Raw genomic sequence first — 72,089 nt, 5'->3', positions numbered from 1 at the left:
AAATTGCAAAATGGAGGAGTTATATAACATGTAGCTGTCTAAGGATGAATATAATTGCTTCAATTAAAAACTGTGTTCCCCGTAAAATATAATATAGCTACCAGGCCGTTGCAAAACCGCTGTAATTTATCTCGGCGAATTTTTATTTTGCAATTCCTACGCAGTGGGCATTCCATTACACTGTGCACCGAAATAGATTGAACGGTTAGACGGAAAAAAAAATCCACCACCGCCAGAGGCATTCCAATGTCCTGTAATGAAAAAATCTGCGGCAAGTTTGATTGAATAATAACTATCGGAATTTCTTTCGGGGCATAGTCCGGGCTCCGATATCGGGAAAACATACCACGATTAGAAATAATCTTTTTAGCTATCGAAAGTTTTCGAGTATTTCCGATATCATCGCGAACCGAATTACGCTTTTATAAATTATAATTAAATTACTCTTTTAGACGCTCTTGCAATTACTAAAGAGTCAGTTCGTCATACCGAACCGTAAGATTTTTCTGGATGAATTAGTTTACTATGCGAAGGGAAAAAGAAATTTCGAAAGAATTGCGGGTAAAATACTAAAAGTTCTTTTGTACGAGAGAAAACACACAGAAAATGAAAATTACTTGCATAGCAAAATTTTAAAAATTCGGTTCCGACCAATTGCAATTTTTTTATAAAAGATTCTTTTATTTCAGAAAATTCATTCTTCTAACATTTCGAAGAGGGCAAAGTCGTTTCGTACAATTTTTATAAAGTTGCCATTTTAGAAGTGTCCGAATAGAACTGTGACAGACCGTATGTCTTCAGACACTATAATTATGGACATTACACGACGCTGTAATATTGGTACGAAACTATAATCAAATAGGCGTGGTGGGGCGGGGGGAGGGGGGGCAAACGGAATAACCAAGTAGCATTGCAACCCCAGTATATTTCATCCCACCGTTCGTGTCACGGCTGAATGAAAAAGAATGTCGCTCGACAATGTTGCTGGAAAAATGAGCACAAGATTGACGATGTATACTATACAGCACGTTGCGAGGCAGCCTTAGGTATTTATCGACCGTGGCCGGTCGACATGCGATAACGAAAAAAAATCGAAGAGGAGGTGCTGCCGCGGTGAAAGTAGCCACGACCCTGCCGAGAAGGGGTGCAACTTAAAACAGAAAAGCAATTTCTTTCAATAACGAACCCGTTAGAAACTCCTCATAATTCCCTTACATTATCCTAGCAAGAAAACTCCGACCCAAAGCATACGCAAAACGAAGAAAATAAATATACTGACGAGAAAGTGTCCCTTTAACTAGAATCTTCCTGGAAGCATCCGTTTGCACTCGAGCGAATACTCCTCGTGACATTTTTCACCGTTTTCTACATAGCGTGCAAAGTATACTGTTATAAAAATATTCTTCATTGTTCAGGGTAATTGTTTACGCCCCCTTGTATTTCATAATGCACCGCTGAGCATTCCTCATAACAGGCTCCGCCCTAAAAGCAGAGGAAAATATTATTTCAGTAAATGGTTCATTTTATTCCAAATCGTTTGCACACTTCGGGAATAACGCGTTCGACTACAGTGACATTCTTTTATTATTTCATTAAGTTCTTCCTCGCGAAAAGTCGCTTCTCCTTCAAAATACCATTTCATTCGAACTGTGTAACAACGATCGCGTTCCGAACGCTGCAAATAATCTTGTTTTATCTGCTTTTCGTTTGTCGCATTTGATTTTCCGCAAATGAATTCACAGAGTCGGTCGCGGAAATTGTCGCGCGTGTATGGCAATCGCGATTTCATTCGTGCAAGAAAAATCAAATTAATATCCCCCGCGTAGACATTCAATATTACATACGATGCGAGAGAAACTCTTCGCGTTTTTGTCACCATTTGTTTTTCACATTTCGTACGAGGACGTTTCACATTAGATAAAATGGTACTTACTGAAATTATTTCTCTCTCCGTGGTCGTGCGTTCTATCGTCGTAGCAGTTGGTCAGATATTAAATCGGAGTGACGAGCGACGGTCGAGGGATAAATCGTAACCAGAAAAGTGTAAATACACGAACGATCAAACGTACAGCGTTCACAGACAGGGAAAACCAACGGTTCGGTTCCCGGATTTGAGCAGGATCGATCTTTGTCTACGTTTCACAGTGGGATTTCGATTGCGGCATCTGATTCCCGGGACTCTTTCCTCATCTCTGACGTTCGCGGGGGTGGGATAGAAAGGGCGTCGCGTGCATACGGTTTCGCTGTCAAAGGGACGATACGTGGTCTCCAGCGAGTTTTGGAAAGGTACACCACAGGTTGGCGGAGATATTGTTACCACCGGGGGTTCTCCTGTTCCGATTGAAGAGAAGGGTGGTATTTGCTGACAGCAGGTTGGTGGTGCACACCGCAACACGGATTTTGTGCAAGAGACTCTTGAAAACCGTGCGCACCCTTGTCGCGCGAAAGAATTCTCCCCTTTCCACGGGCGGCGTTTTATTTCCCGAGAAATCGTTTGTCCCTGATCCGCGTGGCTGGAAAAATTGCAGCAGCGAACCTAATAAAAGTGAGAACACCTCTCCTCGCCTGTGACGAAATGCGGAAAATACGAAGCGGATACTGTTGCTCAACGTATCCTCTTCGAAACGGATTTATATTATTTAGTGATTGTAAAATCGAGGCAGCCAACCGATGGGGGCAGAAATAAAATAAATCAGCATACGAGAAGCATGTAACAATTTCTGATATTTCGCAGCCGATTGAACGACCAGCGATCGAGCAGTGGCTCCTGAAACTTAGTACTCTGACGCAACGGCGAAGGGCAGACGGGGTGGGGCCGACACGAACGTGAACACTACCAAGCAGAACCGGGGGTAATGTAGAATGAAAAACGAGGAAAAGTCAAAGATAAAATTTCAGTGTAGCTGGAAAACGCGGAGTATTTAGCCGATTTTTTCCTTACGGCGCTGAAAACGTAACAATGAAATTATTCCAATACCAAACAATTATGCGACTTAACGAGCAGGTGGGTAAAAAGTACCGACGAGTATAACGCTGTACGTGAATTACATGGAAATTCGTAACTGCTCGAGCATTGTGCCACTCTCAATGACAGGGTGCTTCGGCTGCACGATTATTGATGTTCCTTGAAATGTAAAATGTAAAATGTAAAATGAACTAAAACGTAACGAAGTCAGTCAATCAGTTTAACAGCTACCCCGGGAACGAATCTTAAAGCAACGCGGTACTATACTCAAAAATTAATCGGTCTTGAAACTCAATGCTGGAAGCGAATGCCATATTCAAGAAACAACCCTTTTCTGCGATTATCTTTGCATCGAATTGAAATGTATAAATACTATGAACGCATACAAACCCGCGGTATACACATACTATTTTTAACCTCGTAAATCGTATGTGCAAACCACATCCCTTAACGATCTCTTTAACGATCGTTATATAACTCTCCACGAGCTGCGAAGATCATCGACTTTATCAAAACTGTTGCAACGGAAAAATCGTGTATCGCCATAGTACAACAGGATATTTTCGTGCCAACCCACGCGAATCTATCCGTGTTTGTATACTTCAAAAAAGTGTTGAGAATGTGAAAAATAATTAGTTTAGCAGATATTTCAATTTATATAATGATAAACGGTCCCAACAGGCTTCGCAATTGTTAATCCGGCTAATTTTCCGAGAACCGGACATCAACGAATGAATTTGTTAGATTAATGGCCGTCCAGGAAGGTGATTTCATACCCTTCATTCTACACGGGGGCTAAACAAGTGGCTCGGACGTCGAAACAGAAGATAAGCTCGCCGATGAATAATACCGCAACTAAATAGGGGCTGGAGGGCAACAGTTTGTCGCGATAATTGATCCCGGACGGAGGAGTCTTTGGAGCAATTGGAAGCCATTCGACTGTCGGCGATCGTGTTCCGGTAAATCCAAACATTCTGGTGGACTACGGTCGGGGATTCCATGAATTCCGGGGAGAGCGAGAGAGAGAGAGAGAGAGAGAGAGAGAGAGAGAGAGAGAGAGACAGACAGACAGAGAGGGGGGAGAGAGAGAGAGAGAGGGAGAGAGGGAGAGAGGGAGAGAGACGGAGGGTGTAAGATTTAAGAAAGGTGTCAGGAGTTCAAATAACAGATGGCCTATCGAGGAAAACGGTCTTTATTTGGTCGTGGCTTCGACGAGACTGTCCTCCCGTCCCAAAAGTCGTTCGGTCCCCGCTTCTCGCATCGTCGCGCCTTAACCTAAACGGTGCGTGCGCCTCCTTCTAAACACTTAGCTGTATCCCGATACGAACCGTGGTACGAAGACTATTACTAATCGAAGAAATCTACGCGACGCGCCGGGAACCCTTGGTAGATTCTCCCATATGACCTTGGCACCCTTGGAATAGTCTACATGGCGGCTTGTACCTTCTGAACGGTTTAAAGTACCTGTATCGATAGCGAAAACTCGATAGCCGAACGATATTGATCGACGCGGTCGGACGAGCAAATTACAACTCGCGAGCTCGCCAGACCCGTCTCTCGAATCTTCTGGTTTCTCTAAAATTTTCTAATTAAACAAAATAATTTCTCAATCATTTCCTCTCTTTTATTTCGGAACTTCCTACAGGCAAACAATAGGGGAAAACATTGATATAGTCTCTGAATAGTTATAATTCAGTTTCGAACATTAAGTACTCGAACATTAACTTAACAATTATTTTGTAATAGCGTGTATAATACACGAGTATTCTCGGGCTTTTAAGTTAAGAGATTAAGGGTTGTACTAGTAGAAACGGACTACCTTGTGGTGACTGATTAGAAAAATTCTCGATATTCTACGGAAATAAATATGGCTGATAAATTAATCGATTTAATTCTGGTATTATTGCAAAGAGTACACTTTATTGTACATTTAAAAAAATCCTTGCAATTGTATAAATACAAATATGGCCGAAAAACTGATTTCCGTATTACACAGGCTCATCCTTCCCCTTTATTGTGAGCTCTTAAAAAATTGATTTTAATTGGTACACACCTTGTTGATTATTTTTACAACATTGTCGCAATTGTGTATAAAGAAACAAGGTCCATAAAATATTTCCGTCCTACATCCGCCGCCGTTTCGCCTATTTCTTTCTAATCGATACCTATTTCATCAGACGCGGCGTACCTACCACCTGTTGATTGTTTGAAAATCTATTTCCGCGAGAAGTGCAGCACGACAGTGGCTGGTAACCAAAGAGAGAGAGAGAAAAACCCTCAAAATGATTAAACGTGGAACAGATTCGCGAAGGAAAACGCACGAACCGCGCAACAGGAAACCGCCATAAGAGTCGACCCATACAAGACGGGTCTCACCGGGACCGGGAACGGGGCACGTTTTCCCTATGCCATACAGACTTGAGAGGCGCTCAAGATGCTCGCAACAAAGGTCAAGTGCCGCGCACCACGGGGGTTAGCTACCAGAACCCCAGCACCGTTTACTCCCCGCATACCCCTGAGGATCCTATGGTAGAGCCGACCGGGCCCGGCCCGGGGTTTCACGAAATATTCTTGCGAAGAATACTCAGCGATCCCGGTCGCCGTGGCGAAGGGAGAAAAACATTATAAATGTTGTATTATTTTAAAAACTACTTCACCGATGATGATGACCTATCAATCGAATCTCAATGGATTTTCAATGTTTTAAAAATTGTTGGTTTTACAGACGCGTAAAAATACGTGTCACCCTTTTTTCATTATATTATCACGGTTCTTTTAATATAATAGTTACAGAGCAGTACTTCGATGCTGCCTCTTTGAAATTTTGGTTTTTAATTTATGGAGCCTCCAAGGTTTCAATCAGGTAAAACCAGGTAAGGACGCGACGTTCGGCGATTCAGGTAGTCAATTATAAGTGCACGACTGATCGACCGCTATTCTCCGACAGGTTTGGAAAAACCAATGTCCTCTGTGCTAATGATGGTATTCACCTTTCCTGTACACTCCGACTGCACAATACCCCAATAAAATACGGACCTCTTTTCCTGTTTTCTTTCTCGTTACTACGTGAAAGTTTCAATTTTAGGACAAACTCTGCCGACCCCCACTTCAGAATGTTTAAAGAACATTATAAACGTTGTATTATTTTAAAAAATGAGGTTATAGCCCCAAGTGTCCCCTCTACAGACCTGTTTTTAAGTAAGTGGATACTTCAAAATTGACGAAATAAATTATTTCAAGTGAACCCGGGCCCGGGAGGCCATAGGCCTAACAGCCTCCCGGGCTCTGCTTCTACCGTGCGCCAACCGTGCTGCTAGGCTATGTATCGCGGTGCAGCGTTCACTTCAAATAATTTTAATTTCGCCATTTTTAAAGTGTCACCATTCTTGAGAAGCCCACCGTTAGGTATGCCTATCCCCCCCACAGCTGCGCCCGTAGTCCCATTGTTTTGGCTTCGACGTCACCCGCTACATAGTATGTGTGACCGCTGTAGCCAATATCTCGACTGTAGCCAAAAGTACGCGTGAAACGAGGCCTGTCCCTTGCACTCTGATCCAATCGGCCGCGCATTCGTACCTATGCTCTGTCCAACGAGACCAAGGCAGTGAAGCACCCAGCGTGCGTCCTTTGCTAATTGTCTTGTAAGGGTAACTTCAACTCTGTCGCACTCGAGCGCCTATGTTTACGTCTACTGTCTCGTCTCATTGGACAAGATATAGATACGCCATCGCATTCCTGCCAGGGAACCTTCCATCTAACCATGTTTAGGCCATCATGGACAAGAATTTAGGAGTTTTCCATATACATACATTTTTTCGCTAGCGACCCTTACTTCAGAATGTCTAAAGAATATCCAGCAATTTTATGAACCTAAAATAATGAATAGTACAATAAATAGTTTTGCGGCTCCGCGAATTACAAAACGAAATTTCAAAGAGAAACACGAAGAAACGTAAAATACAGCCATATTTATTCAAATTTTTTTACACTTGAACCAGTGGTAAAATTTGCAAAACAAAGATATTTCTAATATTTTTTAATTAAGAAATGACATTCACCAAGGAAAAAATAAATTATTTGAGAACAGCAGTCTTTTGTGATAACCCGGCTCAACCGCCGCCTCCCATTTTCTCTTGGACCACAACATACTTCAATGTCATCAAAATTCGAGACATAGTCCCCAAAAAATGATCGAATTCACATGGAATGATCCCCTTCCTAATGTGGATATTTCCTTAAAAAAAAGTAACAACTATTCTCGTTTTTACAATATATGTATGTATCATTTACATACAATACAAGGATGTATGATGTTTCACCAAGAGGTAGGAAGGTTTCCTATTTCCATGGTATTGTAAAGGGGAGATACCGATAGTTTACCTAAGGAACCGTGAAGGCCCTAAAAACATTTTTTTCGTGCCATGCACAGCAGGGAACTGTCAACGCGCTCCCGAAAGGCCTTCTGGAAATGGTCAAACGCTCGAGATAATGACCCAACCGGGGCGAGCAGAAATGTAGTTTGGAACACTGAAGCCCCGTCGACTCAAACCCTACACCCTGGTTTCGAATCTAGCGGCCAAACGTCCCCGGTCCCGTCCCGGTCTTGTATGGGTCGACCCTATTTCGTGAAACCCCGGGCCGGGCCCGGTCGGCTCTACCATAGGATCCTGAGGAGTATGCGGGGAGTAAACGGTGCTGGGGTTCTGGTAGCTAACCCCCGTGGTGCGCGGCACTTGGCCTTTGTTGCGAGCATCTTGAGCGCCTCTCAAGTCTGTATGGCATAGGGAAAACGTGCCCCGTTCCCGGTCCCGGTGAAACCCGTCTTGTATGTGTCGACCCTTAATCGTACTCTGTTCTACTTGCTTCAGTATCCAACAAACAAGAGAGGTTGGCAGGTCACAGGATACTGGTTGATACATTCGAAGTGGCCCTAAAAGTTCTTCAAAAATCCCTACTGTCTCAAAATCTTTGTCGGTGACAAATAAACAATATTATTTATTTGACCAATTTTTGATAAACGAATCACTGCTATTTCGTTGCACATCAAAAACTTGTACACTCACTCGAGTAAATAATTACTTGGGTAAGCTAATTTTATTTTTCTGAATTTCTCTTAATTTTCAAAAATACGTTAAAAAATGTTGCAACGGAAGCGTTAACAGCTCCACTCTGAAAATCTAACTGTCTTTGAATATTTCATACACATGATTAAATGTTTATAAGGTTCCCACGGTGCGGATAAATTTTGGACAATTACGGTAGAGATCTTTTCGACAGTTACGGAGAGAATACGGCATTCGACGAACGGGAAACGAATTAATGACGAATTTGACACGAATAATGGGGAAACAACTAAAATTTTATTTATTCTTCGTTATTGCGAATAAACTTTAGTAATTCAAGTTTATTTTTAAATTATTTTAAATTAGTTTCGAATTGTTTGACCAATACCGAACTTTGATACAGAGGCAGGCAAGCGATTTCCTGTTGATAGTACTGTTGGTCTGTTGATAGACAGACGCGCGTCGGTCCGGGGAACGCGTAATCAAATAAAGGCCCGCAGAGAGAAAACTACGCGATTGTTGTCAAAAGACGAAACTATGCTGAATGTAGACCGCGGACTGTTGCAGGTGCAAGCCGCAGTGGGTGTAGGGGAATCAAAGGGCGGGCTGCAATGTGCGGAGCGAATCCAGAGAGTTCGAAGTTAGATAATTAAAGGCCACCAGGATGGTGCGTTCGGTGCAACAACAAGCAGCGAAACTATGTGTAGCAATCGGGGGTAGTAATTTATTAAGCTGCAACTAGCGTCGAGAAGTCAAATGGAAATGCAGATTCACAGTTGGGGGAGATTTTATAAAGCAAATTTTTCCTAATTGTAAGACCCTCCCGAAATTAATTCTGACGACTTGAAATTTTTATCGGCAGACCCCGATTGTTCAAGCAAAATTTATGACGCGCTCAAAAATTTGATTTTGGGTGAAGAGGACTTTTCTAAAAATTCAAAAACACGATCCATTCGCTTAAAAATTTTCACAACCTATATAATCGACACAAATCTACATAAATATTTTTAAAAATTTTCAATGTACTGTTCAATGACCCGCGTTTTTCGTTAATAACTCCTTAACGAAGCCGAGCAGAACATTTTCGCGGAGGAAAAAGTTATATAAAATTTATTGTTATGATAAAGGTTATTATAAAAAGTATATTCTGCAATGACTACACATCGACTTCTGTTCTCTGCAATTTTTTTTTTTTATTGAAAATTACAGAGAACAGAAGTTAACTAAAAATGTATTCCGTCTTTCAACAATTCTAATGAACAGAGAATAATGTAATAACTAGACTGTGGATCTTTATCTTGTATTTTTGATTTTTATTTAGTGACGACAATCTATAACTTTAACCATTTGTCCTGCTTTAGCTGCAAAAGATACGCGAACTCTTTTCACACGCGACGATTCTTTGGACTCGCCCGAGTTGAATGGCGTATTTATTGTATAACATTTTTGTATAAAATTAATAGAATAATATAATATTAGATTTTCTGAAGATTTTTGGAGGATAAATTAATTTTTTTGTTTCTTCGGACATACGCTCGAAATCGTTGAAAATCTGACTGAACGTGTTTTCGATATTTCTATAAAGTGATGTGAAATCATCATTTTAACGTTAAAAATTAAGGGTTGTAGGCAAAATCTACCTACGTCATAGAGTGAACCGTCTCCCTTTGGGCATATCGTGAAAAAGCTGGTACAGGTGATACAGACGTAGCGTTTGATGAATCAAATAAAATAGTGCCGCAAGGGACAGGAGACGATATTGTTGGACTGTGAAAATTACTGAACTTTCGGAATTGCTTTCCCGGAGACCGTGCGACCGATTCTATTGAAACTTTTAGGGCGATTCGTCATACCGTTGACGTAACGAAAGAAAATTGCTTCCACAGGAAAATATAGTTATTGTCGATATAAAAGCGTCATTTCTGACGTCTTGTGTCTATCTAAAAGTGACAATTCAAAGTGACCTGATATTTTTCATAATTTCCTTTGTAACAGTGAATTGAGCCTGTGAATCGTGAACGTTCCGAGAGAAAGCAATTTTTACGGAAAATCCCATGAAACAATTTATTTTAATATAATAATAATATTGCTTTATTCAGCCTTACGGCCAAGAATTGGACTCGGTTTACAATAACCTATGAATACAAAAAATAACTATCTTATCCACGCATTAATTCTCTCTCTCTCTCTCTCTCTCTCTCTCTCTCTCTCTCTCTCTCTCTCTCTCTCTCTCTCTCTCTCTCTCTCTCTCTCTCTCTCTCTCCCCCTTCCCTCTTCGACTCACCCATCCCTACCCTGACTACTCTACCTATATTCTGCCTGTTCCTATTCTTATTCCGATTATTGCACCATTTCCTACTCTGTTATCTTTGGTTTACGCTTTCTTATATTACCTTTATATTTCTGCTCGCTTATCTCTCTTCTTTCTGAGCTTTTGAAGCCACGCTTCAACATTTGTATCTATCCTCCCACTCACTATGTCCTCCATCCTGATCCTTCCCTCCATTTCCCTGCATTCTCTTGTTAGATGCTCCAGATTGCCATACCTGTCCCCACACAGGTCGCATCCTCTTGCTTCGTCTCCCAGCCAGTATTTGTTCCAGTTTTCTGCATTTCCGCATCTTACTTGGGCTACTAACTTTTGACTTTCCCCTCTTCCCTCCTTACTTAGGTATTCTGGTAACTCTGCCACTCTTATAAACTTGTACCTTTTGTTATATTTTGACTGCTCTATCCTTGTATATTGTTCTTGCCGTTGTACCTCAATGTCTCTCTCCTTTAGCCTCTCCGCTACCTCCATCTCTAGCCTTATCATCTCTTCCACCCCTGCTTGGCTCCATCCGTTTCTCTTTAAGTATTCCTCCCTTTCTTTCCCGCTTTCGCCCTGAACTTTCCCTGATTCCTTTTCCTTCAGACATTCCTTGACTATCTTCCTCCCTGCTCTGTTTCTTACTCCTTCCGTGTATTTCCATGCCCTAATTCCTGCCTTTACTCTAAGCCTCGCCCTTTTTGTTTCTTCCAGTACCAAGTATCCTGGGGTACGCACGTCCAAACCAAGTGTCCACTTTATATATTTCAGCTGAATCCTTTCTACTTCTGTTCTCTCCTTAAAGCCCCATAGCTCTACCCCGTATAGGAGTACCCCCAGTACCAACGTATCAAAGAGAAACATTCTCATTTTAAAATCATTTTTAAATTTCCTTTCGCCGATTCCCCATACTTGATTTAGGACCACGTTCGCTCTCTTTATCCTTTCCTTTACGCGACCTGCTATCTTTCCGTTGCTTTCAAACTTTATTCCTAAATAACAGAATTCCTTGACTTCCTCTACCGTTTCCCTCTTCCAGTTCCATGCAGCTTTCTTCTTTTTTTCTCTCCCTCTCTTAAAATTCATTATTTTAGTCTTCTCCGTGTTTAGCGTCAATTCCTTTTTGTCCAAGTACCTTTCCAGCCTCTTCATCATGCATTTCAAATCTCCCTCTTTACTTGCTACTGCCACCACATCGTCTGCATAGGCTAGGGACCAGAATCTTTCTTCACCCACTCTTATTCCTCCCACCAGTCCTTTCCTGAATTCTTCCTCCATGTCGGCTATATATATTGTGAACAGGGTCGGACTGAGCGGGCAACCCTGCCTGAGTCCCTCTCCCGTCCAGAATTCCCCTGATTCCCCCTTACTTGTCCTCACAACGTTCACCGTTTCCTCATACACCTGCTTTACTCTTTCAGTTAACCCCTTTCTTACTCCACACTTCTCCATCACTTCCCACATCTTTCTCCTTTTTACCGTGTCGAATGCCGCTCTTAGGTCCACGAACATGGCGTAAACCTTACCTTCCCTGAAAGAGAAAGAGTAATTCGAATAAAACACAAGGAAAGGGAGAAATGTCATTCCACTATTTCAATTACGAGATGGTAAGACCAAATTGGCGTATCTGTTACTGTTACGGATTGGGACGGAAAATAAATTATGCTGTACGGGACGAGCACTTTATTCTACCGTCGAACGGCCGTCACTTACACTGAGTAAATTTACAAAGAATATGTACAATGTGAAGCCCACCGGTTGGACTTCAGGTTACAATAAATGTATGAAACCGAGAGAATTATGATTATTCTCAGCTGAGCTGAGGAGAATTCCGAAACCGAATTGAGGTAGCTAGACCGGTCCCACGACGCGCGACGTCTGAGCTACTATTTAACGATTTGAGAGAACTATTTAGCGATGTTGACGTTGAGAGATGAACTAACGATCTGATCGTCGACGAGTCGCGAGCGGTTTTCTATCACCGCCGGAATGATGATTTGGCGGAATTTGAACCCGGGCCAATTAGAATTCTAATAGCGGCGTCGATAATCGATCCGGCGGTGACAGCCTATGGCACGACTCGTCGTCGATCGACCGTCGATCTCGCGGCGACAATAGCACCTGCCAATAGCGGGGCGGCGCGGTGGATCTCGCGTTCGAGATCTGACGCCACGCGCAGCCAAACCCAAACAGTTACAATTTATCTTTGAGTCATTATACTGACGACGGTCTGCGCGCACAGAGGAAATCGAAGGTACATTTCCGGGACAAAGGGCATCAGCTATTTCGTTGAAGGGTTCGAGAACGAGGTCGTTGCGTTAAGAACGGAAAAACTGCATAGAACAAAGCAAAATGGCACTCTCGTCACAACAACTCAATTTTCACGGGAACGTTATGCAACACGCGTCAAAGGAAAAGTCGGGTAAGCGGTTGAGAAACGGACGAATAAATCCGCCTTGATCTTGGAGGCGTTTATGCGCGACTTTAGATAGCCGTGTTATGGAGCATAAGCGCGTGGTTAGGATCTTTTCCAGCTGAACGAGCCGCAATCACGCTCCTAGGATCTCTCGTGTCCGGAGCACGTGTCCTGTGCGAACTTCTCGCGTCTTCGATGTCGAAAGTTTTCCATTTCCCGAGGGTTCGCGGGGATGTAATTTAACTGCGATTGCTTGACAGTGTGGTTTCATAGCTGGTTGTGGAAGAGAAAGTTGTTACCTCGGGATAACGAAAATGGCGATATTCCTAGTAGTCAAATAATAAAATAAAATTTATTAAAATTTAGAACCAGCGAGGTTCTCAGGCAGTCGTTATTACATTTTTTGTCCATCGATTTTAAGTAGAACACGCGCCATTTTGTTCCAACGCGAACTCCTTTTGGAAGATTTTTACTGCAACAGGAATTTAATCCCGTTAAATTAATGCGAATCGTCAATCCATAGCCTACGGCTTATCTGGAATATCAGTATAACGAGCAACGACGTGAGCGCACATTTCGTTCTAGCTAATTGTATTTGCCAATAAACATCGACGGTATATTAATTACATGTTCGTCACGCATTCGAACGATTTGTTAGCATTTCTCCGTATGACAGCTTGGGATGATCAATAGTCATTACGACATTACAATCGGTTTGTAGAAATGGAAATTATGAAACGGAATGAAGTGCGTTCAGCATCCCTGGTATGTGGAAAATTCGATCCTCGGATATTGAAGCGCGTTTCCGGTTGGATTACCGTTCCCAATGCCCCTTTCTCTGTAATCGTGACTGATTAAACAAACTTTATTAAACGTTGATGGCCTACCGGCTAATTTCACTCGCAGACTATCCGTGCTGAGCCGGACAGAGGGCCGTGCTAATCGTTTCGCGGATATTAAAATGCGAGACCATGAACGATGCTTTCAGGGTCCGCTCTAGGGGGGGGACAACCCGGGCATTTGCCCGGGGCGCCAAAATTTAGGGGCGCCATTTTGGCTTTGGCTGTAAGTGTGAGAAAAATATTGATGTTTAAAATATTCAGTTAATGGAAAATGTCTGACTACCCTTGCCAGAAAATTTTGCAAAAAAAAAAGGTCATTCTGTTCAGCGCGGTGTTTAAAAAGGGGCGGCAATTTTTTTTTTGCCCGGGGCGTCGTAACCGCTAGAGCGGGCCCTGATGCTTTTCATCCCTTAGCAGCCAGTACTTACAAGCTTGTGTACGAGCGCAATTAAGAGATTGCTGTTCCTTGGGACCGTATTGAATTTACTGTAATTAAATTGCGAACCTTTACACATTTATAGTGTGAGAAGATCTTCGAAAATTTCTAAAATTCAGAGTAAATTGATTGGACCTTGCAACATGAAGTTGGCATCATGACTTTGTCAGCGCTTGCGGCCATTTTGTTGAACGTTTGATGAATTAGTCTGCGCTGACCTGTCGAGCGGTATTGTCGCGTCGTTAGCGGAAATGAAATAATTATGTAATTATGTAATTTGTCACAGACTTATCCACTAACGACACGTCAATACCTAACAGGCCATCACAGCAACCACTGACATACTCATGTTGCCAAATTTAGAAAACTAATAAGACATTAAAAATATTGGTATGTTCGCGTTAATTCGCACACTACTGTATTTTAGTCATCTACAAGTCTAGTTACAAGTCAGCGAAAAAATTGGACAACAAATGACCAGAGTGTTGTAAAATCACGATTTTATATACTTGAATAAAACTAAAATGTCCGTTTATTGACAAGTCGCATCGATAGAATGCAGATAGAATTTTTCTTGTGCAGAGTTCTCGCCGGTCCGCAAACTTACAAATCAATTAATCCGATATCGGTGGAATCGACTAATTGTCTCATCAGCCTCTGTTGCTTGTATAAAGTGCATAACGAGCGATCATTCAATTTCGCAGTGGACGAGACTCGCCCCTCTCGGTTTCGCAGTTTCATAATTATTGTTTCCCGGGCGGGCTTTGTGAATTTCGCGCGCCGCTGGGTGAACCCATGTCTGTTAACTTTGAATGAACATCATTTTATCTCTGTTCATCTTCCCTTTTCTCTTTCTAGTATTTTGTAATACAAAGTGATTTCTCTATATATGTCGCCAAGGCCTGCATGATAAACGTCGCGGAACTATCCCCACTACGGGGTATACCCCGTGAGGGACCGCGGAGCTCGAGAGGCCTCGGACGCCGAGGAGTGTAAACATGTCTCCTGGACGATACTTGACGCTGGCAAGACCTGTGACGTTAATCGAGAATTCACTGTATTACGATTTTATCTCTGTCGTTAACTTGGACTAACACGTCGGTCACATGCTAGTGACGTAATATTTCTTTATCGAACTTCAAAATCAATTTTTATTACCACCTATAATTTTCTTTCGATGTAAGACGATTGGTCGGGACTTTCGAAATTTTTAGGTGCATTTCCTGAAACGTTTGCTTTTACTGTGGTTATTGTTGCATTTTATTTTGACGGCGAAAATGTGACCGGGTCTGAATGGCTATCGAGTGGCTTTCAAGAGAATGCAGTGACGCACGAACGAACACGAAATTTTCATTCCACGCTGGAACATTTCTACAGAGAGAAAATCGTGTTATTCCCGTCAACACCGTGTAGCTGCTGAGTGAGAGAAATCAATTCCGTGTTTTGACAGCAGGTTCTTCAGCAACTCAATTGCTTTATTTTATATCGTTATTTAAGTACCAGACGCATGAATACCCATTCGAGTGTTTTGTTTCGATAAATGTATCGTAAACATATTGAAATATATTTATTGAACGATCTTCCGTGAATGCGTTTGCGCAGTCTGTCGACGCTCGTGAATTATACAATTTTTAATCTTTAGGCCTCTAGTTCCAGTGTCTATTCACGCGCTTTTTAGACAAATGAAGATTTGAGAACATTGTTTAGACTCGTTTCAACGGGTCCCGCCGTTTTAGTGTTATTTTACGTAATTTTTAAACAGATCGATATTTGGGAACGTTTAAGGGATTAAATTGACCATTAAAAAATATTCTTCTTGACAATTTTCGTGTAGAACGAATTGCTTCCACTAACTCTTGAAATGAAGTAGCACACGGGAGCCCAGGTTCCAATTTCAAGAATGCAAAAATTTTGCAGGAAGTTAAAATTGCCTGTCGATCCATCTCGATCACGATTTCTGGGTCACAGGTGATGCATTCCGAATTTCGCATTTACCGTGGCATGTTTCCCGCTGATCGATTAAAATTATTCGATGTGCCCATTCCCCGTTTCTTCGAAATAGTCAGGATTCCTTACGCCAACCCACCCCCGTTGGTGATCACGCGAGCAGCGTGTATGTACGTTGCTTCTTTCTTCTCGTCGTTCATACACCCGAGGGCTGTCTTCTATTCATTTCCGCCACCATTTTGTTCGTTCGATCGTTGTTAATTTTGTCCGGCTTGTTTCCGGACGACTACACGGTGAATCAAAAAGAGAATTTAATTCGCGTCGGAACATACAGGGGTGCGGACCCCTTTGTTTGTCCTCTACCTATTGATCGTATCAATTCAGCCTCCGAGGACACGTGTCGCCCTTCGATTTTTGACCAGCGCCCGCTGGCATGTTTTTGCCTATCATTTGTCGGCGTACTTCGTGTCTCATCTTTTTAATCCGGCCCTTGATTCAGAGTAGACGTTTATTAACTGGACAAAATCGATTCCTGACCGTTTTGTTGCAAAAAATTATTTCGATAATATCTTATTAAATATATTAGATTTAGAACATATGAAAGTCTGGTTTAGGTAATCTGCATATTTTCTGTTCTTTTTTGAGGATTTTGATTTCTTACAATAGAATGTTCTACCTAAAAATCTGAATTAATTACAGTATGTGTATCTAGGTTTTCTAGATACAAATACTAATACTAATAAAAGAAATTAGAAATGAAGAAATTAAGAAATACTACTCTTTTCCGTTCTATGGCATAACTACCCTCCCGGTTAAGATATAGGATTAAAATTTTGCACATGGTCTTTCTTGACGCCCTATCCAGCGGCCCATTACCTTTTGAATCAGACCTGGGAAAAATTTCAAGAAAAAATATTTAAAATGCTATTTTAAATAGTATAATTTAATGTGGTTCAAATAAAATACTACTTTTAATAGAACGAAAAATTTCGGCAAATAAAATATTTTTATTTTGATAACCAGATACACAGAATAATTTACTGTTTTACTTCAAATATGTATTCCAAATATTTCCTTACAATGAAAATAAGTTGAGCAAATAGATAATATTATAAATTATAATTTTTAACATAAGATACTATAATAGTTAACAAAGTATTTGTTGTAGGTGAATTACGAATATTTTCATGTAACATGTTAATAAACAGACGACAATGTCGCAGTAATCAACTATTTGAAATACTATTTTACACACTCCTTAAAATAAGTCTCACTTTTTCAATATGTTCCAAATAAAATACTATTTTTAAATAGTACTTCAAAAACTTCTTCTTATAAATAAAATAATTTATTTGCATGATTATACGCGTGAAAAAGGTCGGCGAATGAAAAGGAGAGAGAAGCAGAGAGCTGAAGTCCCTTCTTCTCTTTGAATTACTATCCTTCTCTGCGTTCGGGATATTACAAAGAATGTAGCAGCTCTGCTAGAACTGTCGGGTTGCAGACCAGACGACAGGCCTGTTACGCAGGCATCGCTGTAGTTTACACAAATTGAAGTCGTTTCCTTATCGATCTCCGGCAACGTTCAGCCCGCGATTCCACTCAGCGGGCTCGGTGTGTAAAGTGCTCTGCGCAACAAGTATCTAACGATACATGACACGCGACTCGGATTTCAAGCATTCCAACAAGCTGCAGCACAATCAAAGGAAAGCCGACACGACGCGGCGCACAGTGGTGCCAAATGGCCAAAAAGCGGCAAAAAATCTGTAAAAACGAAACTATCCAACGAATTTGTTTGAAAATTTGTGGAGAGATTGCCACAGGTACGACGCTTATTTGGCAAAAAATTTTTGTAAAAAGTTGTCAACATTAAGTAATATGTGCTAATCGAAAATCTCTGTTTTCTGCCCATTTTTTATTTATGGTAGCATACAACAAATCCTTTAATAGATTTTGGTCTGGAACTAATCGTTTTGGCAAGGTGTAATATTGATCTAGCTTTGTGTAAAATTTTAAGAGATACTTCGAGATGCTTTCGACGCAATTTAAGTTTAAATGTCAACTTTCGGAATTTCCGAGAATGAATCACGCGGATGTCACGACTATTTTGATGTCACGAAGTATCTCTTAAAATTTTGCACAAAGCTAGATCAATATTATAACTTGCTAAAACGATTAGTTCCAGATCGAAGGTATTCAAAGGATTTTTTGTATTCCTCCATAAATAAAAAATGAGCGTAACGCAAAGAGGCTTCAGGTTAGTCCACATAAAGAAATTATTTAAAAATTTTATTTTGTTTAAACAATTAATTCTAACTAACTATTTCACTTTTTCCTTCATTATAAATGATATATCCCTAAAAAATTTCACCTCAAACATCAAACGAAGCAGGGTGTCGATTCTGTTAGATCAGTTTCTTATTAGGCCCTGCTTGGGGAATATATTCCATGGAGCAACGGTGCTTTATGTAAAACAATTAACAAGAGAAACGTTTTAGGTGAATAATTAGTAGACCGTGGGTTTTATAAATTCATAATAAACACGAATAGGTGAAGTTGGAAGCAAAATTACAATTTCTAATAATAATGTTGCCTTATAAAAATGACAGGATTGAAATTATTTACACAACTCGAACTAGACCCTTTGTTGCGGATATTTAGGGGTGCCCGTCGAAAATACTTTTTCGAGTGGCTTTGCCCTTCATGATTTACCGTCGAGGGTTGAAATGGTCGAGTGTCATTATTCATCCCTGTAGGGTTCCCGTTCCTCTTCATGCTGGGTACATTCAACTGAAAAAGTGGCTGGCCTACCACAAAAACATAAAAATCTTCGTTGATAAAGTCCTCAATAATATCAGATTATTTTTATCCGGAATGTCATCCCATTTACTAATATAACATTGAAATAAAAATATACTTTCATGTTTAGAAAATGAGTGCATATGTCTTCTGTACAGTTAGTGTTATTAAAATAATTTCATCCACCGGTTAGACTACCTCAGTCTGATTAAAACAAACTATACGTAACTTTTAACACAGTACGACGATTTCCACGAGTGTTCCAGACGTTCACACTGAATTTCTGGCACGTTCAATGTCTGCCATATTGTTTCGCTGAACAATAGCTTGGAATCGCTAGCTCGGCGCGAAAACGATGGTTAAGTTCTCGCTAGTACGTGTGCGGAAATCCCGAAATGTTTCGAAGACCATTTGAACAGAATTTAACATTTAGCATCCTGCTGCTCCGAAATAATTATTAACTCCACTCCGTCAATCAGTACTCCACTTTCTACGAAACTGTTTACATGGAACTCTCTATGTCACTTAACGCGGAATAAATGTTTGCCAGCGTACACGACACGTTCGTTGATGCTTGAAACGCTAAATTTAAAGTTTTGAGATTGTAACTGCCATCCGCGAGTAATGAAAGGTTACATCACTGCAAAAAAGAAATTTTTTTTAAATCAAATACTCTATTTATCTTGTTCCCATGTTCGTTATTGAAAATTTCTGTAGGCAACGGGAGACTGAATTTGTGAAAAATAATAACACTCTCTTGGAGGCTCTGGGCACAACAATTTTCGTCGAGTTTATGTTAGGCAGTTAAGCAAGTAGAAACTTAATTACAAATTAAAATTTCTCGGCGCGGAGTGAAAATTTAAACACTGTGTTACAGTGTTACGCGTTCGATACTAGGGCTGTTACTTTGCTTCGAAGGTCGAAGCTTCGAAGGATTCGAAGGAACGAAGGGACCTTCGAAGGTGATGAAAATCGAAGGTTCGACACTTCGAAACTTCGAACCTTCGATTCGTTTCCAGTTAACGGATAAAAGGAATAAATTTTCATAATTTGTTTCTATATTCACCATCTGAATTATTTCAATAATTTATTGTTAAGATAATATATTTATTATTTGATTTATCATTTCGATAGTTCACTGATAAAATAATTGTTTAAATAAATAAATTTTTACAATTTGCTTCTATATTCATTATTTGAATTGTTATTTCAATTATTTATTGTTAAAATAACTTATTGAATAAATAAATTTTCACAATATGTTTCTATATTCATTATTTGAATTATTTCAATAATTTATTGTTCAAATAACTGTTTAGACAATGTACACGTATTTACATAATTAATATAGGAATACATTTCTATAGAGTATAAAAATTTATAATCTACGGAAATTTTTATAATCTATAGAAATGTGTTTCTATATTCATTATGTAAATACTTGTACATTCTTTAAATAATTATTTTAACAATGAAATATTGAAATAATTCACATAATGTATGTAGAAACAAAATTTGAAAATTTATTCATTTAAACCATTATTTTAACAATAAATAAGTGAAATAACAATTCAAATAATGAATATAGAAACAAATTATGAAAATTTATTCCTTTTATCCGTTAACTGGAAACGAATCGAAGGTTCGAAGTTTCGAAGTGTCGAACCTTCGATTTTCATCACCTTCGAAGGTCCCTTCGCTCCTTCGAATCCTTCGAAGCTTCGAAGTGTCGAAGCTTCGGGAAAGTAACAGCCCTATTCGATGCGAGGAATAGTAAATAATTCATAATTGACATCGATCGAGTATTCGTTTACTTTTTCTGTAAAAATCAACTGACTTTAAGGAAATTGATTTTGAAAGTGCCCGAATATGACTGTAAGTCGTTGTAGTTATTTAAAATCGGAAAAATTGTATATTTTTCGGTTCAGTTGTAGTTAATCAATCAACGAAAAATAAGCAGAAATGGATGATAAAACTGGATACAGTGCGTTCGGAAACGTTGCAGCTTCATGTAATAACCCCTGCAACGTTCGTTTCACAGAGAGATCTGTTAGCCCAGGCAATATTATCCGACCGTAAACATCCAAATATAAATACCAGCTTTGCATGTTCGTGGTTTTGCTAACCATCAAAGGGCTTTTGCACCGTTATCCGGACAATGAAATTTCTCTCTGGGTACGTAGAACTGTAACCACGGTCATTGCTTTTATGCTTCCCCGGTTGATGCATTGTTCGCAAACTATTCCATCAATCCTCAACTCGATGGATATTATTGCAGAAGTGCGGTAAGATTGCAGTAGAACCTTTGCCTTTCAAAGGCACAGAAACAATGTTATCAATTGTTATTTCAAACAAAACGCATTTCAGCCTGTAATGAAAATGTAAAAAAACAATAGAATGGAAGAATAAACTTCGTTTCGGAGGAAGGGTGCACGTGTCTGTCCCGCATCAGCGAGCACATTATTATCACGTTTGTCAATACTGCGGAAGGGAAGCGCCGCGGCCGGATTACGAGCACTTTGCGTACACCGTGCACACGAGTAATTTTATGGAAATCTCATTGTTTCATTTGTTTCGTACCGGGGACATTTGCAAAGAGAACAAAAGCGCGCGCACAGCTGCGAGCACGTATATTTTAATTCTTGAAGTGATAACGGTCGGTTAATTAAAAACCTGGCACGCATCGGGCTCCGCTTAATTGATCATTTGCCGTATGATTCCCCTTCCGCAAACAATCGAGAAATCGATTCGACTATTCATCGAAGCGGTGGAACGGGACGATGTGCGTCATCCGATCTAGGAGCTAAGGGTAGTCTCGTGACTTTTGCGGAGTCAGAAAACTCGGAGCCAGGAAAAACGATTTTTCGCCTATTCTTGTCGGTAACGTGGTCGCTCTATCTTATCGCGAATCTACGGAGTCTTAACCTCGGATCCACCTCCATAATCCGCAAATTGTCCTAAGAAGTGCACCGTTTTGCTAGCTTTTGCTACGGTCAACTAATCCTTTTCGGAGAAAGGAAGATTTTCATTCTATTCACTTTAACCCTTTGCGGACGGGGGCGCTCGACGGGCGAGCGTCGCTGTGGACGATAGGTATTGGAGCGCGCAGTAAATAAAGTGTTCAGGTCGCACGTTTGTGTTATAAAATCTAAAGCTTTATTCAAATAGCATTTTTATAAAATCACAAAGAAACAAATTTAGTCGTCTTTACATAGGCGATGTTTTATATTCGTGCTTTGTGTGATATAGTTCGAAACAGTCACCTATGTGCAAGGCCGGCTTAGCCGAACAAGTAGCACAATAGTACCTCGACTCTCTCCTTCCGTGTTTTATTTTTCGATTAGAGCAGACGACGCAATCGTTACTTCTTCCTGTCTCATCTCGCCTAATAATATGTAGAAGGCCGTTGAGCCTTTCTGCTGTTCCAGAAGTCGCAGGAGCCTTGGGATTAGCGTCTCAAAAATCGCCAATCAATTGACCTACCAAGTGACGTACAAATTGTAAATGGGATAACTTTTTTTATGTTGTATGTCTTGTGATGTTCTTCATGTAATAGATAGGAATTTATCACTGAAACTTCCAATCCCCAAAAAAATAATTTTCGCCACCATTTTTGAGACTTTCTCATGAAACAGTACGTGCCTGTGTACTGATCTGCTTTATCTACCCCACCCATATATTTATTATAATTTATAACCACGTCTGGCTTCAGATGTTATAAGATGTAAAATATGTGAAAATGTATAAAATGTATGAAAACTTTGCTGGTTTCTCTGGTAGTGACACTGAAAGACTGACGCGGCAGACTGAATTCGTTCTGAACCTACCATGGTCTCGCATCGTAAGTTTACACTATACGGAAGATAAGATCTTATCAATACAAAGACTATATAGTAAAAAAAAAAATATGGTGGTGTGGTGGTTAAAAATATGTGGTGCTATTTGAAAATCATCGATGACCTTCAAAAGACCTTGAAAACGACTACAATAGGAACATTTTTTTATATCACCATATTTGCCCCCTTTAACAGTACAACTTTTCTCTCTAACATTTTCTTCTATCTCTAATCCTAACGGAGCTATTTAGGTGGCCTGTTTGTCGTGAACCACCCGGTATGCCGACACTCGTCCGCAACGGTAAAAAGACTTGGGCGGCTATTTGCCGACACTCGTTCGCAAAGGGTTAATCTTCGACCGTGGCAAGGTCTGCCTGTCGGGGGAACGTAATCCCGGTGAACACATTAAATACAACGAAGAGTTTAATTCATACGACCGTGAGCCAGGTGCGGCAGAAAATCCGGCTAACATTTTTTGCTGGCAGAACTGCAATATTTGTAAGAGCAAGAGTGCTGCTCTTCGTTTGTTCAGTGGTGCTGTTCAGTTCACTTGAATCTCAAATTATTAATTCGAGCAGAACAAATTTTAAAACAGACGCTAAGAGCGCACAAGGTCTCACACTGACATGGAATATTTTTCACCAATGGACGCCATGATAACCAGTTGCGTAGCAATGTACACACAGTTCGAACGTGAATATCGTAAAAATAAACACTGGAGAAGAGCCAGGTACCTTTTAACCCTTTGCATACGAAGCCATTTTAACTGCAAAACGAAAAATTTCTTCTAGAATATTTCCCTTCTATATATATTTTTTCATGCTATACATACGAAAATGGTAGAATTTACTGGTGCAATACTGAAATGTTTAGTAAGGCTATAGCCGGTTTTGGGGGTCAAATGTGCCCTGGAAGGGATTTTATTCCAATTTGCGCCATTCGATAGCCTACCAAAAAAGATACCTTTCAGCCAAGTTTTAGTCCTATAGCACATCTGTAAAGGTAGTTATAGAGGAAAAACGAAAATCCAGTTTTTGGCCCATTTTCCCCATTTAAAATTCTGAAAAAAATCTGACACGTTTCGGACACCAAACCACATACTTCGAGTCGTTTTCAGATTTTTCGGTTGCAAACTCTGGCTGTAAAAATCGAAAAAATGCAGATTTCATATGGAAATCGAAGAGACACTAGAACAGAATTAATTTAACAATGAGATATTGCCCTAAGCATTATGCTCAATTTTTTTCAAATTCCTGCGATTGGTGCGTCATAGTAGGAAAAAATAAAAACCACTTTTTTCGGCGTTTTTTCCGTTAAAAACTAAGTTATGATTATCGTAAAAATATATTATGTAATATTAAACATCTCTAAGTTCAGGGAAACATCGTCCAGACTTTAAAAATTGCGTAATACAAAAAACAACAATTATACTACGCAGGATATATCCCAATATTTCGAAGGTATTTTCAACGGCGCCGGTTGGTGCAGTAGCTGTGGACCAGGTTCGGATCTCGCCCGGGTCCAATTTTTTTTTTCTTTAATTAGATGTTTTTTCGATTTCTAACCGTATGATTGTTGTTACGCTGTTGTAAAAACATTTTTTAACTATGTTTAAACTATTTTTTAATAATTTTCCGGAAAAATATTTTTGGAGTACTTTCGGCCTTTAGTCATCTACGGGCTGTATTACTTATCTCCTTAACATTTTTTTTACATGGATTAAGTGCATCGACTTGTCTATTAAATCTTTTATCTTTAGTCGGCACATTACTTATTGTTAATAATAAATCTAGTGTTATATTGGGGTCGGGAGGTATTGTTGTATATGTTTCTGTCAAGTAAAAATATTAGGGATATTATGAAAACGAGGTTTATGCTTCAAAATTTGCCCACGTCCCCCCCCTTTTTTTCCGTAGGGAAAATGACGTTACGCATACCCCGACCCCCTGGGGGGAGTCGGGGTTATGTGGGACTACCCCTTGGGGAAAGATCCCCAAGGGGCTACCCACTACAGAACCCACGCCCACCTAAGCTAAATGGAAGGTGCCTGGATCACGCGTGTACTCAACAGGACACCTCCCAGCTATCATCATACCCCGGGGGAGGTTTTAACCTCCCCCACTGCCTACGCTATAAGACCCCGGGCGGAGGGGCCCACCCGGTGTTCCCATCCCTGGAGCCTTCGGATTGAGCTTCCCGAGGCGGCTGCCGTCCTCTCCAGTCGGGGGGCGAGGAGCCCGAAGTGTCCTTCGAATCGCCAGCGGCCGTCTATGACCAGGACCAGGTACCTCATCCTGGGCCCGATCTCGACGGAGGTTTTAGCGACGCGAATCCGGAGGTCTTGACCACGGGGTAGCCGCCACGGCCGAGGCGATCCATACCACCAGATCGCCTCGGTCTTTGCGGCGGCCACGGTCAGCCCCATCCTCCGAATTCGCCCGACCATGCAGTCCAGGACGGCCTCACCGTGGTGCCTGGTCCTCCTCCAGTCCTCCCCCACGGCATAAATCAGGGTGTCATCTGCATAGCAGATTTCGGGCATTCGGCATCATGCGACCGAATAATGCAAAATGTTGCTCGACAACGCAAAAGTAGGACCTGCCTGGTGGCAAACGCTCTAGATTTATCCTTCATCTACCGCTTTTGACCACTGACATGCCCCATCTTTACATTATCGAGCCATAAATTGACGCCTCCCGAACCCTTGCAATCTTGTACGATCTAGCGTTGTGTGCGGCACACCATGGCACACGCACACGGCACGCACACTGTGGCGGATCAAGGCCACCTGGGAAAGCTGGACCTTAACGGTTGCCTACAATAAGTAACAGTTTGCGGCGTATGATAACGATTTGAGGGCAGCTGCCGAATACACCTGCGAGACGCTGTGTTTCGGGTACGATAAGCGCGAGCGACCGTCCATCCGTCGTGTATTTTGTACAATCGTGCGGGCTTCTCGGACCACCGCTGCCGGGTTTTGCCGGCAGCTTTTTGTAACACCCGAACGACAATAAATGTAAAGTAGAAGCCCACTTTCGTGTGTCGTAATTCTGAGCAACTTTCCCGCCGCGGGGAATGCCCCGTCCTTCTTTCCCGTAGAACCCTGACACGTGTAGGGGCTTTCCAGGATATCGCGCGGTGCTCGTCGAATCGAGATCGCGGCGGCCGATTCGCGTCTTAGCGTAATTTTTCGTGTGGCACCGTCCTCGTGTCTGGCGCCCGTTCTGAGTACCGAACTTGAGAGAACCGTCGCGAAAATCGAGTCGACGAGACGCCGCACAGTGGTGCCAAATGGCCAAAAAGCGGCGAAAAATCTATAAAAACGAAACTATCCAACGAATTTGTTTGAAAATTTGTCGAGAGATTGCCACAGGTAGAACGCTTATTAGGCAAAAAAAATTTGTGTAAAATGTTATTAACATTAAGTAGTATGGGCTAATCGAAAATCTCCGTTTTCTGCCCATTTTTTATTTATGGAAGCATACAACAAATACTTTAATAGATTTTGGTCTGGAACTAATCGTTTTGGCAAGGTGTAATATTGATCTAACTTTGTGCAAAAAATCATGAGACCCTTTCGTCACAATTTAAGTTTAAATATCAACTTTCAGAATTTCCAAGAGTGAATTTTCCGGACGTTACGATTATTTGATGTTCCAGGTGAAATTTTTTAGGAATATTTCTAAATAATAAAGAAAAATGAGAAGTGCATACGATTTATTAATTTTTTATGTATAAGAAAATATTTAATAACAATTTTTTTTATCTGACATAAATTATTTTTACAGCGTTCATTGGAGCACTACCACAAAATACCTGTTGCATTTTTGCGACAGTAGTCCAGTGAACGAAAACTTCGTTTATTTAACATAAAAAATTGTTATTAAATATCTTTTTATATGTATGAATGTCACTTTTTTTTTCTTATCCGATATGTAACCCTTAAAAATTTCACCTGAAACATCAAATAATCATGACTTCCGTGCGATTCATTCTTGGAAATTCCGAAAGTTGATATTTGAACTTAAATTGCCGCGAAAGCATCTCGAAGTATCTCGTGATTTTTTGCACAAAGCTAGATCAATATTATAACTTGCCAAAACGATTAGTTCCAGATCGAAGCTTTTCAAAGGATTTTTTGTATTCCGCCATAAATAAAAAATGAGCGTAACGCAAAGGGGCTTCAGGTTAGTCCATATTACTTAATGTTAAACAACTTTTTTTGGAAAACTTTTTTTTCCAGTCAATAGTTAAAACCATTTGCAATGACCCATATGATTTGTAGACCCCTTAGTATTCAATTATAGGCGGAGTAATTACATAACTTTCGCACTGAAAACTGATGGATTCCCAGGAGCGAGGAAATGGTTATTTACCATGCGTATATCTCCGTAAAAAATTTTTTTTCAAAAATCTGACTTTGGCACATCATGCACGCACTATTAGGCTATACAGAAATAATTTTTTTTTATAAAAATCGAAAATTTATAAAATGGACTTTTTGCCGCCTTGGCACCACTGTGCGCCGTTTGTCCCGGGTGGACCACGTTTCGCGCGGCCGAACGTGGCCCGGCTTCACGGTCTGTAAAAACCCGCCGTTGCCCGGGTTTTTCTCCCGTCGGACGGGCCGAAAATCAGGGCAACGTGACACCGTACAAATTCGTTATTTAATACTAAGATAAAGCTACGAATGGCGTGTTTCAGCAAGAGACTCGAAGATGGACGCTTCTTTTGTTGACGTGCCCATCCTGCTGTGCTCCCTCCTGGGTCTGCTCGTAAATGGGTTCAACCTGCTCGTGATCCTGTGCATACACAAAGAGGTAAATATTTAAAAAATAGAAAACTCCATACAAATACTATATAACTATTACTATAAGGACTGCCTATTACAGTGAAATCTCGTTGTTTGTCAGTCCGCCGTTTTTACTGACAAGATACGAAATCGGAGGTTCTCGCCGAGCGTCCCATTTGAACTACACAGGGAACGCTGGAAACCGTCGTACCCTCTTCAAGTCATAAGAAACCTATAACTTGAAAACGCTACTGACGTGAAAACGGCGAAAACAGCAAAGGTCAAGAGCCGTCGTCGCCGAGAAGTGTGGCACACATTGTCGGCTATATCGGTGTGAGACCAGAAGACTAATCGAATCCAGTTACAAAACTTCTTTATTTGTCATTATTTTTTTTTATGAAACTTTTACCAACATATTTACCAACATGTTTCTGATTAAAACTAAACCAAATATGATTTAATTCCGATGATATATACTTGTGTAATGGACGATGAAATATGTAGGACGATTGTGTTGTGTCTTGACATGTTCTATGCCTTTAGTATAATTTCGTGGTTAGATCGTGCATAACTCACAGACGATAATCGTCCGTTCGCTGCACCAGATATCCGGTGGGACATATCAAACGCCCTGGTTGGAAATTATGGAGGTTGTGTCTGACATGTAATTGCTTCGACAGCACATATACTAAATTTGGAACGATACAGAGAAGATTAGCATGGTCCCTGCGCAAGGATAACACGCAAAATCGTGAAGCGTTCTGTGCTGTTGAGTACTCGCGTGATCCAGGCACACACCCTTTAGAGAAAAAGTGGAAAAATTGCCATTTTTCACGATTTTCGGCTTAAAATCGCAATTTTTAATCGTTTATAACTCGTAAACGAATAAGTCAATACCGGTGAAATTTTCAGCATGGACATAATTTATTCGAACGAATCAAATACATTCTTTAAATTTTCAATACAGGCTCAGATAAAAGAGCCTGAAAAAATCAACTTTTACTATTTCTTTTGCGATTCCGACCAATTCAAATTTTTTTCAAAAATTTTTTACACCTCGTCTAATAAACTAATCCTTCTAACTTCTCAATAACATTCAAGTCATTTGATCTAATTTTTAGAAAGTTATGTTGCTTGAAATAGTGTAGACTCAGTTTTGCTCGTTACTGTAAGTAAGAAGTGGCCGCACAATGCACAGATAGATGGATAGATAGATTATAATAGATAGATACGTTATAATAGATAGATAGATTATTACTGTTTTTTTTTTCCCCGCGGGGAACAGAATTGCAGTCAATCACAGTCCCAGCAGACAGAGGCAGTGAACGTCCGGTGGTTCGACCGCCAACGAATAAACCCTCAGATGAAGAATTATTATGAATTATTATGGACATCCGATTATGTCGCACGAGGAGAAGTAAAAATAGGATTAAGATATATGTTAAAAATTCTACGCAGTAAGGTAGCACGAGAAACGACTCCAACTTTTCTTCCTGCAAGACACGCAGATGAAGTTCTCAGTTTACACGCTGAGAACAAACAGGAAAGGTGTCCAAATATGCCAAATTATAAGAAAAGACGCCGACTTCATGGTAAAAAGATCCTGTCGGCGTACAGCTGACTAGTCAGGAGACATCAAGAAGATAAAAAGATGCAAGGTAGAGACTCCTGTGCCAGCATCTTTGAAAAACAAAGGATTGTGCATCTTATAAAAAGGGGGACCAACTCCTAAAATTCAGTTATAAATAGTCAGTCAGTCAGTCAGACAATCGTGAACAATCAGTTATTCAGTCATAGTCAATAGTCCAGTAGTCTCTTTTGAAGTTAAAATAGTTCGTTCAGTTGTTTCGCGACAAACCGTTTCAAAGACCAGTGTCAGCAGTCGGAGTACATTGTAACCGAATCCGAACCCGTGATCACGGTAATATTAATATTATTATTATTATTATTATAATCAAACTATTTGTAAGCACTCCAGTATATGCGCTATATAAACCATATTTGTAAAATCAAATTTGTAATCTCTGATTCAGAACCACACTTTGAATAAATCAATAATTTTGTTGTTTTCAAAATAAGGGTACAAAGTTATTTAAACGAGCCTCAATTTCCCGAACCATAGCCGGTGTATGCAGGTAGGTTCGAAACTGCGTCCTATCCTCTTAAGATCGTAATTCATACCACTTGGGACGTAACACTATCAAAGCTTGCGAAGGAGTATCTTTGTGTTATGACAACATCTGTTCCTTCCGAAAGAGTATTCTCAAAGACTGGCGAAATAATTAGTAAAAAAAAGAAATAGATTAAAAGACAATATAGTGAATAAAATATTGCTTCTTAATATGTACAAAATAAATCCTTTATTATGTCTATTTCGTACATATTCGCTTTATCTACGTTTTTTTCTTGCCGAAATGTTCCAGTATTTCCACTCGCGGCATTTCTATACTCATGTCAGGTCCGAAATCACAGTCAAATTTAAAGCATCGAGATATTTGAAGGAATCATTTGGCAATCGATACATATAGTATAGAAACAGCTTATAGTGATCAGGAATAAATAACTTCTGTGAATTTGATTGCAAAGTGAAAAAACATTGACCACTTTGACTCGATAATTTCATACCTTACTTCATATATTAATGTATATATATAAGGCGCTAAAACTCAAGGAAGGTAAAGAATATATTTCACAGAAGTCATAAGGAAACACCAATCCCTACGACCCATATCCCATAAATTCCAACTTCAAGAAAACAAGATCTATTCAAATTAAAACATTGATAAAGAAATAATGAGAAAATAACTGCGAAATTTCTTGTTAAGGGCCAGTTTTCCCAGGTGGCCTTGAACAATCGATAGTACCGCTATAACGGCCACTCGAAGAAGCTAAATAGTAACATTTTCGTCCAGTATGGGGAGCTGGGTGCACTTTCCACATTCAGTGTCGAGTGAGAGAGAGAAAAAAAAAAAAAAGAAATAAAAATATATATATAGGAAAATGTGCAACTTAGTACGTAAGTCAAATCGTTATGTATATAGGTATAAGGGAAACATATATTTGCGGCTAATGGGTCCGAGTGGACTCAAGTCTTTGTATTATTGTTGTTAATATTAATAGCAATGAAAATAAAAAAAAAAAAAAAAATTCAGTGTCGAGTGGCATTTTCCGAGTATCCTCTCTGATTCGATCGCATGATCTCTGACAATAGAGGCGATCTGAGCATGCGTGGTCCACATCGTAAACGACGGCGCTGCCGTAGCTTCGTTCGAACAGCCGTGCCTCGGCACACTCACACACCACCAGGTCGGCGTGTACGTGTACCGATGAGAATAGCAAGGGTCCGGGATGCCGCTAATCATTCCTCGATCGTGCAAAATGGCAGAGTTGGGCAAAATATTTATCTAAATAAAAATTTCGAATAACTAGTAAAAGATAAAAAAAATTTTTATTCCTTATTCGAAGGTTCAAGTAAAGAAAGTATCTTTATTTGATGTGTATCGAATAATTTTATTCGACGAAAAAAGATAATTTTTTTTATTCGAAGCGGATTTATTCAAACTTCGAATAATTTTTTCATCTTTTATCTTATACCTCGTCTGTGGTGTAGCGTTCATTTCATAACTTTAATTTCGTCAATTTTAAACTGTCCGATATTTTGATAAAGGTCCTCGTATTCTTCAAATTTTGAAAAATGTTCCTGCCACGAAAACATTGCATTTGTCTAAAACAATTGCAATAAATAAATGGTGAAGAAAACATTTTTTTTATTTCAAATGACAACGTTTTTAACGTACCGTACACTCCGGACTGCACCGGACTGTGTGTGCATTTGAGAGTAAAACTGTCGCGAGTTGCTCTCCAGAGTCAAATTCGTCAGTGTTTTATTATGCACGAAAGGAATAGCCCTCTCCGGTAGCAAATACTTCCGATGCTACCGGAGAGTGCCATTCCTTTCGTGCATAATATGTAAAACACTGACGAATTGACTCTGGAGAATAAGTCGCGACAATTTTACTCTTAAATTGGCACGCATCCTTAGAGTGTATGTAGACTAAAAATGTTGTCACTCGAAGAAAATGTTTTTCCACCGTTTATTTTGCAATTGTTTGAAACAAATGTTCCTGCTTTCGTGGCAGGAGCAATTTAAAAACTTTAAGGGAAATGAGGAACTTTCTCATAAAAGCGGACAGTTTCAAATTTCCGTAATTAAAGTTATTTCAAGTGAACGCTGCACCGTGACATACAGCTTCCGACGGCAGGCGCGCGGTAGAAGCAGCGGCCGGACATCTTACCTACGTGCAGCGTTCACTTAAAATAATTTTAATTCTCATTAAATTGTCAGTAATGGGGACACTTTGCGCTATCTCCCCATTCTTTTTCAAATTTTTAAGAATATTCCGGCCATGAAAATATTGCATCTGTTTCAAACAATTGCAAAATGAATGGTGAAAAAAACATTTTTTTCAAATGACAACATTTTTAGTATACTCTCTTACGTTATCACTATATGCTCCCAAAAACTCATCTTTGATCTTTGTCGATTTGTTAGTTCTAGCCGTATAATTTAATGAAACAAGAGTGACACTTTCTTACTTTTCTGTAAAATCATGAAAATCCTTTGAGACTTGTTCATAGGTGACTACAACATATTCAAATTTGAACAAAATGCGAAACATTGCTGCAACAAGAGTCCGATTTCGCGTGGAATGATCCTTATAAGAACAAGGTGAGAGCATATCGTTTCATAGAGGACGAAATACAGAAAGTTTCTGATACAATCGAACGAATCAGTTCGAGGGAACGGCGAGAACGTCCGCGACGTCGGCCATTGTGGATGGAAATCATTTTCCTTAGCCTCCGCCGAGGAATAAAAAGTCATGTGCAGCTCTGAAGACGCAGGGAATCGAATCGCATAGTTATCGGATGCACCGGCCAGCCTCGTTTTCATAACTTACCTTGGCCGGGAAACCATGGCGTTGTGAAAACAATTAGTTAATGGGACGCGGGCCAAGTTTACAAGCTGATCGAGTTACGTTTAATAAAGTCAGAGAATTTTAAACTTTCGTCACTTGCCCGGTTCGATCTATCGCTTGAAATTACCGGTCGAATTAACGGGGCTTTTAGGGGTTGTAACCCCCGACGAATTAGATCGGGTTAGATAAACGTGGAAGTTCGTGTCATCTATTAACCCTTAACACCCCAACGTGCTTCTGTATCATAACTGACCACTACTGTCCAAAATATGGCGAGTGTATAATCGATTAATAAAATGGCTTTTAGCAAACAAATAAGATCTATCGGTTTCTAGAAAATCGAAATATGCTCAAGTAGTATGCTCGACGATTATACGGTTCACACACAATTACAGACGTATTTCGCGCGTCCTCGTATCTCCGGGAGATAAAAATGAATTTCTTCATCCCCTCAATCAAGAAAACCACTTAGGAGATCCTTCGTTTTTACGCGAACAAAGGTGGCTGCTTTGCGGGAAGTTTTTTGACGGGAAATTAGCGGAGATGTTGACACCGTTGTTGCTCGTACATCTTACTTTTTTGTAATAAGGAATGCCATTGTGCTTAAATAAAAAGAAAAATTAAAATCGACTTTTACGGATGTTGCACGCAATTTCGCGCAGGAAATAATTCCAAGATATAACGAAAGATAGAAATGTTTCTGATCGGTGTACGTTAGCGTACCGTTTTCATTATTTTCAACCGATCCGTCGGAAACTACCTTTAAGAAGTTCAGCTATCTTCTTTCCTGCAATAACCCCAAAGAAAATGATTATATCCGGCTTTTCAGATTGATTTCAATTATATCTACACTACAAAATTCAATAGAATGGAGTAGAATTTTTCTTGATTTTAGATCTACAAAGTTGCTACCACTGAAAATAAGATTTCGTGGGGTTTATTAAAGTTTGACTACAGAAACTGAAAATTGCCCAAACATCCGCAGTCCATCGACAAGAATCACCCGCCATAATAAATAAAATATCTCGTTAAGCATCGCGTCCGTGATGAGAGGCAAAAAGCACATGAATTTTTCACACCCCCCAAAATAGAAGGACTCGGCAGTTAAGGTCAAACGTCTCTCGTCGTTCTCATAAGGTCATCGAAGTTGAGATGAGTCACAAGTGATCGAGGGCTGGTTTGTCGATCGCCGGACAATTTCTGAATTACCGAAATTTGGAAGTACAGTGAATTTTCGATATATGTCAACAACACGGGTCTTGCCAGTGTCATCACCATTGTTGCATTTCGATAAGAAACTTTCGATTCTTGTATCGAAAACCTTTACAGAAAATAAAATTGTTCTAAATAAATAATAAGTTGATCGTAAAAAATAGAAACAAGATGAAAATGTGCCTGTTCTTTCAACAACTTTCATAAATTGAAAATAATATTCTCCAATTTTTCTAACACCTTCACAATTTAGCTTTCCAGTTTCCATTTTTCTATAAATGCACAAAATCCACAGCGAACAAAAATTAGCACTTAACGATGTTTGTTTATTGCCCGTTGTTCAATTCCATTTTTGACAATCCACTCTCGACAATCGCGTTCGATACGGTGTTCCACGGATTCCACGTCGCAATTAACACGGGCCGGAAGTCACCGCGCATAATTTTGCGTAAGGAGAGTTAGACACTGTCAAATGGCGGAAGACGAACACTGCGGGCTTAATTGTGATCCTTATTGGGCCCACCGTGAAATATGGAACAAGAAGCGGATCGCGTGTTATTGTATGCGCCTCGTATTCGGGCGCACACGATCCCGGCCGACGGGATATAATACCCTGCGGGAATAATGATTCCCCTCTGTGACGCAAATTTTTCGAGCGGAGAATGAAATTCGAATTTTTACGGATAAACAAGAAAGCCCGTCACGTGCGCGATTTCAACGGGAATATCTACATATGTCGGGTATGCAAACAAGAACTTATTCATCCCATTCTTCCGTTTGTTTCAAACGCCAATGCAACTCGATGAATAAATATGAACTTCCCGGAACATGCGAAAAATCCCTCGGCGAAATAGTCAATCGAAGTTTTCTTGTGAGGTTTAAAGCAAACGCGAAGTATTCGTCAAACAATTTGATTATTTATTAAATTATTTCTTAATCTATTTAATAATCAGAATAATTATTCTTAGAATACGATAGAATTTCGTGGCTTGATTTCGAGAAATATTGTAATCGAATACCGTTGTCTGGCCCTCCGGAATTTTAATTAAAAATTCCGTAAAATTAACAGAGCTATGGCACGCGATCAGTTCATGCTCCTACGATACTCAGCACGACACGTAGAACGTAAAACGCGTTGTTTGGGACAATTCCAATTTCTTAAAATCTCTATTAACAGTTAGAATTTCTAACAACGATGATACTATTAAAATAAATTGGGAGAGAAAAAAAGAAGAAAGCTGCATGGAACTGGAAGAGGGAAACGGTAGAGGAAGTCAAGGAATTCTGTTATTTAGGAATAAAGTTTGAAAGCAACGGAAAGATAGCAGGTCACGTAAAGGAAAGGATAAAGAGAGCGAACGTGGTCCTAAATCAAGTATGGGGAATCGGCGAAAGGAAATTTAAAAATGATTTTAAAATGAGAATGTTTCTCTTTGATACGTTGGTACTGGGGGTACTCCTATACGGGGTAGAGCTATGGGGCTTTAAGGAGAGAACAGAAGTAGAAAGGATTCAGCTGAAATATATAAAGTGGACACTTGGTTTGGACGTGCGTACCCCAGGATACTTGGTAGTGGAAGAAACAAAAAGGGCGAGGCTTAGAGTAAAGGCAGGAATTAGGGCATGGAAATACACGGAAGGAGTAAGAAACAGAGCAGGGAGGAAGATAGTCAAGGAATGTCTGAAGGAAAAGGAATCAGGGAAAGTTCAGGGCGAAAGCGGGAAAGAAAGGGAGGAATACTTAAAGAGAAACGGATGGAGCCAAGCAGGGGTGGAAGAGATGATAAGGCTAGAGATGGAGGTAGCGGAGAGGCTAAAGGAGAGAGACATTGAGGTACAACGGCAAGAACAATATACAAGGATAGAGCAGTCAAAATATAACAAAAGGTACAAGTTTATAAGAGTGGCAGAGTTACCAGAATACCTAAGTAAGGAGGGAAGAGGGGAAAGTCAAAAGTTAGTAGCCCAAGTAAGATGCGGAAATGCAGAAAACTGGAACAAATACTGGCTGGGAGACGAAGCAAGAGAATGCGACCTGTGTGGGGACAGGTATGGCAATCTGGAGCATCTAACAAGAGAATGCAGGGAAATGGAGGGAAGGATCAGGATGGAGGACATAGTGAGTGGGAGGATAGATACAAATGTTGAAGCGCGGCTTCAAAAGTTCAGGAAGAAGAGAGATAAGCGAGCAGAAATATAAAGGTAATATAAGGAAGCGTAAACCAAAGATAACAGACTAGGAAATGGTGCAATAATCAGAATAAGAATAGGAACAGGCAGAATATAGGTAGAGTAGTCAGGGTAGGGATGGGTGAGTCGAAGAGGGAAGGGGGAGAGAGAGAGAGAGAGAGAGAGAGAGAGAGAGAGAGAGAGAGAGAATTAATGCGTGGATAAGATAGTTATTTTTTGTATTCATAGGTTATTGTAAACCGAGTCCAATTCTTGGCCGTAAGGCTGAATAAAGCAATATTATTATTATTACTTTTTATAATAACTTTTATCATAACAATAAATTTTATATAACTTTTTCCTCCGTGAAAATGTTCTGCTCGGCTTCGTTAAGGAGTTATTAACGAAAAACGCGGGTCAATCAGAGCGCGGATACATTGAAAATTTAAAAAAATATTTATTTCAATTCTTCCGTAAATGACCATGGGATTTCGCGAGATTGGAAATAAAATAAAAATCACGTTCGCAACAAATGACGCGTTTATTTTATCGCGTTTTGTGTATAATCGCGTGGATGGTCTATTTGCCCGTTGGCCGGAAATATCCGCGCTTATTAAAATCGAAAATTTAACAGATTACATGTTTACGGAGAGAGAAGAGTCATCGAGTCGTTCGGGCGAAATATTAATCAATATATTGCGAATTTTAATGCGAAAGAAATATCGCCTGCGTTCGTTGAAAAATACAGAGACCAAATTTATTTCCCTTTTAAATCGTTTATGCGTTTCTAGATTTTCTAAATGCTTCTATACTGTTTTGCGTTTGATCCATCCATTTTTAACACGAATCTATAAAATCCTCGGTCTTGTTAATCATTGTTCGTTTAGCCTGGGATGAATAATCGTTCAAAATATAATGTTTTAAATTCGATGCTCTCAATGGGCTGATACAAAAACCTTTTAAATTCCACGAATTTGAATGTGAAGATATTTAATCTCCCGATCAAGAGCTTTCGACAGAACGTAACAAATCCGATTTTACCGTTTCCATTCGCGGGATTGGCCAGCAGGGACACGGTAGGAATCAGTGTTAGTTGTGGCCAATAATTTCATTGTTACGTTTTCAACGCCGTAAGGAAAAAATCGGCTTGATACTCCGCGTTTTTCAGCTACAGTGAAATTTTATCTTCGACTTTTCCTCGTTTTTCATTCTACATTACCCCCGGTTCTGCTTGGTAGCGTTCACGTTCGTGTCGGCCCCACCCCCTCTGCCCTTCGCCGTTACGTCAGAGTAATAAGTTTCAGGAGCCACTGCTCGATCGCTGGTCGTTTAATCGGCTGCGAAATATCGGAAATTGTTACATGCTTCTCGTATGCTGATTTATTTTATTTCTGCCCCCATCGATTGGCTGCCTCGATTTTACAATCACTAAATAATATAAATCCGTTTCGAAGAGGATACGTTGAGCAACAGTATCCGCTTCGTATTTTCCGCATTTCTTCACAGGTGAGGAGAGGTGTTAGCTCCACTTTTGCCAGTTCCACTATCATAATTTTTCCAGCCACGAGGCTCAGGGACAAACAGTTTCTCTGGAAATAAAGCATCGCCTCCGGAAAGGGCAAATTTTTTCGTGCAACACAGGCACGCGCGGTTTGCTAGAGTCTTACACAGAATGTATGTCGCGGTGTGTACCACCCACGTGCTCTCAGCAAATACCACCCTTTTCTTCAGTGAGAACAGAAGCATCCCGGTGGTAACAATATCGCTACCCGCTAACCGATACTACGTATCGTACCTTTGACAGCGAAACTGTATATACGTGACATCCTTTCTTCCCACCCCTGCGACCGTCAGAGATGAGAACCGCGCCAAGGGAAGAGAATTTAGGGGGAGAATTGCTTACGGCGTTTTTAATACGTCTGATCGCCATACGGTTGACCCCTCGTGTTTTTGTTCTCTTCTGGCTACGACTTATTCCTCGTCGGTCACTCGTGACTCCTATTTAATCTGTGAATCATTGGTAGGATGATAGAAAACATGATGATGGGCTAGAAATAGTTAACGCATTGGTTACCAGCGGTTGTTTTGGCAATAGACTTCATCATATGATATTGTTTAAGATGTCCTTTTTTAAAATGTGGTGTCATATACGGTCGGTAAAATATCGATAGAAAGAGAAATAATTACAGTAGAACCTCGCTTCGTCGACCGTCATTTATTGCTAGAACTCCTCGTCCCTTTCATACTCACAAGGGAACATAATCAGATGCGAAAATCCGATTTTGATGAAACTTGTGGGAGCTTATAGTTCTTTGAAAAATATTTCACACTTGTTTTTTTTTTATCGGCAACCATCCACTTTGAAGGGGTGAAAACAGCCCTCAAAGTTGGCGGTCAAAACCATATTTTTGGAGATATCTCGGAAACCAGAGGTCCAAAAAATTTGAATTTTTTTTTAAATTGTGTGTTTTTCACACTTTTTTTTTTTTAAGTTTGTTGTTTAAACAATATATTAAAAATTTGATTTTTTTGCGGCGCGCCGTAATTATAATTAGCACCGCGTCACGCTGCTACCTGCGCCACCTTCTTTCGCTACTAATAAAATAATAAACGACACATAACCCAGTGGTATTGTTTAAAATACTATACAGGTTTATACTAAATGCTTATATTTCGATAAAACCAGCCAGAATTCCTTCCTACGCACGCCAGGCGCAAGAATATCTTCCATTATGCATAATTATTGTTAAATGGCAAAAAAAAATCCTGAAACATGTACCCCCTATTTTGGATCAAAGATCACACACCCAAGTTTACATTAAAATGAACTAACAATAAATAAGGGAAACTGAAGAAAAATCAAATTTTTAATATATTGTTTAAACAAGAAGCTTTTGTTAAAATTTTCTTGCGCGACTACATTTCCCATTGAAAAACACACAATTTAAAAAAAAATTCAAATTTTTTCGACGTCTGGTTTCCGAGATATCCCAAAAAATATGGTTTTAACGCCCGAGTGTATGGTTGCTGATAAAAAAGCACGTGTCAAATTTCTTTCAAAGAACTATAAGCTCCCATAAGTCTCATCAAAATGGGATTTTCGCATCTGAATATGATCCCTTGCCAGTATCGCCAGATAAGGTGAGGCAGCACAAATTGACGGGAAAAAGTTACCCTCTGTCTGCCAGTACCGGATTAGTCAGATATAAAACCCGTCATGTTACCGGGGGCTAGAACTTTCTGTGAACAATATTTTTTAGTGTTGGTGTTAATTTTTAAAACATAAACGCATGCTCTTCTGTGTAAAAAAGAGATATTGTACATACATAGTACAAATTAAAAAGTACTAACATAGCTATATTTCAGATGTCAGTTTTATTTCGGTATCTATTTCAGACGTTAAAACCACGTCTTGAAAAAGACGTCTTTAGGGGAGTCATATCGTCGTCATTTATTTCAATAATTCATCATAGATTTGAAGATACGAATTTTGGCCACGAACTCGGCCGAATTCGCCACTGTGCGATGGCTGGCAACTTGAGGTTGTACTCACACCCGAGTCGGAGCTTTCGTTGACACATGTTTAGAAAGTTAGGGGTCTTTACTGTGGACGATACCTTGTTCTTAAGGGATCTGGCCGCGGAGTGGGGATGGGCGAGGGTGTCTTCTAGGAGCGCGAGTGACTTCTCATTACTTATCGTGGAACCATCCGGAGACGTATTCGGCAGTTTAAGTAATTTTGCGAGTGAATCGATCTGGGAGCAGGAGCAAGTGTGTGAAGTGAGAACAACATAATTCCACATCGTCATTCTTGTAATATTCAGACAAGTAAGTATTTTTATTGCTACTATTTGTTATCGTTCGTGTTTTTGCTTATGCTCTTCCGCTATATTTGTTACATTGATATAACTTCTCTTAATTTCCGTATATATCTCTTTAATTAATGTTTAAATTAGTATGTTTTCTTATAAACCATGCCACAGAAATTTTGACTGTATTTTTCAATTCTAGGCAAGCAAACAATGGAAACTGCAACGTGGACGGTGGTTCAGTTCATCGAAGATGGCAGCATGGAGGCAGTGCTAACAAAGTGGTTAGAGGGCGAAAATTGTTACTGGCCACCACTGCAACGGGGTCGTTTGATGACCGCAATAAAAAAAATGGAGGCCAGTAACAATTTATGGACCAAGTACAAGGTCAAGATTTTTAGAAACAGCACTTTCGGTAAGTTACAATTTGTTCAGGATTCAAGCGTTGGAATTCGGCGGCTATTGTCTCAACTGGCGACCGCTGTATCATACAGTTTTTGTCTCGTATGTCAACACGCGGTAAGAACGCGTGTCGCCGTTGCTCGACACCGCGTAGCAACAGTTTCGTCTCTCATTGGCCGAATTTCAACGCTCGAATCCTTCAAATCGAGACAAACAAGGATTATCCGATTCGGGAGCACCAATCACGGTGCTCCACATTCGATGGTCCTTGTTATTGAAGGCATCTGCGTGTGCCTTCTCGCTCTCTTAATGTTCGTCACTCGCATCACGCTGCTTAACGCTCTTAACGTTCGTCTTCAGTCATATTTCTCGCGCTAGTTTGCTGCTCGCGCTCGTCTCGCTCAGGTCAGATTTCAAAATCTCTCGCTCGGAGACTCTCGCGATCTCGAACTGCTCTTTCGCAGTATTTTCTACAATCTTCCGCGCCACGTTACGTGCATTCTGCCGCGTGTTGAAGATCTCCGTCGCCCGCGTTAAAGATTTCCGTATCGCGGTGGCACGCGTTTCGCGTTCCGACGGCAGAAATCTGCACGCGCAAGATATCCGTCCATCCGCCGGCTCGCGATTCTCGATCGCGCTTTCTCTCTCTCGATCGTGCGCACCTCGTGACGTCCTCGTTCTCTCCATCGCTCGCGAGTGACCGGCTGGTCGTGCCGCCTGTGATCGGTCTGCGATCAATAAAGTGCAGTTTAATATCTCTCTCTCTCTCTCTCTCTCTCCGTCAAACTCTGACTCTCTACTTCCGCGACCGCGACCTACCTCGCATATATAGCCCGATGGTCCTTAATACATACACCCGAATCGGATCACCTACATCGCTCGCGGTCGTCGCACCTTCCTTACTCTCTCACATTCATTCGCACCCGCTCGCTCGGGCATTCACCTGTCGTTGCGTTGATGTTTTTCGGCCATCCGCGGACGACCTGCTCCACAAAAACGCTGGTCGTTTTTGCGTTTTCGCTGACCTAATCGGCGATTTCCGCCAACGGCTCCGTCCCCTACGTTTATGTTAAACAAAAACGAACAAACAAAAAGAAACAAAGAAACAACTGACAAACTAAAACATGAAAATAAACAAACAAACAAACTTATATTTTATATATATTTATTTTTTATTTATTTATTTTTATTTCCTTACAGAATATTTATTATATAATTTATGATAGGGGAATATTCAAAGTAAAATTAAAATTAAACAGAAACAAACAAACAAAACAAACTAAAACATCGAAATAAACAAACAAACAAACGAAAAGAAAAGAAATCATCTATAATAATAATTATGATTAATATTGATGCCGCGGCCTCTTGGAAATAACATTGTAGCGGCGTGAAGTGAGCGTGAAGAGAGAAAGAGAAAGAATGTGTCAGTACGCGTGAAGTGAGCATGAAGAAAGAGAGCGAGGATGAACAAATGAGCGTGAAGAAAGAGAGCGAGTATGAACAAATGAGCGCGAAGGAAGAGAGAGAAAGAATGAGTAAATACGTGTGAAGGAGCGAAAGAAAAGATAGAACGTAGAGACGCGTGCGTGTAGTTTTCACCAGAAGCAAACGAACCAGCGTGTGAGACGGTTGCAAACCGCGTGTAAAAAAGTAATAAAAGTGAATTCCAAGAATACAGCGTGAAAAGTGTGTTAGAAAAATCGAAGTAAGCAAACGGTCGAGGCAGGCCATGTGGTTTTTGTCAGCGCGTTGCCCTTCCACAAGGGAAAGTCCTTTAGCTTGGGGGTGTCATAAACAAGGGGGCATACTGTCGAAGGCGTTCTCACGGCTGAGGATTTTTGGGACAGCAGGACATTCTGATTCTGACTGTCGTCGTGTACAGTTGTCGTGAATAAAGATTCATAGTATTTTGTAATACGCCCACATTTATTTAAGTTAACGATATCGCGTTATCTATCTTTCTAGTACTTTCTTACAAGTGAATAAAAGAAGCCTAACAACATTATAAAAATAATTTATAATTACTTTGTATTTAAATTATATAATAAGAATTATATTTATTATTATTTTAATTTATAGTTATTATTATTTATTTTAGTTTATTTTATCGCCTGTGTGTGATGAAAGCAGCCTCTCTTTTTTTAGCCCCGCATCCGCTGGCGGTACTCCGCCCGCTTTATCAGCTTGGCCAATTTATTCTGAAACATAATATTATGCTTTATAATTTTTTAATTATTCACCATTTATTTATTATTTTATTATTTCTTCATTTATTCTATATTTACTTACATAAGAATCATAATTTAGCCTAGCCGTGGAGGTGGGCGGGGGCCCACGTTCAAATGGCCTCGGGATGCGGGAGGGCGGAAAGTTGGGCGGCAACAATTTTACCGCAATGGGCCACGGTATCTGCGAGGCCCGTGGCGTTGGGGCGGATGGCCCCTGTTCTAAGGACATTTTTTCAAATTTGATGGTGTTTGGTTCCATAATTCTGGAAAAGAAAAAAGAATTACTTCATGCGCCGTCTCGAAAATGTCGGATTCAAATTGACGCGTATTATAGTGTTGTTTGGAATTTGGAAGTGTGCAAGAACGGTTTTTTCGGGATCGTATCGGATTCTCGAACAAAGATTGTAAGTCATTGCAGGTGTGCAATAATTCGAAAGAATCGGTTACCCAATCGTTGGGACGGGTCGGAAATCCATAGGATCGAGATCAATCACTGAAGAGCAAAATTCTTCACTGATTCGTCTCGACCCCATGGATTTCCGACACGTCCGAACGATTCAGTGCACGACTCTTGCGAATTATTGCACACCGGCAGTCACTCACAATCTTTGTTCGAGAATATGATACGATGTCGAACAAAACATTCTCGCACACTTTTAAATTGTATATATCACTATAACACTTCACGACGCGTCCAACGAATCAAGTCTATTCGTCTAATGTAACAAAAATGTTTATATCTCAGAAACGGTTGACCTTTCGACCTATGTTTACTATAGCTTTTTCACTCAGCACTGTGTATCCTATATACCATATAAATATTGAATGGTTTTTTTTTAACACCCTGTATATATATATATAACATGTATCCAACGGCAGAAGGTGAAGTTTTCAAGCTACTACACGCTGTAAGGAAAATAAATTGTAGGGACAACCTGAGAATAAATGAAGGGATCGTTTGCGGTGCAATTACAAAATTGTCTCTACCTGAAATACTTGCACTTGTGAAGACCATTCAACGTTTATGAACTCAATGGATACATATATAGAAACAACTTATCGTGATCATGAATAAATTACTTCTGTGAATTTGATTGCAAAGTGGGAGAACATCGACTCGATAATTTCATAGGGTGGATAATAAAAATCTCCTTGTGGATTTTAACCAAAGAACACACACACACACACACACACACACACACACACACACACACACCCCCGCCCTAAAGAACAAATTCGGTCATTCAAAATAGGCAGAATTTTTCATCGAAATAGATAGTTTTTTGCAAATATCTCGGAAAATAAAGAGACCGCCGTACTGTGCGGACTAATGGCCTGTTTTTGGGCACTTCTCGTAATTTGGTTATTGATGTATAAATATATATCAGAAATTGTTTGCAGAAAATTAAATTTACTGTGGCGGCCGTGCAAATAGCACGCCGACGAACCGCCAATATACATTGTAAACGCGGCGGCGACCGTCCTCGGAAAGCCGCAAAGAAACACGTGAAGATCGGCTCCGGGGACGGTCGCCATCTGTTAAACAATTGACTGACGCGAGGGAGAGGTGGTCAGTCAAAGGTATGCGATCGACACTCGGTCGCGAACGTCGATACAGGGCAGTCGACGGTCCACCGACCAATAAAGACGTATACCACCGAACACGGCCTCGATCATTACACCGGACACCCACATTTACCAATATAATTAATAAATTTAACAAAGATTTTATTTTTAAAAACATTCAATTTAAAACGAAATTAATAATAAATGAAGTATATGCAAAATTAGTAATAAGAGACTTGAGCAAATTATAATAGTAGTAAACAAAATAAGCAAACTTAACAAATCACTATTCGCTATAAACAATTTCGATCTATCTTTACATTCTTATTACTTTTCCAGTAGGTGTAAAACATATATTAAAAACAAATTAAGAATACGTAAAATGACATGATGCGAGTTACATGATGCGTAGTAGACATGATGCGCCTCCCCTCAGGTCAATCAACGAATGGGGATGAGTCTTTCGGGATTTTCGGGTCCATCCCTTGGAAGAGTTGGACACCAACGAGATGGCCAGCAAACGGACCCCGGACAGCAAACGCAGCAGTCATTCCGTTGTTATCAGACTTTCGCGATCGTACGCAACCACAGCACTTTCAATCGGATCCCGTTACCCAATATTAAATTGGCGGGTAACTTTTCGGCGATACGGGTACGCGACGCGTTCACAACGGTGAATCCGAGCCTTACAACCTCGGGTGGATATACAGTGGAAATCCGCGCGGCACACTCGATAGTCGCATCGCAAAACACTGGATCAGGTTATTCGGCTATCGAAACTTGCCAGTTAGTCGTTCCTAAACCATTCGAGAGTAAAATATTATTGTTTTCATTTATTGAAACAGCCCCTTGCGGGCCACACGGGGATACCGCTCCATCTCCGTCAAGGTGGTGGGCCTCCTCGCAACGGTTCCATCGTTCCATTTGGCGGCGGCAGAGCGTGGGAAGTTATACCACATCGCCTGCTCGTTCCGCCGCCCGGTGGAGGTGGAGCTTATGCGCAGGGAGGATGAGGAGCTTGTGGCTCTGATACGCCAAGCCCGGGCGGATACGTTTGCTGAATGGGGGAAACTGCTCGCTACGGAAAACACTTCAACAAGCAAGCGCTTTAAGAGAAGCTTTCCTAGGCGTATCAAGCAGAGATTGGTGCGTGTCACAAGCACATTCGAAGCGAGATCACCGTCACAACGCTAAACTGGTGCGGATACCTACACAGACTGAGCCTAATCAAGATGCATGGGGTACTAAGTACCAAAAAGTGGGATCCGATAATCTCTGGGGATTGAAATGTACAGAAGTGAATGTGTGGCCTACCCATGTTGTCGGCGCTAGTATGTATGAGATACATCCTGACATAGAAGCAAATAACCCCAGCGTTAGGTGTTACGGAGCGACTGATACATATTGGATGATCTCGACAACTGTTGCTGGGGCTAAGGAGCAGTTTATAATTAGGCCGAAACAGCCGTTTATATTTTTCTGCAAAGGACTTGTTAGAGTTGTTTTAGCTCATGTAATTGTTAGCAAAAACAAACTTCCTTCAGGACAGTGCATTTATGCGTTGTCACGTCCGGTGGTTCGACCGTAAATGAATAAACGCTTAGATAAAGAATTAGTATTAATTATTATAGAAAAACCCGATGATGTCGCGCGAGAGGAAATAAAATAAGATTAAAGTATATGTTAGCAATTCTACGCAGTTAGGTAGCGCGGAAAAAGACTCCAACTTATCTTCCTGCAAGACACGCAGACGAAGATCAGTTTACACCTTGGAAACAAACAAGAAGAATATTATGCCGAATTACAAGAAAAGACGTCGACTTCATAAGTAAAAGAACCCTGGCAACACACAGCTGACTAATCAGGAGACATTGAGAAGATCAACTCCTCAAAATGAGTTCAGTCAGTTAGTAAAAGATCCATACGTTAGACGCGTCGTGCAATTATTAACAGTTCTTTTTAAAATCTACGAGTTTCGACGTATAAGTCCCGCGAAGTGCTCGTGAAAGTTCAGCAACTTCGACCTGCGAGCCACTGCGGAAAACCAGCGACTACAACCTGCGAGCGCCCTCCCGAAATCAGCGACTGCAAACTTGCGAGCGATCTCCAAGAATCAGCGACTCGATAAATTAATATTATTATAAAGCGAAACACTTGTAAGCCCTCTAGCTTATGCGCTATACAAAATCCCTGCTTGTAAAGTAAAGTCAAACTTCGAATATCTGATTCAGCACCTAATTCTGAATAAATCGATAATTTTGTTGTTTTTTAAAAATACGGATACAACTTATTTAATCAATCCTCAATTTCCCGAATCGTAGCCGATGAATGCAGGTAGGTTCAAAACTGCGACTTATACCCAAAAAATTATAATCCGCCCCACCTGGGACATAACAAAAATTGGTGACAGCGGTGGGATAAAGCGCAGTGACAAAGACCTTTGATCAACAAAATATTAGAAAGTTTTGGAAAGAACCTTCAATATATGAGTATGTATATCGGAAAATTAGTCCAGAGAAGCTGCTATCAATCCTCAGCACATCAACTTGTATGGGTAAACCAGTGATAAATTACATCAGAAACCCTGATATCCCAGAGACCAACTATATAAAATCGATGAAGGTAATAGCGGGACAAAGGATCAATTCAGAAAGACAACAATGCCTGTCCCAAGGCCGAATTATCGCCCAGAGGAAGAGGTGTTAGAAGAATTCTACGGGCCTATAGATGGGATAGTACCGACCCACTATCCAGAAACATACCGGAACCTCCTGAATCTGTACTGTGTCGTCGCACCACGACAAGAGACGTCCTATATACCTCACTGAAATAGGATATGTCGTGCGTGTTATGGCCGCCTGATCAGAAGGGAACAATGGTATTGTGAAGAAGGAGGCTGGCACATCTTGTGTCAGCTAGATCCAGCCCAAACCTACTCCAAATATGGACTGCCCGCCGGGAATTTTCCGGACCGAGACGTACGGAGGAGACGTATGGACTACCGCCCCGAAGAGGAGGTATTGGAGGAATTTTATGGGCCGATAGATGGGGTAATACCACACCATTACCCTGAAACGTACCGGAATCTTCTAAATTTATACTGCGTGTGTACATCACAGCAAGAAGCATCGTACGTGTACCACCAAAATAGGATATGCCGGACATGTTATGGCCGCCTAACCCCAAGAGAGCACTGGTACTACGAGCAAGGGGCTGGCACATCGTGTGTCAGCTGAACCCGGCCCACACCTACTCCAAATGCCAAGACTGCGGTCGGCAACTAGGAAGGGTCCGTCAGGCATGGGAGTGCACGGAATGCATCGAAGAGAACTTCGAAATGAACGTGGACGAGTGATGACCTGATCCACACTGGCTACGCCCAAGAAGTAGTCACCCGATGGTGACAAGCGCACCCACACCATGTACACATTTTTTTTCTTCTCATCCCATTACATTTGGATCCTTCAGTGCAGGAATATTAGCAGTCCTTATAATCCTCAAATTTATAAAGGTGTCACGTCCGGTGGTTCGACCGCCAACGAATAAACCCTCAGATGAAGAATTATTATGAATTATTATGGACATCCGATGATGTCGTGCGAGGAGAAGTAAAAATAGGATTAAGATATATGTTAAAAATTCTACGCAGTAAGGTAGCACGAGAAACGACTCCAACTTTTCTTCCTGCAAGACACGCAGATGAAGTTCTCAGTTTACACGCTGAGAACAAACAGGAAAGGTGTCCAAATATGCCAAATTATAAGAAAAGACGCCGACTTCATGGTAAAAAGATCCTGTCGGCGTACAGCTGACTAGTCAGGAGACATCAAGAAGATAAAAAGATGCAAGGTAGAGACTCCTGTGCCAGCATCTTTGAAAAACAAAGGATTGTGCATCTTATAAAAAGGGGGACCAACTCCTAAAATTCAGTTATAAATAGTCAGTCAGTCAGTCAGACAATCGTGAACAATCAGTTATTCAGTCATAGTCAATAGTCCAGTAGTCTCTTTTGAAGTTAAAATAGTTCGTTCAGTTGTTTCGCGACAAACCGTTTCAAAGACCAGTGTCAGCAGTCGGAGTATATTGTAACCGAATTCGAACCCGTGATCACGGTAATATTAATATTATTATTATTATTATCAAACTATTTATAAGCACTCCAGTATATGCGCTATATAAACCATATTTGTAAAATCAAATTTGTAATCTCTGATTCAGAACCACACTTTGAATAAATCAATAATATTGTTGTTTTCAAAATAAGGGTACAAAGTTATTTAAACGATCCTCAATTTCCCGAACCATAGCCGGTGTATGCAGGTAGGTTTGAAACTGCGTCCTATCCTCTTAAAATCGTAATTCATCCCACTCGGGACGTAACACTATCAAAGCTTGCAAAGGAGTATCTTTGTGTTATGGCAACATCTGTTCCTTCCGAAAGAGTATTCTCAAAGACTGGCGAAATAATTAGTAAAAAAAAGAAATAGATTAAAAGACAATATAGTGAATAAAATATTGCTTCTTAATATGTACAAAATAAATCCTTTATTATGTCTATTTCGTACATATTCGCTTTATCTACGTTTTTTTCTTGCCGAAATGTTCCAGTATTTCCACTCGCGGCATTTCTATACTCATGTCAGGTCCGAAATCACAGTCAAATTTAAAGCATCGAGATATTTGAAGGAATCATTTGGCAATCGATACATATAGTATAGAAACAGCTTATAGTGATCAGGAATAAATAACTTCTGTGAATTTGATTGCAAAGTGGAAGAACATTGACCCCTTCGACTCGATACTTTCACAGGGTGTATTAAAGAAAGTTTGTTGTGCATTGTAGGTATTAACGAAAGAACCCTCCCCCGCCCTAAAGAACAAAGTCGGTCATTCAAAATAGGCAGAATTTTTCATCAAAATAGGCAGTTTTTTGCAAATATCTCGGAAAATCAAGATACCGCAGTACTGTGCGGACTAATGGCCTGTTTTTGGGCACTTCCCGTAATTTGGTTATTAATGTGTATATATATATATAAGGCGCTAAAACTCAAGGAACGTAAAGAATATATTTCGCAGAAGTTATAAGGGAATAGCAATCCCTAAGACCCGTATCCTATAAATTCCAAATTCAAGAAAACAAAATCTATTCAAATTAAAACATTGATAAAGAAATAATGAGGAAATACCTGCAAAATTACTTCTTAACCGTTGAAAACGAAACATGAGGCCCTGGGGTGACCGAGGAACCAGTGCGTGAGGTAAAGAGCGAACCAGCACTGCATCCGTTGGCGAACCTCACCCATTTGAAAACACTGAAAATAAATAATAACATGTATCACTCAATGAATACATATATAGAAACAACTTATAGTGATCATGAATAAATAACTTCTGTGAATTTGATTGCAAAGTGAAAAAACATTGACCACTTCGACTCAATAATTTCATACCTCCCTTCATATATTAATGTATATATATATAAGGCGCTAAAACTCATGGAACGTAAAGAATATATTTCGCAGAAGTTATAAGGGAATAGCAATCCCTAAGACCCGTATCCTATAAATTCCAAATTCAAGAAAACAAAATCTATTCAAATTAAAACATTGATAAAGAAATAATGAGGAAATACCTGCAAAATTACTTCTTAACCGTTGAAAAGGAAACATGAGACCCTGGGGTGACCGAGGAACCAGTGCGTGAGGTAAAGAGCGAACCAGCACTGCATCCGTTGGCGAACCTCACCCATTTGAAAACACTGGAAATAAATAATAACATGTATCACTCAATGAATACATATATAGAAACAACTTATAGTGATCATGAATAAATAACTTCTGTGAATTTGATTGCAAAGTGAAAAAACATTGACCACTTCGACTCAATAATTTCATACCTCCATCATATATTAATGTATATATATATAAGGCGCTAAAACTCATGGAACGTAAAGAATATATTTCGCAGAAGTTATAAGGGAATAGCAATCCCTAAGACCCGTATCCTATAAATTCCAAATTCAAGAAAACAAAATCTATTCAAATTAAAACATTGATAAAGAAATAATGAGGAAATACCTGCAAAATTACTTCTTAACCGTTGAAAACGAAACATGAGGCCCTGGGGTGACCGAGGAACCAGTGCGTGAGGTAAAGAGCGAACCAGCATTGCATCCGTTGGCCAACCTCACCCATTTGAAAACACTGGAAATAAATAATAACATGTATCCAACGGCAGAAGGTGAAGTTTCCAAGCTACTACACGCGGTAAGGAAAATAAATTGTAGGGACAACTTGAGAATAAATGAAGGGATCGTTTGCGGTGCAATTAGAAATTGTCTCTACCTGAAATACTTGCACTTGTGAAGACTTCATTCAACGTTGATGAACTCAATGGATACATATACAATAGTATATCATGAATAAATTTCTTCTGTGAATTTGATTGCAAAGTGAAAAAACATTGACCACTTCGACTCAATAATTTCATACCTCCCTTCATATATTAATGTATATATATATAAGGCGCTAAAACTCATGGAACGTAAAGAATATATTTCGCAGAAGTTATAAGGGAATAGCAATCCCTAAGACCCGTATCCTATAAATTCCAAATTCAAGAAAACAAAATCTATTCAAATTAAAACATTGATAAAGAAATAATGAGGAAATACCTGCAAAATTACTTCTTAACCGTTGAAAACGAAACATGAGGCCCTGGGGTGACCGAGGAACCAGTGCGTGAGGTAAAGAGCGAACCAGCATTGCATCCGTTGGCCAACCTCACCCATTTGAAAACACTGGAAATAAATAATAACATGTATCCAACGGCAGAAGGTGAAGTTTCCAAGCTACTACACGCGGTAAGGAAAATAAATTGTAGGGACAACTTGAGAATAAATGAAGGGATCGTTTGCGGTGCAATTAGAAATTGTCTCTACCTGAAATACTTGCACTTGTGAAGACTTCATTCAACGTTGATGAACTCAATGGATACATATACAATAGTATATCATGAATAAATTTCTTCTGTGAATTTGATTGCAAAGTGAAAAAACATTGACCACTTCGACTCAATAATTTCATAGGGTGGATAATAAAAATTCCCTTGTAGATTGTTATGACACACAGCCATTTCCGAGGAAAGACCATTAGACCTCGGGATACTTTTACAAGGGTCTCGAGAAGGCCTAAGCATTTTTTATATACACGTTACCAGTTAAGGCCTAATCGTCACGGGTTAGGCATCCGCGTAGTGCGTGAGGGTTAGAGACCCTAAGGCAGACCCCTTGGGCCATCAGTTTGGGGACCCCTAATAAACATAGTTGCCAGATGACTGGAACAAAGTGACTCTTCTGCCAAGTCCTTGGAAAATCTAGCTTTTCCAAGGAAGCATTGTTCCCAAACTCGATGATCCTCGCCCTCATGGGACAAGGGGGTAATAAACCATAGGCACGTGCTGGCCACTTGGGCCCTTTTTTTCGTCACGCTGCTCTGGGGTCTGGCAATCGTCACGTGCTGGTCTAGGCACTTTCTCTACGCGTTTGACTTGGGGTGGGGACTTCCTCCACCACCAACAGGGGTTGCATACAAATGACTCCTCCCTCAAGTCAATCAGCAAGTGAGATTTCTTTCCCCCAAAAATGGGACCATCTCCCACTCTTCTCCAAAGTCACCACCGAGGTGAAGAGCGAGCTGACCCCAGAGCAGAAATTAGATACAAACTTGTTCTCAAAGGAAACCGAATAATCACCAGTCCGAATGTAAACTGTATATAGTCATTGTTCTAATAAACCAAAGTTGTTATTGCAAAGGAAGGTGTCGGGTCATTAATTCGACAAAATAACACGCAGAACCTCTCCTACAATTGCGAGAAACTGCACGACATAACATAGATTTTAATGAAAGAACTCTCCTCCATCCTAAAGAACAAATTCGGTCATTGAAAATAGGCAGAATTCGCAATGGAGACTCTGACAGTTTTTTGCAAATATCTCAGAAAATAAAGAGACCTCCGTACAGTGCGGACAAATGGTCTGTCTTCGGGCACTTCTCGTAATTTGGTTATTAATGTATATATTAATGTACAATAACCAGCAAAACTGAGTCTACACTATTTGAAGCAACATAACTTTTTAAAAATTAGATCAAATGACTTGAATTTTATTGAGAAGTTAGAAGGATTAGTTTATTAGACGAGGTGTAGGAAGGAATGGGAAGAGGTGGAAAGGTTGCAGGAGAGGTTTCTGAGGTGGGTCCTAGGAGTAGAGGGGTACGCACCGCGGTATATGGTGCGGTAACAGCTGCAGAGGGAGTTGTTGAGAGGGAGGGCGGGGTTGAGGGCATGGGGGTACCAGAAGAAGTTGAGGGTGGAAAAAGGGGGGGAGCTAGCTAGGTTGTGCTGGGAGCAGGGAAGAGGAAGGGGCAGAAGGGGAGGGGAGGTAGTAGGGTGGGTGAAGGAGTGACGGCGTTTTTGGGAAGAGAGGGGCTGGACAGCGGAGGAGGCGGAGGAGATGATGGAGGAGAGGATAGAGGCAGTGAGTGAGGAGATAGTGAAAGGGGAAAAGAAGAAGCAACAGGGGAGAGATGGGAAAAGATAGGAAGCGCAAGGTACAACATGTGGTACGGGAGGGTGAAGGGAGAGCGGATACCGGGGTATCTGAAGAAAGGCTGGGGAGAGAGCAGGTGGCAAAGGGTGGCCAGGTACAGGTTGGGAAACGAGATGAGAGGTGGAAAGTATTGGTTGGAGGAGGAGAAGAAAGTATGTAAGGTCTGTGGGTGAGAGGAGGAAACGTGGGAACATGTGTGGGAAATGTGTAAGGGAGGGTTGAGGGGAGTGGTTGGCAGGGGATGGTGGGGAAGTATTAGGGGATGAAGGAGGAGAGGAATGGATGAGGAAGGTGGATGAATGGAGGAAGAGCAGGAATGGAGAGATATGGGAGATGAAGTAAATGGAGAGAATGCATAGGAATGGAGTGAAAGAGAGAGCAGCCGAAAGAGGAGGTCCAGGAGGCATGGGAAGGATGGGTGAGGTGCAGGGAGGGGAGAGAGCAGAGAAGCATGTATGTGTGGGACAGGGAAAAATAATAACGCGGCGGATATTAGTGAAAGATCGTTCTCTCTCTCTATGGCGTGTTTTTAGGACACGTTTAATTAAGTTAGGGTAAGTTAGGATAAGTTTAAGGTTAAGATTGGGGTAAGAGGGAGATGTAATTAAAATTGTAACCCCGAGGGGAATCAATAATTGATATATATATTAGACGAGGTGTACAAAATTTTTGAAAAAAATTTTAATTGGTCGGAATCGCAAAAGAAATAGTAAAAGTTGGTTTTTTCAGCTTTTTTATCAGAGCCTGTATTGAAAATTTAAGGAATGTATTTGATTTGCTCGAATAAATTATATCTACGCTTAAAATTTCACAGATATTGGTTAATTCGATTACGAGTTATAAACGATTAAAAGTGTGGTTTTAAGTCGAAAATCATGAAAAACGGCAATTTTTCCACTTTTAAGCGTTTATAACTCGTAAACGAATTAACCAATATCGGTGAAATTTTCAGCATGGATGTAATTTACTCAAGCGAATCAAACACATTTTTTAAATTTTCAATACAGGCTCAGATAAAAAAGCTAAAAAAACCAACTGTTACTATTTCTTTTGCGATTCCGACCAATTCAAACTTTTTTCAAAAATTTTTTACACCTCGTCTAACAAACTAAACCTTCCAACTTCTCAATAAAATTCAAGTCATTTGATCAGATTTTTAAAAAGTTATGTTGGCTCAAATAGTGTAGACTCAGTTTTGCTGGTTAGTGTATGTATATAAAGCGAGAAAACTCAAGGAACGTAAAGAATATATTTCGCAGAAGTTACAAGGGAATAGCAATCCCTAAGACCCATATCCTATAAATTCCAAATTCAAGGTAACAAGATCTATTCAAATTAAAACATTAATAAAGAAATAATGAGAAAATACCTGTGAAATTTCTTCTTAACTGTTGAAAACAAAACACGAGGCCCTGGGGTGACCGAGGAACCAGTCAGTGAGGTGAACAGCGAACCCACATTGCATCCAATGGCCGGCCTCACACTTGAAAACACTGAAAATAAATAATAACATGTATTCAACGGCAGAAGGTAAAGTTTTTAAGCTACTACACGCGGTAAGGAAAATAAATTATAGGGACAACCTGAGAATAAATGAAGGGATCGTTTGCGGTGCGATTAGAAATTGTCTCTACCTGAAATACATCCACTTGTGCACTTCATTCAACGTTTATAAACTCAATGAATAGATATATAGAAACAACTTATAGTGATCATGTATAAATAACTTCTGTGAATATGATTGCAAAGTGAAAAAACATTGACCACTTCGACTCGATAATTTCATACCTCCCTTCATATATTAATGTATATATATATAAGGCGCTAAAACTCATGGAACCTAAAGAATATATTTCGCAGAAGTTATAAGGGAATAGCAATCCCTAAGACCCGTATCCTATAAATTCCAAATTCAAGAAAACAAAATCTATTCAAATTAAAACATTGATAAAGAAATAATGAGGAAATACCTGCAAAATTACTTCTTAACCGTTGAAAAGGAAACATGAGACCCTGGGGTGACCGAGGAACCAGTGCGTGAGGTAAAGACCGAACCAGCATTGCATCCGTTGGCCAACCTCACCCATTTGAAAACACTGGAAATAAATAATAACATGTATCACTCAATGAATACATATATAGAAACAACTTATAGTGATCATGAATAAATAACTTCTGTGAATTTGATTGCAAAATGGGAGAACATCGACTCGATAATTTCATAGGGTGGATAATAAAAATCTCCTTGTACATTTTAACCAAAGAACCCTCCCGCGCCCTAAAGAACAAATTCGGTCATTCAAAATAGGCAGAAGTTTACATCAAAATAGACAGTTTTTGCAAATATCTCGGAAAATAAAGAGACCGCCGTACTGTGCGGACAAATGGCCTGTTTTCGGGAAAACTTATCAAAATGTATACTCCAAACCTAATCGCCATAATACGTACTTACAACACACGGCACTGACACGAATGGCTGCTCTGAAGTGAATACTGGCCGACGCTTGCGAGCGAATGTTCGATGGCATTCCTTCGACCGCCTTCGGAACCGATCTTCGCTTCTTTCTCTGCAGCTTCCCGTGGACCGTCGCCGCGCCGCCGCGTATACAATGTATGTTGGCGGTTCGTCGGCGTGCTTGCCGCTGCGCGATGCCCAGGCTGCCACATGTCCATTTTCATCTGTCTTTTTCGGCGGTTTATTTGACTTCGAATAATTTCCGGAGGCGCGTTCGAATGCTGTAACGAGGACAGAGCAGTCAAAGACTGGCGCGCGCGTTGCAATGTATGTGGTTGTATCGCCCAATGACAAAGCAAGGATCAAATAAAACTCTAGTCTATATATAGACACTTATGAATCGTAGTTCTTTTTAGACCTTTGAAATTTTGAATCATTTCATTTTTGGTTTAATTTAGCTTCACACATGAATTTATTGACTCTGTTGTAAACATTTATTTCATAATAAAAAAAGAGAGACCGAGGTGTGTGCATGAATAATAGTGGTAAAGTATTTTTAAGTTATAACATTCGCAAAACATCGTATCCGGACCTAATCTAATCATACATTATCATTATTAGGATCATACTCTTATGCAAATGCACGTAGACTTTTTGACAGTGATACTGAAATAAATGTAATGTAACAATTACAATTTTTATTCTGTTATAACGTCTGACACCTGATCGTTCCATACTCCGGGTAAAAAAAAACATGTCCACTTAGGACCCTCCTCCCTATAAATATCCAACATTTAATAAAATTGAAAGATTCCCTTTTCAGTTCCTTTCTTATTCGTTATCCAACACGCCGGTGTTTCCATCTCGTATTCATCAGTCAGCTACACATCTGTAGGTAATACCATACCACAGACGAGGTATAGGAGTAGACCAATCACCCAATGTATTATTCTGTCTCACGCTCGGGGGGCTCTAGAGCCCCCGTACTATTCCGTGTCACATCCTACCGTATCATCCAGAACTAATATTGTGGAACCGATATTCTACAATGGCGCTGTTGCTGATATAATTTTAAATCTCATGTCGAGGATTCATATGATGAATGAAACAAAAGAATGTTGTTTCCTCTTAATTCCATTACGGCTGACACGCGAGTGCATCGAAGGAGACGTAATGTAATAATAATAATAACGTAACGTCTCCGGCTGAGAATATTTTGGTCCCGGATCGAATCCCGCATGGAACGATTTTTTTTTCGTTAAACACTTTTTTCTTGTTCTTTCTACTACATCAGTCGTCTTCCCTGTGCAATTACAACTACAACAGTGTAATAACATAATTATAAAAAATTAAATTAGTTCAATATTAGCCAAAAGTAAGAATGTAGTTTAAATTTAATTAAATAAAATACGACGTTGATATCATTAATTTCATTTGACTATTTAATAGCTACTTATTCAATGTACTTCTGATATTGCTTTTCATTCGCAGCATATATATTCTAATAAATTTAATTATTTGGGATTGATAAAAGATTGAACAACAATATTTATAATAACTAGTTTTGAACATTTTTTAAGGGTAATTAAATTTAAAAAACAAAAAGAATGATTTAAAAATACAAAATATATTTCAGTATATACCATTAAACCCGATTCTTTTTAATTTTTTCAGTTTAAATTTTACTTTGGTATTGTTCCGTCACAAGACAAAACAAATATTTCAATATAACCAAACATCTGGGTGGCAGACTTCGGCCTACCTCCAGTTTATCATGTTTGTAATGCACTAGCATTTATGGTAGCGGCCCGGGACAAAATTTACAACACTTTACCGGGCGCAGGTTTATAACGCCTTTCCGGACCCATCGAGTGAGGGTACCGCGCGTCCACCTCGGCACAAGGTTACCCTCCCTTTGGCAATGGTAGGCGCCAACGAAGATCAATGACAATGATTGACCAATCACGAACAAATTAGAAGACAGAGATTCTTAGACCCCACCCACACCGAGATTAGCTGCAAGGAGTGAAGAGACGACAAGACCAGTCAACCAACTAGCCTCAAATAAACAAGTATTCCTCCGAGCAACCGTAGAGTCGTAGTCCACCAGAGCAGCAGCGGTCGTAGTATCCGCGTATTTCTTTTTATTTCTTCGGTTCTGTTAACGTCAGAGTCGATAGTGCAAACCGACACGGACAAGAGTGTCCCTTGCACTGCATTCCAGACAGAGTTGGGCACTATTTAGATAACAAATTATTTAAATAAGGATTCGAATCAAAGATATTTTATCTTTATTCGTTATTCGAAAGTTCGAATAAAAAAAGTATCTCTGTCGAATAAATAATTTTATTAGACGAGAATTTATCGGACGAATAGAGAGAATTTTTTTTATTCGAAGCGGATTTATTCGAACTTGGAATAAATTTTCATCTTTTATCTGTATCTTTTATTCAAAGGCTTCGGATAAATCTTCGAATAACTTTTGCCAGCTCGAATAAGCGGCGACGAGGTCCGACGAACGCCGATCTTCAAAGACCCAGCGACTGACAAACGGTATACAATGTAAGCAGATGGAGAATCGCGCACGAATGAAAGTTCAAACTTTTAGATTTTTCAATATACCTCCATAAAATTGCGGCGAGTGAATTGAGGGGCTTTTCCTGATGAAAATGAGTCCAAACTCGAGTGTAATCGAACAATTTTATTGATACGTAATGTTACGATAAAAATTAAAATCTTGTTGAAGATAATCCAAATGATGTCGTGTTTGGACTCATTTTCATCTGGATAAGCTCTACAACTTATTCGTATTAAAAATACTATTCGCATTAACACTATTCCTACCGAAACTTCGCGTATACCTATTTCTACCGCGACCGGTCAAATGACCGGTCTGTAGCACAACTTATATTTTTTAATATAGAATGAAGATAATAGCCAATTTGACAGTATAAAAATATAGTTTCTTTTATTTAGGAGTATATAATGTATATTTTATTCGTTTTCACCGCATAATATTTCGTTTACTATACCCTGTTGGGCCTGATGTTCCCCTAAACATATTATGAATAGGTGCTCTTCCAGGATTAGACCCTTCTTTTACTTCTTGCCAAACAGTTCCGTCTATAGCAGTTTCGATTACCTCTTCCTCATTCTCGCTATCGGAAGTAACTAAAAATCTCCTTCTCTTTCGTCCTCTACGTACGTTCGAAACATTCCCTTCGTCCTCATCGGTGTTCGAGTCGTTCTCAAATAGATCATAATTTTCCGTATTGTCATTTGCAATATCAAAAATTTCGAACGTCTTTACATTTTGGGAATGAATATTCAAGGGATAAAATAAAAACTAAAATATAAAAATGTAAATCAAGATGGATAAAAAAATGAACAAAAGATAAAATGTGAAACTTGCTACGAAGTATTGTTGGTTTGTTCACTTTTTTGAAAGTGACACTTATAACGCGTAATACAATAGAAAATAAAAGTAGAATAATAATAGAATAAAAATACAAAATAGTAAAAGACTGCCGAATATGCTCCTTGTAACTTTCACGTTTTGATGCTCTCTGTCCAGCTCACGAGACTTTACTGATTTGAATTCGTGAGAAGACGTCTAGGCATCTCCTTCGGCTATGATTTTATTTATTTTACAGTCATAGTAGATAAGACGGTGTAAGAAAATCCGAGGTTCTGGACCGCTTCGGATACCAATCAAGCAAATAAAGACCGCGAGGCCGATAGGCGAGCGAGGACTGTAAGCACTTTTCGGCTAAAATCATGCCACAACTGCATTACCTTCCGTTTGTAACGACTTTATAGTTTCGGAATTGAGTCTTTGAAAGAATACTATTACAAAAAGATATAAATCGATCTACCGGTCAAATGACCGGTCGTGGTAGGTAAGACAGACTACAAATTTTTCTCAGAAAATAAACAATAAAAAAAGAAGTAAATATTGAAAAATGTATTATACGCATATTGTAGGAAAAGTCGTGAAGTTTAAAGGCGATTCAACTACGTTGTATATAGGAAATTCTAATCGAAATTTTAAAAACGGTCATTTGACCGGTCGCGGTAGGAGTTTGGACTCATTTTCTTCAGGAAAAGCCCCTAACAATTCACTCGTCACAATTTTATGAAGGTATATTGAAAAATCTAAAATTTGAACTTTCATTCGATGCGGGTTTCGATGGCGGACGAAAAGATTCTCAGCCGGAGACGTTTTACGGCCTGCACCAACCGAAACTGTTGAGAGTCAGAGTTATATATTGAAATGTAACGCAAATAAAATATTTTATACTGCAGTTTTAAGTTTCTACACTGTTTTCCTCAATATAAAAATGTTCAATATTACATAATACACCTACAAAACGATCAGGAGGCATCGAAACAATTGATTTTTTTTTTAACGACGATGCAATTTATAAAAAAATAAGAAAAATTGTTTCAGTATTATCTAACTACTGAATTTTTATAAAACTGGTATCTCGGAAACTTCAATTCGAAATGTGCACTTTCTTCAAATGATTGGACAATTCAATTATCCAATTTTCTTAAACATGTTTGTATAATCTGGAAAATCTTTAAAAATTACACATTAATAATCACGATGAGACACAAATAACATAATAACATAAACGTGGTCAACTGAAAACTTCGATATAAAATCGGCAATTTTATGCTTTCGGATTTATTTAAAAATCTATTTTGCAGCCAAAAATTCTGAAAAAGTCTCAGTCGTGTATGATATTAGGTAGAATATTCAAGAATTCTTTCGTAATTTTTTGTTGAGAATGGTACGACTAAAAATTAATTTGGTTTGGAGACACTTTTGACCATCTTATCTGTCTTTGTCTTAAAAATCAACAAAAAAAATTATTTAAAAAATATATAACATATTTCAGTATACGCCATTAAACCCGATCTTTAAAAAAGATTTCTAGTCCAAATTTCGCATTGATATCTTTTTTAGTTTAAATGTTGTAGCAAAATGTGCGCCTCGCCGAACCACGAATCGATTGTGCTAATCGATTGCGGCTCAGGCGCTCGAAACTTTGGTAACGTGAATTCGGTGGAACGCGTCGAACAGTCGAGCAGGCAGCTCACACGGACAGAATAGAGATACGCTTGTGTGTAGCGCGTGCATAGTAGAAGCAACGTAAAGGCTCGTACAGACCTGAAGATTTCGACGAACATTGCGCCGAACGGCGCGCCGAACAGCGAACGAAACGCAAAATCGACATTCATTTCGGCGAACCGAACGGCGCGATCTTGCGTTTCGTTCGCTGTTCGGCGCAATGTTCGTCGAAATGTTCAGGTCTGTACGAGCCTTAAGGAGACGACGGTACGAGAGCCAACCCTTCACGTGGGACGGCGAACAGTGGTGCCAAGGCGGCAAAAAATCCTTTTTATAAATTTTCGATTTTTATAAAAAAAAATTATTTTTGTATAGCCTAATAGTACGTGCATGATGTGCCAGTCAGATTTTTGAAAAAATTTTTTTTACGGAGATATACGCATGGTAAATAACCATTTCCTCGCTCCTGAGAATTCATCAGTTTTCAGTGCGATAGTTATGTAATTACTCCGCCTATAATTGAATACTTAGGGGTCTACAAATCATATGGGTTATTGCAAATGGCTTCAACTATTAACTGGTAAAAAAAATTTTTCCAAAAAACGTTGTTTAACACTAAGTAATATGGACTAACCTGAATTCCCTTTGCGTTACGCTCATTTTTTATTTATGGAGGAATACAAAAAATCCTTTGAATAGCTTCGATTTGGAACTAATCGTTTTGGCAAGTTATAATATTGATCTAGCTTTGTGCAAAAAATCATGAGATACTTCGAGATGCTTTCGTCGCAATTTAAGTTCAAATATCAACTTTCGGAATTTCCAAGAATGAATCGCGTGTATGTCACGATTATTTGATGTTTCAGGTGGAATTTTTAAGGGATACATATCAGATAATAAAAAAAAATGACATTCATACATATAAAAAAATATTTAATAACAATTTTTTATGTTAAATAAACAAAGTTTTCGTTCACTGGACCACTGTCGCAAAAATGCAACAGGTATTTTTTGGTAGTGCTCCAATGAACGCTATAAAAATAATTTATGTAAGATAAAAAAAATTGTTATTAAATATTTTTGTATACATGAAAAATTAATAAATCATATGCACTTCACATTTTTCTTTATTAATTAGAAATATTCCTAAAAAATTTCACCTGGAAAATCAAATAATCGTAGCTTCCGCACGATTCACTCTTGGAAATTCTGAAAGTTGATATTTAAACTTAAATTGTGACGAAAGGGTCTCATGAATTTTTGCACAAAGTTAGATCAATATTACACCTTGCCAAAACGATTAGTTCCAGACCAAAATCTATTAAAGGATTTGTTTTATGCTTCCATAAATAAAAAATGGGCAGAAAACAGAGATTTTCGATTAGCCCATATTACTTAATATTAACAACTTTGTGCAAAAAGTTTTTGCCAAATAAGCGTTGTAACTGTGGTAATCTTTCCACAGATTTTCAAACAAATTCGTTGGATAGTTTCATTTTACAGATTTTTTGCCGCTTTTTGGCCATTTGGCACCACTGTGCGGCGTCACGCTGTTATGCCGCAGGAAGGGGTAGATGAAGAGTATCCTCGAATAAACTCCAAACTCTTCTAGCACAACTTAGGTTTATTTGGGAATAGGTCGCCAAGCAAGAATACAAAGCGATTTTGTACACGACGAATAACTTTGTAACAAACGAGTCGACTGACGGGTTACGTGTAACTTCTTCTCTGTGTGTGTGTCTTTCTGCGCCCTTTCGCAGGGCCTTATATAAGGGTACAACTATGGAAGTTTGGTGGGGATGGATGACACTAGCACTTAGAGATAGGGAATGACGTGGAGGTCGGAATTTTCGCAGGGTTGGACTTTAATCTGAAATCTCAGTACCAGTGAGTAATTTGCCTTAGTCTAGTAGATGAGAAAGCCCGTGAGTTCTGACTCATCTATTTGTCTGACTTATCTATAGAGAATAGATAAGTCTGGTAGTCTCGCATAACAACGCGATTCTGGCATCACGACTGAACAAGTGTGATCGAGCTCGATGAATGCGGTAGTGTTTGTACGTGTCGTACTGTTATGCCGCAGGAAGGGGTAGATGAAGAGTATCCTCGAATAAACTCCAAACTCTTCCAGCACAACTTAGGTTTATTTGGGAATAGGTCGCCAAGCAAGAATACAAGCGATTTTGTACACGACGAATAACTTTGTAACAAACGAGTCGACTGACGGGCTACTTGTAACTTCTTCTCTGTCTGTCTCTCTCTCTCTCTCTCTCTCCGCGCCCTTTCGCAGGGCCTTATATAAGAGTACAACTATGGAAGTTTGGTGGGGATGGATGACACTAGCCCTTAGAGATAGGGAATGACGTGGAGGTCGGAGTTTTCGCAGGGTTGGACTTTAACATGAAATCTCTGTACCGGTGAGTAATTTTGCCTTAGTCTAGTAGATGAGAAAGCCCGTGAGTTCTGACTCATCTATTTGTCTGACTTATCTATAGAGAATAGATAAGTCCGGTAGTCTCGCATAACATCCCCTTCCTTATTTTAAAAGAATATACCTTGGTAAGGTATGTTCTTTTTACAAGATTGGTTTGAGTACGGTTTTACGCTTTGACGGTTTTACATAAATTGGTACGGGTTCGTCGCTAACTTCATCGACAGTGAATGCTTGGTCATTTTGAGGTTTTGATGTGAACCTGACAGAATACTGAGGTGACGGTGTCGTTACATTTTCGTTATAAACGTGGGTACCTCCTGTATTGAAACAGTTTACATACTGATTGCAAGGTTTGAAGCATAAACTTATGAGTTTCCAGACTTTTAATTTGCATAATACATATAATAGAGCTAGTAGGATTAAACTAACGGTGATAATTTTAAGTGTGGTCCAGATGGTTTCGGTTATACCTAAAGATATGTGATGAATTAAAATATCTTCTTCTTCTTTACACGTTTAGAGTAAAGTTGTATCCAGATGGGATTTAGAATTTTGATGATGGATATTTGATATTTCCTACTTTCTGGGAATATATGAATTGCTTGCGCTATACATTGGTCTTGAAATGATGAAGTGAGAACTGGAGTCGTTCTTTCACAAATTCGGATTTTCTCGAAGATTTTACATTTGTGAATATCCATAGACTCGACAGGGCTGTAGTATTTAGTTGTGCTGTCTAGTAGTATATATCGAACAGTTATGCTAACTACATACATTAGTTTGTCCCGAATAAGGGGGATTGGTACTAGTTGATAAAGGTTATATTGTTCTGGTTCAAGAATTGGAATTTTCATTTCAAAGCAAAATTGTGTATCATGTAAGACAAAAGTATTAACTTCGATGACTCGTTGATATAGGAAGGCTGATTCTTTCGTGGCAGGAAATAGCATCCTTTCAGCTCCAAATTTGGATTCAATGCTTTTTAGAATTGTTACTAAGTCTACTGAATTTAGCAATGTGGGGTCCAATTTTCCTTGGATTCCATTGTTGATTAAACTTCTGAGTTTGTGTGTTAATTCCCCGTATTCAGTTACAAGTTCAGATAATAAAGTTGCTGTACTGAGTTGAATTTGTCGCTGTTCTATCTTATCTGTAACCTGATAGATTGCTTCAGTGGTTACATTTATGAATGATTGAATTCTATCACGATAATTGGAAAAGTCTTTAACAATGCCTTTTACAATGGTTGTTTCTTTATCTAGGTGTACGGCTAAACTTTTACTATCTGTATAAAGTTTATCAAGTTCCGAATCGTAATATTCGGCGTCCTTTTGACTAAGGGTTCCGAATAATACATTGGCTAAATCTCCAATGGGATTCAACCAACCACGTTTTACATGTTTACTTCTATTAGGTAAAGTTATGCCTATACTGTATAACATACGCCATTTTTCGTTAATATCGCGGTTAAAACGTTCGTGTAGGAGACGATAAGTTTGATTAATTACCGGATTTCTACTAAGTGCATCAGCGTTAGAATTCAAACATCCCTTTTTGTATTGAATCTCGTAATCATACTCTTCTAAAATGATCCTCCATCGCGTCTGCATGGCAGTTGGGTTTTTCATGTTATTTAGCCATTTCAGTGGCTGATGATCAGTAATTATAACGAACTTTCGACCATATGAGTAGGGGCGGAAGTGCTTTACACTCCAAACCATGGCAAGCATTTCGCGATCCGTGGTTGAATATTTTTGCTCAGCTTCGTTTAGGGTCCGACTTGCAAAGCTGATTGGTTTTTCTTTTCCGCTCTCATCTTTTTGTGCCAGTACCGCTCCTAAAGCTTCACCGGATGCATCAGTAGATAAAATGAATTGTCTTTTAAAATCTGGGTACATGAGTACACGATCTCCGCAAAGTTCTGTCTTCAGATGTTGAAAAGATTCCTCTTGTTGTTGCTTCCACTCGAAGTTCCTGTCCTTTCTCAGAAGCGTATTCATTGGTTTAGCTAACTGCGAGAAATTTGGGATAAATCTCCGGTAATATCCTGCCAATCCTTGGAACTGCTTGACATATATAGGGGCTTCATCTGTGACAGGTATGCTATGCTCGGTCAGTTTTGTCATAGGCAGTGCGTCGCCTGGCAAAGCAAGGATGTCCTCAAACTCTCGCGATACCTTCCTGACTAATTCAATAGCTTTCGGATCTGTCAAATGGGCTACCCGTGTATTTTCGTCTAATAATTTTAAACGTTTTTCTCGACCCTCAATCGAGTCCTTACTAAAATGTAGGATCCTATGCAAAGTACCTGTTAGTTCTATCGTCCTATGCTTGGTATCTATCTTGGCTTCCTCCCCCTCAAGGAACGGCATGCCGAGTAACCCGTCTTCTTCTATAGGAAAACTATCTGGTACTATTGCTAAAATATGTTCACGATTTCCTACTGTAAGTTTAGCTTCTCTGGTTGAGACGACTTCTCTATCATCAATTCCATAAAAACGATTGATTCGCGCTCGTGTAGGTAAAACAACTGCTGCTGCTGCTTTTATTAAATTTATTCTCGCTCCTGTGTCTAGGAGGAATACTCGACTTGACCTGCTTTGTCCCATTCGGAGAGCAATTGTAATGTTTCCTCGATTTGTAATTCCTCGGTCAGATCCCGTGGGTTTGTTGACTGTATAAACCTGTCTTGATTCTTTCGTTCTCCTGAGCAAAACGCGTTGTTCGTCCGTTGACCGAAAGGAGCTGTCACTTTCATCATCTCTGATTCTAACGTTTACAGGTTCTAGTGGTACTGAAGTTTCCCCATGTCGTAGTTCGTCGATTTCTTTCCGTTGCTCTTCGCAGAGAGTCATTAATTTAAGACATTTTCTCAGTAGTTCAGCCATTTGTTGTTCAAGGCTGCTTCTAACAGGGCTCGCGGGTCGACTCATTTTCTCGAGAGTTTTATGAATAAAACTATGTAACGACTCGCTGCTATCACTTTCGGTGTGAATTTCTGATTTCGGGTTCCAATATGTGTGAAAAGGCATTCACTTACCCGAATAGAATTTTCATAATCGTCTTATATCCTTCCAGATTTCGTCTTGTCGCCTTGTTGACCTCGGTCTTCTTGCTGAATTGCGGCCTATCCCACCGCTGCCACCAAAAATTAGTCCTCTGTTATGCCGCAGGAAGGGGTAGATGAAGAGTGTTCGAAATCACTGCAGGCGTTACCGAGAATCTCGGTAACGCAAACATCATTTCTTGTGCCATAGTTTTTGCGACCTAATCCGCAGGCGAGCGGCCTCGGTGCGACCGTGTCTCGGCGTTGACAATAGCCAGCTGATCGAGCACGGCGCCGAGACCGGGTGAACGCACTCAGACGTAAACTTTGTGTTTACTTCTAAACGTTTACTTGTCGCGTGAGCCACCGTTCCCATAATCCAAAATATCAAATCCGTCACCCACCGTCCTTGTTTCCTGTGCAGTAGCGGCCGTTAGGGCATTGCCCTCGTGCGCTAGCTAACGTTCGACACTGCCAAATCCTTTGTCATTTTCAAAAACCCCACTCCTTATTCCTTCCGACGCCGGTGGCCACGCATAGTATAAATAACCCGCGATAACCGCGAAACGAGGTCTTTAGACACGCTCGATCGCTCGATCACAGTCTCGCTTTACTTTCGTTTATTCGTGCGCTCCACGACACTTCACTCTCCCAAATCGTGCGCTTCACGATTTGCGCGTTACATCTCCGACTACTATCTATTCTCCGCTTTCGTGTACCTCTGCACTTCACCGCTATCTTGTATTCTTTCCGCTTTATTCTTAATACATTATTTATTATTTCATACAGTCCACTATTATTCTCTACCTGTCTCTATCGCAACCTATACCTCTTTCCTTTCGCTATAGTTCCAAACAAAGAGTATCCTCGAATAAACTCCAAACTCTTCCAGCACAACTTAGGTTTATTTGGGAATAGGTCGCCAAGCAAGAATACAAGCGATTTTGTACACGACGAATAACTTTGTAACAAACGAGTCGACTGACGGGCTACTTGTAACTTCTTCTCTGTCTGTCTCTCTCTCTCTCCGCGCCCTTTCGCAGGGCCTTATATAAGAGTACAACTATGGAAGTTTGGTGGGGATGGATGACACTAGCCCTTAGAGATAGGGAATGACGTGGAGGTCGGAGTTTTCGCAGGGTTGGACTTCAACATGAAATCTCTGTACCGGTGAGTAATTTTGCCTTAGTCTAGTAGATGAGAAAGCCCGTGAGTTCTGACTCATCTATTTGTCTGACTTATCTATAGAGAATAGATAAGTCCGGTAGTCTCGCATAACAGTACGTTGCGTTCGTCGTTTATTTTCTCATTAGAAACGTGCAAAAAAATAATACAACTACGTTCTGAGTGAATAGTGAAATAGATTGACATCTCGCAAAAAACGATCAACTACATAATTATTGATTAATTAATTCTTAACTCTTTCGAATTTCACAATTAATATTAATTGATATTTTACATGATTCTTTAAAGCTAAAATTTATGTTGTTTAAATGAAATATACATGGAAATATATAGTAAATTTCAATTTAATTTCTTTTTCAAGTTCAGTTACAAAAGATATTCAAAATGAATGCGTATTAATAGTGTTAAAAAATTGTAGAAATGCGAATAATTATACGTATGGAGAAATGTTATTTACGTTCAAGATTTATGAAAATTGTATTTCTATAATTTGGAAACATGGTATCTATATTTATTAATATTGTATTGATAAAGATAATTGTAGATATATAACATAATGACATCAAATTAAAAAATATAATTTGAACATATAGTCATAACTCTGATCATAACATCAGATATGTACATAACTCGTCAATCATTTGTATTTGACCACATTTGATAATTTTTTATGATCTAGTTCCAACATTTATCGTTCGTCAGCGTAGAGGGCGTAAGAAAACCAGTTGTTTACATGTGAGACACGAAACCGCATATGGTGATTGGTCTACTCTTATACCATAAAATTGCCGATTTTATATCGAAGTTTTCAGTTGACCACGTTTATTTTATTATGTTATTTGTGTCTCATCGTGATTATTAATGTGTAATTTTTAAAGATTTTCCAGATTATACAAACATGTTTAAGAAAATTGGATAATTGAATTGTCCAATCATTTGAAGAAAGTGCACATTTCGAATTGAAGTTTCCGAGATACCAGTTTTATAAAAATTCAGTAGTTAGATAATACTGAAACAATTTTTCTTATTTTTTTATAAATTGCATCGTCGTTAAAAAAAAAATCAATTGTTTCGATGCCTCCTGATCGTTTTGTAGGTGTATTATGTAATATTGAACATTTTTATATTGAGGAAAACAGTGTAGAAACTTAAAACTGCAGTATAAAATATTTTATTTGCGTTACATTTCAATATATAACTCTGACTCTCAACAGTTTCGGTTGGTGCAGGCCGTAAAACGTCCCCCCGGGTTAGTTCCCCGGTGTAGGGGGGTGTCGGTCCGTCCCTCCCCGATTGGGGAGGGGGATCCGTGGGGGGTATTGGGTGAGGAAGGGTCGGGGCGTGCCGGATCACGCCTCCGACGGCCCTTCCTTCCGGTGGCGGCGTCTTCTTGCCTCGGCCGGGGCTGGTTCCTTCGGGATACCGGCCCCGAGCGGGGCACGAAGACTCCGGGAGCTGTGGGTGGACCGAGCTGGGGCTCGGGAAGCCCAATCCGAAGGCTCCAGGGATGGGGACACCGGGCGGGTCCCTCCGCCCGGGGTCTTATAGCGTAGGCAGTGGGGGAGGTTAACCCCTCCCCCGGGGTATGATGATAGCTGGGAGGTGTCCTGTTGAGTACTCGCGTGATCCAGGCACCTCCCGTGTAGCTTAGGTGGGCGTGAGGTTTTAGTGGGTAGTCTCCGGGGGCTTCGCCCCCCGGAGAGAATCCCACATAACCCCGGCTTCCCCCAGGGAGTCGGGGTATGTATAAAACATTTCCTCACGATAAAAAAAAAAAAAAAGGCCGTAAAACGTCTCCGGCTGAGAATCTTTTCGTCCGCCATCGAAACCCGCATCGAATGAAAGTTCAAATTTTAGATTTTTCAATATACCTTCATAAAATTGTGACGAGTGAATTGTTAGGGGCTTTTCCTGAAGAAAATGAGTCCAAACTCCTACCGCGACCGGTCAAATGACCGTTTTTAAAATTTCGATTAGAATTTCCTATATACAACGTAGTTGAATCGCCTTTAAACTTCACGACTTTTCCTACAATATGCGTATAATACATTTTTCAATATTTACTTCTTTTTTTATTGTTTATTTTCTGAGAAAAATTTGTAGTCTGTCTTACCTACCACGACCGGTCATTTGACCGGTAGATCGATTTATATCTTTTTGTAATAGTATTCTTTCAAAGACTCAATTCCGAAACTATAAAGTCGTTACAAACGGAAGGTAATGCAGTTGTGGCATGATTTTAGCCGAAAAGTGCTTACAGTCCTCGCTCGCCTATCGGCCTCGCGGTCTTTATTTGCTTGATTGGTATCCGAAGCGGTCCAGAACCTCGGATTTTCTTACACCGTCTTATCTACTATGACTGTAAAATAAATAAAATCATAGCCGAAGGAGATGCCTAGACGTCTTCTCACGAATTCAAATCAGTAAAGTCTCGTGAGCTGGACAGAGAGCATCAAAACGTGAAAGTTACAAGGAGCATATTCGGCAGTCTTTTACTATTTTGTATTTTTATTCTATTATTATTCTACTTTTATTTTCTATTGTATTACGCGTTATAAGTGTCATTTTCAAAAAAGTGAACAAACCAACAATACTTCGTAGCAAGTTTCACATTTTATCTTTTGTTCATTTTTTTATCCATCTTGATTTACATTTTTATATTTTAGTTTTTATTTTATCCCTTGAATATTCATTCCCAAAATGTAAAGACGTTCGAAATTTTTGATATTGCAAATGACAATACGGAAAATTATGATCTATTTGAGAACGACTCGAACACCGATGAGGACGAAGGGAATGTTTCGAACGTACGTAGAGGACGAAAGAGAAGGAGATTTTTAGTTACTTCCGATAGCGAGAATGAGGAAGAGGTAATCGAAACTGCTATAGACGGAACTGTTTGGCAAGAAGTAAAAGAAGGGTCTAATCCTGGAAGAGCACCTATTCATAATATGTTTAGGGGAACATCAGGCCCAACAGGGTATAGTAAACGAAATATTATGCGGTGAAAACGAATAAAATATACATTATATACTCCTAAATAAAAGAAACTATATTTTTATACTGTCAAATTGGCTATTATCTTCATTCTATATTAAAAAATATAAGTTGTGCTACAGACCGGTCATTTGACCGGTCGCGGTAGAAATAGGTATACGCGAAGTTTCGGTAGGAATAGTGTTAATGCGAATAGTATTTTTAATACGAATAAGTTGTAGAGCTTATCCAGATGAAAATGAGTCCAAACACGACATCATTTGGATTATCTTCAACAAGATTTTAATTTTTATCGTAACATTACGTATCAATAAAATTGTTCGATTACACTCGAGTTTGGACTCATTTTCATCAGGAAAAGCCCCTCAATTCACTCGCCGCAATTTTATGGAGGTATATTGAAAAATCTAAAAGTTTGAACTTTCATTCGTGCGCGATTCTCCATCTGCTTACATTGTATACCGTTTGTCAGTCGCTGGGTCTTTGAAGATCGGCGTTCGTCGGACCTCGTCGCCGCTTATTCGAGCTGGCAAAAGTTATTCGAAGATTTATCCGAAGCCTTTGAATAAAAGATACAGATAAAAGATGAAAATTTATTCCAAGTTCGAATAAATCCGCTTCGAATAAAAAAAATTCTCTCTATTCGTCCGATAAATTCTCGTCTAATAAAATTATTTATTCGACAGAGATACTTTTTTTATTCGAACTTTCGAATAACGAATAAAGATAAAATATCTTTGATTCGAATCCTTATTTAAATAATTTGTTATCTAAATAGTGCCCAACTCTGTCTGGAATGCAGTGCAAGGGACACTCTTGTCCGTGTCGGTTTGCACTATCGACTCTGACGTTAACAGAACCGAAGAAATAAAAAGAAATACGCGGATACTACGACCGCTGCTGCTCTGGTGGACTACGACTCTACGGTTGCTCGGAGGAATACTTGTTTATTTGAGGCTAGTTGGTTGACTGGTCTTGTCGTCTCTTCACTCCTTGCAGCTAATCTCGGTGTGGGTGGGGTCTAAGAATCTCTGTCTTCTAATTTGTTCGTGATTGGTCAATCATTGTCATTGATCTTCGTTGGCGCCTACCATTGCCAAAGGGAGGGTAACCTTGTGCCGAGGTGGACGCGCGGTACCCTCACTCGATGGGTCCGGAAAGGCGTTATAAACCTGCGCCCGGTAAAGTGTTGTAAATTTTGTCCCGGGCCGCTACCATAAATGCTAGTGCATTACAAACATGATAAACTGGAGGTAGGCCGAAGTCTGCCACCCAGATGTTTGGTTATATTGAAATATTTGTTTTGTCTTGTGACGGAACAATACCAAAGTAAAATTTAAACTGAAAAAATTAAAAAGAATCGGGTTTAATGGTATATACTGAAATATATTTTGTATTTTTAAATCATTCTTTTTGTTTTTTAAATTTAATTACCCTTAAAAAATGTTCAAAACTAGTTATTATAAATATTGTTGTTCAATCTTTTATCAATCCCAAATAATTAAATTTATTAGAATATATATGCTGCGAATGAAAAGCAATATCAGAAGTACATTGAATAAGTAGCTATTAAATAGTCAAATGAAATTAATGATATCAACGTCGTATTTTATTTAATTAAATTTAAACTACATTCTTACTTTTGGCTAATATTGAACTAATTTAATTTTTTATAATTATGTTATTACACTGTTGTAGTTGTAATTGCACAGGGAAGACGACTGATGTAGTAGAAAGAACAAGAAAAAAGTGTTTAACGAAAAAAAAATCGTTCCATGCGGGATTCGATCCGGGACCAAAATATTCTCAGCCGGAGACGTTACGTTATTATTATTATTACATTACGTCTCCTTCGATGCACTCGCGTGTCAGCCGTAATGGAATTAAGAGGAAACAACATTCTTTTGTTTCATTCATCATATGAATCCTCGACATGAGATTTAAAATTATATCAGCAACAGCGCCATTGTAGAATATCGGTTCCACAATATTAGTTCTGGATGATACGGTAGGATGTGACACGGAATAGTACGGGGGCTCTAGAGCCCCCCGAGCGTGAGACAGAATAATACATTGGGTGATTGGTCTACTCCTATACCTCGTCTGTGGTATGGTATTACCTACAGATGTGTAGCTGACTGATGAATACGAGATGGAAACACCGGCGTGTTGGATAACGAATAAGAAAGGAACTGAAAAGGGAATCTTTCAATTTTATTAAATGTTGGATATTTATAGGGAGGAGGGTCCTAAGTGGACATGTTTTTTTTTACCCGGAGTATGGAACGATCAGGTGTCAGACGTTATAACAGAATAAAAATTGTAATTGTTACATTACATTTATTTCAGTATCACTGTCAAAAAGTCTACGTGCATTTGCATAAGAGTATGATCCTAATAATGATAATGTATGATTAGATTAGGTCCGGATACGATGTTTTGCGAATGTTATAACTTAAAAATACTTTACCACTATTATTCATGCACACACCTCGGTCTCTCTTTTTTTATTATGAAA

General features: G+C 39.6%; 2 protein-coding genes and 1 non-coding gene across 4 annotated transcripts; 1 reads left to right on the top strand and 2 right to left on the bottom strand.

Annotated features, from left to right (window-relative positions):
• Positions 1 to 28,072: 28,072 nt before the first annotated feature.
• Positions 28,073 to 28,175, top strand: LOC143364233 (U6 spliceosomal RNA). The gene has a single exon (XR_013084043.1). It is a non-coding gene; the product is annotated as a U6 spliceosomal RNA (small nuclear RNA).
• A 13,713-nt stretch (positions 28,176 to 41,888) lies between these two features.
• LOC143364229 (uncharacterized) lies at positions 41,889 to 55,017 on the bottom strand. 2 transcript variants are annotated; one of them, XM_076804688.1, is made up of 5 exons: positions 54,826 to 55,017; positions 54,348 to 54,473; positions 53,747 to 53,870; positions 42,265 to 42,466; positions 41,889 to 42,173 (listed from the first exon to the last, which is right to left on the bottom strand). In XM_076804688.1, exons 2-5 carry the CDS (start codon positions 54,436 to 54,438, stop codon positions 42,117 to 42,119), a joined length of 474 nt encoding a protein of 157 aa, XP_076660803.1. In that variant the 5' UTR covers positions 54,439 to 54,473; positions 54,826 to 55,017; the 3' UTR covers positions 41,889 to 42,116. The 2 variants fall into 2 exon arrangements, with proteins under 2 accessions (XP_076660803.1, XP_076660802.1); XM_076804687.1 differs by having other exon boundaries at positions 54,830 to 55,017.
• Positions 55,018 to 62,329: 7,312 nt separating this feature from the next.
• On the bottom strand, positions 62,330 to 63,166 carry LOC143364231 (uncharacterized). The gene is made up of 2 exons (XM_076804690.1): positions 62,924 to 63,166; positions 62,330 to 62,767 (listed from the first exon to the last, which is right to left on the bottom strand). The coding sequence occupies exons 1-2, from the start codon at positions 62,956 to 62,958 to the stop codon at positions 62,485 to 62,487; spliced, it is 318 nt and encodes a 105-aa protein (XP_076660805.1). The 5' UTR covers positions 62,959 to 63,166; the 3' UTR covers positions 62,330 to 62,484.
• Between the last annotated feature and the right edge of the window lie 8,923 nt (positions 63,167 to 72,089).

This window comes from Halictus rubicundus, unplaced genomic scaffold (genome assembly GCF_050948215.1).
Source record: "Halictus rubicundus isolate RS-2024b unplaced genomic scaffold, iyHalRubi1_principal scaffold0354, whole genome shotgun sequence".
In the NCBI taxonomy this organism is placed as follows: domain Eukaryota; kingdom Metazoa; phylum Arthropoda; class Insecta; order Hymenoptera; family Halictidae; genus Halictus; species Halictus rubicundus.
The sequence above is the reverse complement of the archived record's forward strand: the minus strand, read 5'-3'. Positions and strand labels throughout refer to the sequence as shown.

Bases quoted from the DNA above. Each gene is read 5' to 3' on its own strand.
- LOC143364229 (XM_076804688.1), bottom strand. From the start codon at position 54,438: ATGCTGGTTCGGTCTTTACCTCACGCACTGGTTCCTCGGTCACCCCAG. The intron at 53,871-54,347 runs GTATTTCCTCAT...ATTTATTTTCAG, and splicing joins GTTAAGAAGTAATTTTGCAG to TGTTTTCAAGTGTGAGGCCG. The intron at 42,174-42,264 runs GTAAGTAAATAT...ATTATGTTTCAG, and splicing joins GGCTAAATTATGATTCTTAT to AATAAATTGGCCAAGCTGAT.
- LOC143364231 (XM_076804690.1), bottom strand. From the start codon at position 62,958: ATGTATAGCGCAAGCAATTCATATATTCCCAGAAA. The intron at 62,768-62,923 runs GTAGGAAATATC...TATCACCGTTAG, and splicing joins AATTCATATATTCCCAGAAA to TTTAATCCTACTAGCTCTAT.